The sequence below is a fragment of the Dasypus novemcinctus genome, unplaced genomic scaffold, assembly GCF_030445035.2.
Source record: "Dasypus novemcinctus isolate mDasNov1 unplaced genomic scaffold, mDasNov1.1.hap2 scaffold_206, whole genome shotgun sequence".
NCBI lineage: Eukaryota > Metazoa > Chordata > Mammalia > Cingulata > Dasypodidae > Dasypus > Dasypus novemcinctus.
This window is the reverse complement of record NW_026688180.1, coordinates 133,964-206,052: the sequence shown is the minus strand read 5'-3', so window position 1 is coordinate 206,052 and position 72,089 is coordinate 133,964. Positions and strand designations below refer to the sequence as shown.

At 40.6% G+C, this 72,089-nt stretch overlaps 1 protein-coding gene across 1 annotated transcript; it reads left to right on the top strand.

Moving 5' to 3' along the window:
* Positions 1 to 36,979: 36,979 nt before the first annotated feature.
* Positions 36,980 to 47,503, top strand: LOC131277633 (uncharacterized). Its single transcript, XM_058292678.1, has 3 exons — positions 36,980 to 37,381; positions 40,003 to 40,162; positions 41,355 to 47,503. The coding sequence occupies exons 1-3, from the start codon at positions 36,980 to 36,982 to the stop codon at positions 42,020 to 42,022; spliced, it is 1,230 nt and encodes a 409-aa protein (XP_058148661.1). The 3' UTR covers positions 42,023 to 47,503.
* The last annotated feature ends 24,586 nt before the right edge of the window (positions 47,504 to 72,089 follow it).

The following is a 72,089-nucleotide window of genomic DNA, read 5'->3' as shown; positions in this document are numbered from 1 at the left end:
TATTCGGTATAAGTGCATAGTTATTCATTCATCACCTCAATCATCATTAGAACATCGTCATTATTTCAATGATAGTAATAACAAAGAAACACCAGATAAAGAAGAAAATTCTTCACTTCTCGATCTCTCTACGCTTCTTCTGCTGTACATAGCTGCTGTTTTTGGCTATTCTTGCACAATTCTTTATTAAGCAGTTTTACTGAGATATTCATATATGATATGATCTATCCAAACTATATATTCAATGACTTTTAGTATAATCAGAAGGTTGTGTATTCACCACCCCAAAAATTTTTAGAAGTGTTTCATTACTCCAAAAAGAAAAACTTCCCAATTTTAAAAGAAGGTTGTTGGTGTTGATTGGGATTGTTGATTCTATAAATTGCTCTGGGTACGACTGACATCTTAACAATATTTTGTCTTCTAATACATGACCACAGAATGTTTATTCATTTAGGTCTTCTTTGATTTCCTTTTAGCAATGTTTTGTATTTTTCTGTGTACAAGTCCTTTATTCCTTGGTTAAATTTATTCTTAGATATTTCCTCAGTGAGTAAAAGGTTTTCTGTTTGCATCTGTCCTGAGGAGGGGGCTTTGCCATGTGTTCTCTGAGAAGATTGTTCTTAGGGAGCACAAACATTTCACTTTCTGCGCTGTTCCCCTGGGGTTTATTCTTAGCTTTCTCATGGAATGTTTAAGCAAGACTTAAGCAACTTTCCAACCAAGGCATGCTGTAGTTTCTTTTCTGATTCAGGGCTGTTTTCATGTAAAATTCTGATGGCTTCAGAGAGAGTGGGCAAGCATATACAATTGGAACATGAATATACAAAAGGTCGGGATTCTCCAGTTAAGTTGGGGACAGGCTGAAGCCAGATGAGCTGTATTGAAGCCCAAGGAGAAAAGGACCGTGGGTGGCCCTGTTTACATGTTTTCATCCATTTTTAATGTGAAAAAATTCCTCCAACATAATGTAGTGAAAAATATTTAAAATTGAGAAGTATGTGGAATTTAAAATAAAACAATATTTTAAGTATGAAATTTTATATATAACCAATCCAGGATTTATTTTAATATTTATTTCTTGAATTTAGGAAAATGGACATTTCAAAAGCATTTTCTACTTTTACTATATGTTCATGTCATTTTCAATTGGCATAATTGCAGCATTTAACAGTGTCTCGTGAACCAGTAATGGTGTTAAATATGCTTTTATTTTTACTTCTAACACATATTTATGTATTAATAAGTTTTCATTCATGTTACCTTCTGTGATTGTTAGGCTATGTGTCAACTCAGTCAGGTGTTTGCACCCAGTTGTTTGGTCAAGCAAGCACTGGGCTAACTGTAATACAAGGGCATTTATGGACTTCAGTCACCATTGACTTTACTGCAGTGGTAAGTCATAGATAGCTGGTTATACTTACATCAATCAGGGAGACTGCCATCAGCAATGAGTGACACTTAAGTCAATCAGTTGAATGCCTTAAAGGGGGAGTGATTGCAGCATTGAGAGAGAATTTCCCAGCTTGTCTTTGGACAGCCAACCTCTCCCAGAACTCATCAAGAACCTTCACTGGACTTTCATTGCAGCCCCTGGTTGAGTCTGTCTGTGGAACCTGGACTTGTGCCTCCCCATGGCTGCACGAAAGACTCATAAAATCACATACTATTGACAGATATCTCTTGCTGATTGTGTTTCCCTAAAGAACCCTGACTAATACACTTTCCTAAAATGTCTTCCCCAGCTTCCCCTTCTTTCATATATTTCAGCAATGGTTTGTCATTATCAAGTTACAAATCTTCCACTTCCTTGGTTAAATTTCTTCCTAAATATTTTGTTCTTTTGATGCTGTTGTTAAATTAATGGCTTTTTAAATTTCCTTTTCATGTTATTTGTTGCTGTGGTATAGATATACAAGAACTTTTGTGCAACTTTGCTGAAAATACTTATTAGCTGTAAAAGTATTTTTGTGATTCTAGAGCATTTTTTATTTATTAATCATATCATCTGCAAGTAGCAGTAGTTTCACTTCTTCCTTTCCTGTTTGGATGCCTATTCTATTTTTCTTGCCTAATTGCTCTAGTTGTTATATCCAGGACAATGATTAATAGCAGTAAGGCAAATATCTTTGGTTTGTTTCTTATTCCATTGGGAAACCTTTTAGTATTTCCCAATGACTAGAAAGCTAAATATGTATTCCTGATTTCGTTTGCTTATTTGTTTGTTTTTGAGCACAAATGCATATTGGATTTTGTCAAATAGTTTTTCTGTGGCAATAGACAAGATCAAATTTTTTGTTTTGTTTTTTTTTCTTTGAATTAATGGTATGTGTTATTTTGTATTTTAATAGCATTCAATTATTTTGTGAGAAGTTTTTACAGAGAAATCATGCATGAAGTACAGAATTCCCAGGTCTCTCTCATAGACACACAGATTTCCCTATAGTTAACACTGCATTAATGTGGTAATTTAGTTAAAATTGATGAAACCCTGTGACAAGATTATAATTCATAGTTTATGTTAGGATTCACCATTTTTGTTGTACAGTTCTATGATTTTTTAATCCTTTTCTTCTGGTAGCATATATACAACCTAACATGTTCCATTTTAACCACTTTCCAATATACAATTCAATGCTGTTATTTATAGTCACAATATTGTCACTACATCTGCCACCCAAATTTTCCCATCACCCCAAACAGAAAATTTATACCAATTTAGAATGACCCCAATCCCTATACCCACCATGACACAGGTAACCTGGATTTTAATTTCCTACAATAAAATTCATTTTTCAGAGCACTTTTAGGTCTCTGGAAAAAGTATGCAGAAGGTATAGTTACTTCCAATACTCCCCTCTTCATCCTCTGCCCAGTTGTCTTTTATTTTCACATCTTGCATTACTGAGGTACATTTTCTACAGTTGATGGATCAATATTGATCCATTTTTGTCAATGAAAGTCCATAGGTTAGGTTAGAGCTTACTCTGTATTGTGTAGTTCTATGGGTTTTGAAAATGCGTAAGGTCATGTGTTCATTATAGTACCATATGAACAGTTCACTCTCCTAAAAATGCCAGTGCTCCAACTCACCCTTCCCTCCCTCCCCCAGAAACCCTGGCTACCTTGAACATTTTATTGATTCTATAGTATTGCCTTTTCCAGAATATCATATAGTTGGAATTAGATGGTATGTAGGCTTTTCTAGACTGGCTTCTCTCACATAGTCATATGCATTCAAGATTTCTCTATGCTTTTTCATGCCTTGATAACTAATTTGTTGTTGTTGTTTTTAAAGATCTATTTAATCACCCCATTGTTTGCACCCACTGTCTGCCTTCTCTTACCATTTGCTGTGTGTTCTTCTGTTCTTGCTTCTCTTCTCTTTAGGCAGCACTGGGAACTGATCCTGGGTCCTCCTAGAGTGGGAGAAAGATGATCACTCTCTTGCACACCTCAACTCCCTGGTCTTCTGTGTCTCTTATTGTCTCTCCTGTGTGTCTCTTTTTATTTTGTCATCTTGCTGTACCAGTACTGCATGTGGGCCAGCACTCCATGTGGGCCAGCACTCTGTGTGGACCAACACTATTGCACGGGCCAGCACTCCATGTAGTCTAGTACTCCATGTGGGCCAGTACTCCATGTGGGCCAGCACTATTGCTTGGGCCAGCACTCTGTGTGGGCCAGCACTCCATGGGGGCCAGCACTCCATGGGGGCCAGCACTATTGCTTGGGCCAGCACTCCATGTGGGCCAGCACTATTGCTTGGGACAGTACTCCGTGTGGACCAGCACTCCACATGGGTTAGCACTACTGCACAGGCCAGCACTCCCCAAGGGCCAGCACTCTGCCTGGGCCAGCACTACTGTACAGGCCAGGACTCCATGCAGGCCAGCACTCCATGTGTGCCAGCCTGCCATGTGGGCCAGCTTTCCACTCAGGCCAGCATCCCTTCACCAGGAGTCTCTGAGATAGAACCCTGCACCTCCTATATGGTAGATGGGAGCCCAATCGCTTGAGCCACATTAGCTTCCTACTAATTTGTTTTGAACACTGGGAAATACTCATTCAATGGACAAATCACACATTTTTTATCCGTGTACCTATTGAATGGCACATTGATTATGTCCAATTTTTGGCAATTATGAGTACTCTGCTATAAACAGTTTGTGCAGGTTTTTGTGTGGATGTACATTTTCAAGTAATTTGTATCAATACTTAGCCATATTAGTGCTGGATTGTGTGGTAAGCCTATGCTTAGCTTTTTACAAAACGGGCAGACTCTCTGTGAACATGACTGCTCTGTTTTGCTTTATCACGAGCAATGAGTGAGAGTTACTCTTGCTCCACATCCTCACCAGCATTTGCAGCTGTCAGCTTTTGGGTTTCTAACCATCCAAACAGTTGTGTAGTGGCATCTAAGTTTTAAAACTTTGTGTTTCCCTAAATACTCACATCCTAAAGATAATGCAAATCCTTTCATATGCTTCTATGCCATCTGTATATCTTTCTTGGTCAGGTGTTTGTGCAGATCTTTTGTCCATTTTAATTGGGTTGTTTCTTTATTGTTGAGTTTTAAGCATTCCTTGTATATTTTGGATATAAATACTTTATCAGACATGTGGATTGCATATGCTTCCCCCCACTCTGTAGTTTATCTTTTCATTTTCTCAATAGTGTCTTTTGCAGAATACAGGTTTTAAATTTTTTAATGAAGTCCAACCTAACATTTTTTCTTTCAATATATAATGCTTTTAGGATTCTGCATAAAAAGTCATTGCTAAACCCAATGCCACCTATAATTACTTTAAAAATTGCATATTTTTGCATTCTTTGATTAATGATGCATTTTGAGTTTGTTTTAGAGAAATTTACGTAGTATATGTCCATATTCTTTTTGCATTTGGTAGTCCGGTTTTTCCAGCACCATTTCTTGGAAACTGTCCTTACATCTTTAATAGCCTTTGTTCTTTTGTCATAGATTAGTTGACTGTTCACTATATATATGTGCAGGATATACCTTTTTTCTCTCTATTCTGTTTCAATTATCTACCTGTCTATCGTTTCACCATGACCACACTGTTGTAATCACAATAGCTTTATAGTTTTGTTTTGTTTGGAATGCAGGCTATTTTTAAACACAGTGAAAGCCACCTGGCAGTTAACTTGACAAGTTAATAGAGCTTAAGATTTACCAGGTCATGTCAACATTCACAGTCTTTTTACCCTCTTGAGAGCTATATGTGATAGTGTTTACCCGGAATGTGTATACATTATAGAGGCAAGAAACCTTTGGAAATTCAGATTTAAGAAGCTGAAAACAGAAACTGCATTTGCCCAAGGGTGGTGTAGCTGTGATTTGGGGAAACTCTACTTCCTTCAAAGTGCACTTCTAGAAAGCTGAGCTGTTAGGAATCCAGCAAGCAGCTCTGGCATGTGTAAGAGCTTGGCTACTAATCTTGCGGGCTTTCCGAAGCTCCAAAAGAGGAATATGAACTCTCTACTCTTGCCAAAGTATGAAACCCTTCATGTGCCCACTGTGGGTGTCAGAGGAAGACTGGCGTCTGGATGGAAAAGTCACCTGGGAGGCTCCCTGGCTTAAATGTCTTTGCCATGGAGGGCAGCTGGGGTAGTGAGGGAAGGTGGGAGGGAGAGAGAGGGTGGGAAAGAAGGTAAAATGAACACTATGTGCTTGCAGAGAGGATCTCTCACTGTCAGCATGCTGTTTCCACCCATTTTCCTTACACGAGAAATCTGGGTGATTCTACAAGGAAGAAAGACTGCGCATGGGACACCAGCACTACAGCAAGCTCACATGAGCAACACCTTCCATCACATTCTCTGGAGCTCATGAGGCAGTCCTTGGGCAGGCAACTTGGCTCAGTCTGACATACTGAAACTCGTGTCCCTCAGGAAATTAGCATGAGGTTTGTGTAGTGGTTAGTTACTTTCTTATTATTGAGTTATGTTGTAAAGGCTTCAGTAGTATGTCTACAATTTAATCAAGACAAAGTTTTGCATTTACATCAAGGACACATTTACTGTAGTGGCATAAAAGAGCCATAGACAAAAGACCAAGTACGTGTTTTTAAAAATAAAGACTACATGTTTTACCAGGTCCCACTTTTGCTATTTTGGACTGCACTTTTCTTCCTAGAGAACTAACACATTTATGTTAAATCTGATTTATCTTTCCACATTTTAAAAATTAAATACAGCTTCTCACAATTTCTAAGTTATAAACAAAAGGGAAATGGTTTAAAAACAAAGTAAATCTGCTGTCATCCTGTAGTGGAAAGGTTGAGTAAAACATGGCCCCTCTATGGCTCGTCTCAAGGAAGCACATTTACTCAGAAGCAAGTATTTGTGATCTGGGAGTAAGTTTCCCACGTTCTCTGCAGGATCAGATCTTCAAGTGTTTCTGGTCTCAATTGCAAAGTAAGTGAAAATGTCTGCAAAACATGTATAAGTCAAAAATCAAAACAGGGCTAATTAAAATCAAAATTCTATGCCAGTCTAAATATATATCTTTAGCTTTTTCCTTTTTTATTGCAGATGGTACTTAAAAGTAAGTTACCTTTTCTAAGTGTAATATGCTAAGTTTGAAAGTCAAATGAATGAGTTTAAAATTTTATATTTCACTTGATTCTATTGACATTTCAATTACCTACTACTTTACTTAACTAACTTATACATGAGGTAAGTTTCAACTAACAAAAATTCCACCACAAAGATAAAACTAACTGGTTCTAGTACATGCAAAATCATAATGCCCTACTCAAGTTCTGAGTGTACAACTTTTACTACTGTGTATCCAAGAAAAGTCCAAATGGAACCTAAGAACAGTATTTAAAGTTTCTAACTTCTAAACACACACTTAACTATCTAAAAAATATTTTAGTGCCAAATTGTATGGAATTAATGTTTGACTTTAAATAAAGACACATTTCCAATATTGCTTGAAAGGCAGCTGTCAGTTTTCTAAAACACTATATTTTGCAGTAAAATATCCCTGCTAGAAATCAACTGTATTTAAACAGATCTTAACAGAAGTAAGATGTTCATGATACTAATTCAATAGGGCTACAATAACATTGACACAAATAAAAATTACAGGAGAGATTACTGCTGTACTTTTCCCCGTAACCACTATCAAACTTTGTTTAAATTGTGCAACCCCAACTTATTCATGTTTCCTCTTGCTGAATTTCATTATGTTTCACAGAGAAGGAATCCTAAGATGTGTTCTGTAAGAATTCAAGATTTTGAAATGTGTAGGTTCGCATTATACTAACATGTTTCTCCCTTCTTTCCCAAATACACAGAAACAGTATAGTTTTTCTCAAAAAATGAAATAAGATGTCCACGTGAAAACAAATAAACCTACAAAAAGTTCCACAGCTAAAAATGTTTATTCATATGGCCACAAAGTGAACTCTAGTTTAAAGTCCAAAACATTTCAATGAAGTCCATTTAAGTTTTCTTTTCTTTTCAAAGGAATACTGTAAAATAATCACATTATTTTAGTTCTTGAGCCAACAAGTGTACACCGATGTTTTTATACAGTTAAAATTAGGAGACCAAGTTCAGGGTGCCAAAGATACAGCATTCAATTGATTTTGCAGAGTTCACGGAAAGAAATTTAGAGATTTCTTAGAGAAGTGACCAAGTTCTGGGTTGTTGCCTACAACAGGGGCAGGATCCACTCCCTAGTTCAGAGTTGCTCTGTGACAGCTGGATCATCTTCATCTTCTCATCTGGGTTCATCAGTTTTCTTTGTGCTTTCCTGGCAAGGTGGGTCCGCTTAGTCCCACAGCGGCTGCCCCAGCCAGGCCGGGAAGGGCTCGCCCTGTCGTTGCTGCTGGCGCCAGCAGGAGCGCGACCAGGTGTGCACGGAGGCTGCAGGTGGAGCTCACCTGCACCTGTCTGCGTCGCTCTCCGGGAGGCTCACCTTGGGGTTCAGCTCACTCCTCGACGTCTCTTTCACGGGCACCAGGGTCTCCAGTAACCCGGGTCCCGCAGGAGGCCCCTCTCTCGCAGTCCACCCGCGGCTCCGGCACCTTGCTCTACTGCGCCTGCGCAGCTGAGCTCCTCTGCAGGTCCTGCCTGGTGGTCCCGGGGGGCGGCAGAGCATCCTGGGCAGCAGGGCCGAGCGCCCCCAGCCCTGGCAGCCCCGCGACCCCCGACTTGGCCAGCTCTGCCCCTGCACCCCCAGCCGCTGGTGGGCCGAGCTGAGGAGCCCAAGGTGCTGCTCAGTGCTTGATCTTCCTGCGCGGACGCGGCTGAGTTCCTGGGAGACTCCTGCGCCTCCCGCTCACGACCCTGCAGACAAGCCGCGGGGGGTGCTGTGCGGCAGCTTCGGGAGTTTTCAGACGAGTTCAAGTGACTCCTGGCCTGTAGGGTCCTGCGGAATCTTCAATATCAGAATGCTAATGCCTCATGCAACAAGCTAGGAAATTTCTCGCCTCTTTTTATATTTGGAAGAGTTTGAAAACTATTAGTGTTAGTTATTCTGTATATTTTTAGTAAAATTGACCAAGGAAGCCATCTGGTCCTGGATTCTTCTGGGTGGGGAAATTTTTTTTTTCTTAATTTTCTATTCATTTTTTTAAAAATATTACATTCAAAACATATGAAGTCCCATTCACCCCCACCGCCCCCACCCCCCACTCCCCCCACAGCAACACTCTCTCCCATCATCATGACACATCCATTGCACCTGGTAAGTACATCTCTGGGCATCGCTGCACCCCATAGTCAATGGTCCACATCATAGCCCACACTCTCCCACGTTCCAGCCAGTGGGCCCTGGGGGGATCTACAATGTCCCGTAGTTGTCCGTGAAGCATGGGTGGGGAAATTTTTGATGATTGTTCCATCTCTTGTTAGAGCTCTGATCTTACTTTCTATTTATTCTTCAGTCCGTTTTGGTACTTTGTATGCTTGTAGGAAGTTGTCTGCTCTACCTAAGTTATCTAGTTTGTTGTACTATTGTTCATGATATTCTTTTACGGACCTTTTATTCCTCTAAAGTCTGTAGCTTGAGTGTAGTTCGTAATTTTCTCTTAGTTGTGAATTTTCCAGGGTCCCTTTCTTTGGCAGGAAGTCCAAGCTCGGCATGCGCGCCCCGTGGGGCTGGGCTCGGCTCAGTTGGGTTCGGCTCAGTCGAGCTCGGCTCAGCTCGGCTGGCCTCAGCTTGGCGAGTCTTGGCTGGGCTCTGGCTGGGCTTGGGTGGGCCAGGCTCTTCGGGCTGGGCTGGGCTGGGCTGGGCTGGGCTGGCATGGGCTCTGCTCGGCTGGGCTGGGCTGGGCTGGGCTGGGCTGGGCTGGCATGGGCTCTGCTCGGCTGGGCTGGGCTGGGCTGGCTCTGATGCGCTCTGCCGTATTGGTCTTGGCCCTGTTGGTATCTTCTCCGCTGGGCTCGTCTCCACTGGACTCGGCTGGGCTGGATTCGGCAGGACTCAGCTCGGCTGCACTCGGCAGGGTTCGGCTGGGCTGGGCTCGGATCCACTGAGCTGGACCTGGCTCGGTTGGGCTCGGCGTGACTTGGCTCAGTTGGGCTGGGCCGGCTGGCCACGGCTCCTTTGGACTCAGCCGGGCTCGTGTGTGCTGGACTCCGTTGGGCTCGTCTGGCTCGACTGAGCTGGTCTCGGCTCGGCGGCGCTGGGCTCACCCAGGCTGGGCTCAGCTGGGCTCACCCAGGCTGGGCTCAGCTGGGCTCAGTGGGCTGGGCTCGGCTGGGCTCGGCTGGTGGGCTCATGCTGGGCTGGATTCGGCAGGACTCAGTTCGGCTGCACTGGGCAGGGTTCGGTTGGCCACGGCTCGTTTGGACTCGGCTGGGCTCGGGTGTGCTGGGCTTGGTTGGGTTCGTCTGGCTCGATTGAGCTGGTCTCGGCTCGGTGGACCTGGGCTCGGCTGCGCTCAGTGGGCTGGACTCGGCGGTGCTAGGATTCGACAAGGCTCGCCTCGGCTGGATCGGTTGGGCTGGGCAGGGGCTGGGCTAGGCTGGGCTCAGACGGGTTCGGCTCAGACGGGTTCGGCTAGGCTCGGATGGCCTCGGCTCGGCGAGTCCGGGTTCGGCTTTGCTCGGCTGGGCTGGGGTAGGCTCTCCTGGGCGGGGCTCTGCCCTACTGGTCTCGGCCCTACTGGTCTCCACTCGGCTGGGCTCAGCTGCCCTGGGCTCGGCTCAGCTGGATTCGGCAGGACCCTGCTCGGCTGCGCTCGCCTCGGCTCAGCTCAGCTGGGCTCGCTTCGGGCTCCCCCGCACCCGGCCCCAGGCGCAGTGGGTGGGGCCCTGGAGTCGGCCTGGGCGCTTGAGCCTGGTCCCACCGCCAGGCTGCGGGCTCCGTGGGTCCCGGGCTCCAGCTGGGCCCCAGGCGTCTCCCAGTGCCCCGACCACGGGGGCTGCGACCGCGACGGGATCGGCTCCCACAGACCTTCCCCTCTCGCCCACACCACCCCTCCCCCGTTAACCTCATGCAGGTTTTGAAGGATAAACCAAGTTGATGCTTAGAGAGCGCTTTGAACTAAGCTTGGCAAACTGTTGATTTCGTTTTATTACTATTATGTCTTCAGGTCAAGAAGTTCTTTCTAAGTCCTGGATGTGAAAATTCTTGTCCCCAGTATGAGAAATAGGAAGATTCAGTATTCGATACAATAGAAAAGTCCATATATAAATTGATCAGGGATGTATTCCTTTAAATTTTACGAAAAATAAAATTTCATGAAACACAGATAATGGCACAATCCTGGAAAGACTGAGGAGAATTGCTGAAAATATTTAAATTTTATAAAGAGTGCCAAAGTTTTGCAAGTTCATTATTACCAGAAAGAAAAATCCTAATAAGAGCAATTAAGAGCAATAGCCTAACAAGATAAATTAAGGAATTGCTAATAGTTAATTGATAAATTTCAATCTTCAAAAATCTGAATGTCATTAAAATATTTAGAAGATAATTCTCAAAAGAATAGATGCCATCCTTTAAGATAGATGCTCCATGAAGTGTTTTCATGATTTAGATTTAAAGCATGAAAATAATTTCGATAAAACGTAAAAAGGAATGCTCAAAATAAATGTAATGGCCCATGAACGAGCGTGGAAAAAAAATAGAATATATGCACTTCTCTAGAGCAAATGCCCTCTTGATGAGAACTCCCTGTGATTGGTGTTTGTTAAGTTCTGTTAGGAGAGCTATTTGACTTGAGAAAAGAAACCTTTCAGGACTCACAGATTTGCACCTTTGTGGTTAGCCTTTTCCTCTCACTGTCCAGTCCTCAGCAGTCTTTGCTCAGTGATCTCTGAAATGGTTTGGCTCAGTCAGCCTGGATGGCTGTGAGTGCGTCGGCTTTGCTACTGACTCATTAAGCTAAATCTGCACCCAAGTAACTGCCCAGCATTGCCTGGTTTAACACTGACTCTTATTTTTTTCCAGCACTGACCGCTTTATGACTTCTTCAGCACAGAGCACCCAAAGGGCCCGGGAAGAGACGCCCTCCTTGCCGGTCCCCCGAGGAGGTCCACGGCTCAGGTCAGGCTGTGGGACGGCAGCTCCCCACACACAGCTTTGCTTTGGAGAGGCAGGACGTCCAGTGGGGAGCGGGCCTTCCCCTGAGGACGAAGCAGGTACCACACAACCTCTGTGCAGTTCCCACCCTGAGAAGCAGCTGGGGCCTCTGTTCCGTGTTTGGGTCACAAGGTGTGCTCAGGCTGTTCCATTAGACCTACGCCTCCCAGGGTTCTAGAATGGAGACATGAAGCCTCTGCACACCAAGGTGAGGGGGGGAGGCAAGGCTGAGAAATGGCCCCCGAGGATGTCGCTGACTTGCCCGCACAGCTAGATACTAAACAGCTGTTTAACCTCTTCTTCCCTGGAATTCATGAACAGTCTCATTCACCATATTATAATGACCTTGATAGTTATGGGAAAGAAATTCTTAAGTCAGTGAGTTTTCAGCCAAGGTGGTGCTGATGCAAAATACCAGAAATTGCTTGGTTTCTATACAGGGTGTTTATTTGGGGTAGGAGCTTACAGATACTAGGCCATAAAGCATAAGCTACATCCCTCACCAGTCTATTTTCACATGTTGGAGCAAGATGGCTGCTGACAGCTGTGGAGATTCAGGCTTCCTGGGTTCCTCCCTTCCAGGGTCTTGCTTCTTCCTGGGCTCAGGGTTCCTCTCTTCCTCGGGCTTGCTTCTGTTTCCTCTGTGAGCTTATTCCCAGGGCTCCAGCTTAAGGCTTCGGCATCAAACTCCAACATCAACACTCCAACTTCAGAAACCCTCAACTCTGTCCTTTGCCATGCCTTTTATCTGTGAGCCCCCACCCACCAGGCAGTGGGGACCCAGTGCCCTAATGACATGGCCCAATAAAATCTCTAATCATAACTTAATCATGCCCTTGTTCAGACCAGACTACAAACATAATCCAATATCTATTTTTGGAATTCATAACCATATCAAACTGCTAAAGTCAGCATGTGGCTGTTTAAGTTTATTTATCAATCCCCAAAAGGGAAAGATTATGTTTGTAAACTAATCTATTCCTCTGGGTGTGATACCTTTTGATTTTCTTCACTTCAGCTGAGATGTCTTTTGATTAAATGATTGGTTAAGATTAGTTTTCTTTAACAAATCAATTTTATTGGTAATAATGAAGCATAAATCCATTCAAAGTTTATTATCAGTGGTAGTCAGGGTAATCACATAGTTGTCCATTTATCACTTCAATCATTAAAGAGCATTTTCATTACTCCAATAATAACCCAAAAAATAAACAAACAAAAAAACACCTCCCAATCTCTATGCTTTCCTGAACACACGTAGCTGCTATTCTGTTTACATCTCTCTAATTATTTGTATTTATATTGTGTTAGTTTAAAATATGCAATATCCCCCATTTTCATATTTCACATAAGGTTTCACTATGTTGTACAGTCCCATGTTACATTTTTTAGCTTTCCTTCTAGTAATATACATGACCTTGGACTTATCCTTTCAACCAGTGTGATACCTATATAATAGCTCTGCTACTTACAAACCCTACGATGTGCTTTCACAATTTCTATTCACTTCTAAAGATTTACAACATTTATACCAATTCTGCACAGTTTAATCCTTAACTTTTATTTCCTCTACCCTCTTTCTATTTTCTGGTGACCTATATTCTAATTGTTAACTCCAAGATTTTACAAAATTTATCCAGTTCTTTTGTGTATGTGTCTTTTCTTTTTTTTTTTTTTTTTTTTTTTTTTTACTTTTTAAAAGATACTTAGACTACATAAATGTTACAGAGACTATATAGGGGATTCTCATATGCCCTGCTCCCCACACCTCCCACATTTTCTCACATTAGCAACATCTTTGATTAGCGGGGTACATTCATTGCATTGAAAACACATTTTGTAGCATTGCCACTCATTATGGTTTATAGTTTGAATTGCAGTTTACACTTTCTCGCACTCAATTCTGTAACTTATGGCAGTATATATATTGACCTGTGTCTGTTGCTGTAATGTCATTCAGGCTGATTCCCAAGTCTTGAAGATGCCCTCATATTACACCTCTTTCTCCCTCTCCCTACCCTCAGAACCTCCAGTGGCCACTGCCTGCACATCACTATTTCCTCCATTGCTAGAATTACAAAAGGTCTAGAGTAGAATACTAGTAAGTGTACTGTAGTCCATTGTACATTCCCCAATCCTGAGGATTCTGGGATGGTGATGCCCACTCCACCTTTATTTGAGGGGGATGCTTCAATCCCATACAGCCAGTGCATGGAACTCTCTTGCTAGCAGTTGTAGGCACTCTTGATTCCTTGGTATATTGGTTCTCCTTCATCTCCTCCTTGTTACTTGTCCTGGGTCAGTCCAATGAACTGGAGAGGAGGTGTCACAACTCCTTTAAGACTCAGGGCTAGGCTGGCACAAGGACAGCCCAGAGATTTATGTCTCTTAGAGGTATACCTACCAACTTCAGTACAAATTATAAGTTCAAACAGAAGGACAGAGGAGCCATGTGTAGGGAAACCACAAGGGAGTCTGACTCTGTCACACTGGAGAGCATAAATCCCAAAGTAGGGCCCACTGGCAAGGGACCAAACTCCTGAGCTATCTGCCCTGACTGTAGTGTCTGGATGTCTCCAGAGCCCTCAGGAGCCCCACTATTTGGGATAGTATCTACTTTGACAGTCTATGTGATCATGCTGAGATGTGCATAAAGGTTACCTCTGGAATTCCCTCCCAACTTACTTTGAAGTCTCTGAACCATGTAAACTCATTTGTCTCCACCTTTTCCCCCATTTGGTCAAGGCCTTTATTTTCTCCAGTTGCATTGTTGGTACTTGGTAGCAATCCCTTGGTGCCAGGGAGTCTCATCCCTGGGAGTCATTTTCCTTGGGGGAATTTATTGCATTTATATGCTGAGTTTTGTCTTAGAAGAGGCCTCATTTGAGCAACAGGGAGGCTTCCAGTAGGTAACTCTTGGGCATCCTGCAATATTATGCCAAGTTTCAATTTCAAGAGCAAAGGTTCATAATCATAGTCATCAGTATCAATGGCCCATCAATGGACCATTCTCCTCCACTAGTCATTGCCCCTGTATTTGGGGCTCCAGTGGAGAATGTGGCAGAGATCCCCAGGATGGGCATTTGATATTCGTTTGGTTATTGTGTGAATCTCCAGCCACTATGGCCATGCCCCATGAACCTTTGAACACATTTATATGCCTTATATTTATGCCCAGTGAACCTCCTCCCATGTATCCCCATCACTGACACCCTGCCCCACTGATCCTCCCCTGCCACAGTTGTAACCCTTCTGTGATCCAAAACTTCTCCAAAATGAACCCAATAAAGTAGCCAAATACAATTAATAAGAAAATGAAATAATAATGATAGTTTTAAACACAATAAAATTCAGAAAATGTTTTAAAATTAAAAACATAGTGAATTTGGGGATTTATAAAATAAAAAATACTTAAGAAAAAATTTTTTGACATATTTTGCCTTTCATCACTGTGAGATCTGTTGTCCTATATGTACACTGACATTTTCTTCCATTTGTTCCCATGGTGTCTTGCTTTTTTTCATTTTGTCAGGTCACAGTAAGGTCACACAAAAAATACAGGGGATCCCATTTACCCAGCGTCCTGCCCATTTTCCCCCTTCCCGTATAAATAACCTTTTTATATGTGGATGATACATTTCTTACAACTGATGTACATAGCGACTAACCATGGTCAATAGTTTACGTTATGGTTTACATTTTTGAGTGTACACTTTTATAAATTTTCATGAAGTTTAGCATAGCCTGTATCCATCACTGCAAGATCATTTAGAAAACTTCTATTGCCCCCAAAATATCGCCTGTTTCATCTATTCTATTCCTGCCTCCCCCTCCCCTGTGGCACACAGCAACCACGAGGCTTCACTCCTTGAAGGACAAGATTCATAGTTGTTTGCAGCAACACTGAGGGCTTGACACACTGTCTGTCTTTCCCTATTAGATATTGCCCGTGCTCTTGAGAGACTCTCTCCCTCTATTTGAGAACATAATGGGCCGCCCCAGGATGGGAGTCCAACTCCTTCCTGCTCTTTATGTGAGTTTCCACCCACTGATACAAAACACTATGGCAAAATGATCACTCATACACTCCCTAGAAGCCTGCCCCAGGTGCACCCTGGCACAAATGCCTCCCCATCGAGGACCCTAAACCAGTAACCCTTCCTTGCCATATCACCAAAAGAGCTTTCCCAGCATGGTAGTTTCAACTAGGTACCCACAGATCCCCAGTGTTCACCTGCTCCCTCCCCCAACCCTCTCCTCAGTTCCATGGACCATTCAACACTCTCACCCTACCCTACCCCCATCAAACCTGCACCATCCAACCCATTAGTATCACTCCACACCTGTCACATCCCTTCACTGCACAAGTACACATTTCCATCTTATAGGTTTTACCCTTATGGGCATTGGCTAACAACCTTCTCCCTTTCTATTTCTGGTAAACCTATCTTACAAACTCTAGCTCTGTGAGTTGCTCAATTTGCTTATTTCTTATCAGTGAGGTCCTTCAATACCTGACTTGCTTCAATCAACACAGGCAGCCTCCCCAATGGGAGAAAATATTTGGTAACCATATATCTGAAAGGAGTCTAATATCAAGCATATGTAAAGAAATCCTACACCTTGAAAATAAAAAGACAACCATTTAATAAATGGGCAAGTGATTTGTATAGACACTTCTCCAAAGAAGAAATAGAAATGGCTGAAAAGCACATGAAAAGATGCTTAACATCACTAGCTATTAGGAAAATGCAAATCAAAACTGCAATGAGATATCATCTTACACCCGTTAGACTGGAAGCTATTAGAAAGCAGGAGACCACCAGTGGTAAGTAGGTGGGGAAGAATGGGAAACCTGGGGCACTGCTGGCAGGAATGTAGAATGGTGCAGTGATTGTGGAGGACAGTTTGGCATTTGCTTGAAAAACTAACTATAGATCTGGACTATGATCCAGCAATTCCACAATGGGTATATACCCAGAAAAATTGAAAGCAAGGACATGAACAGATAAATGCACACCAATGTACATAGCAGCATTGCTCACTATCACCAAAAGCTGGAATCAACCCGAATACCCATCAAGAGATGAATGGATAAACAAATTCTTGAATATTCATACAATGCAATATCACTCATTTATAAGAAGGAATACAGTACTAACACATGGGATAACATAGATGAATCTTGAGGACCTTATATTTAGTTCTTAATAGCACAATCATACACTATTTGTCCTTTTGTGTCTGGCTTGCTTCACTCAAAGTAATGTCTTATACACAGAGAACAGACAACTGGGGGGAGGAGAGAAATAAAAAAAATCTTCAAACAAATGTAATGTCTTATAGGTTCATCCACGTTGTCATATGCTTCATGACTTCATTTTTTCTTACTGCTGTAAAATATTCCATCGTGTATATATACCACAGTTTGTCCATTCATCAGTTGATTGACACTTAGATTGTTTCCAACTTTTGGCAGTCATGAATAAAGCCACTAAAAACATCAGCAGGTGGATGTCTCTGTGTCACTGCTCTCAGTTCCTCTGGGTACATAGCTAGTAATGGTATTGCCAGGTCACAAGGCAAGTCTATGTTCAACTTTCTTGGGAACTGACAGGCAGTCCCCCACAGTTGTAGTACCATTCTACACTCCACCAACAGTGAATAAGGTTCCTGTCTCTCCACATCTTCTCCAACACTTAGAGATTTCTGACTTTTTAATAGTATCCATTCTAATAGGTGTGAAATGATATCTCATTGTTGTTTTTTTAACAAATCAATTTTATTGATACATATTACTAAAGCATAAATCAAGCCAAAGTTTTCATCAGTGGTACTTGGTAGAAACACATAGTTGTGCATTCATCACTTCAGTCCTTTTTAGAGCAGTTTCATTATTCTAATAATAGTAATAATAATAATAAAAAGAAAACAAAAAATCTCAGCATCTCAGTCTCTCTATGCTTCCCCTGCCATATGTAGCTCCTATTCTTTTTCATTTGTTCTAAGTTATTTATATTTATATTTTGTAAAAACAGTTTTATATAAGCAGTATCACCCATATTTGTGTTTTACGTGAGGTTTTACTATCTTACACAGTCCCAGATTACAGTTTTTAGCTTTCCTTCTCGTAATGTACATGACCTTGGACTTACACTTTTCAACCACTGTCAAAGCCATATAATAGCTCTGCTAGTTACAAACACTAAGATGTGCTCTCACTGTTTCTATTTACTTCCTAAGGTCTACGAATAACCTTTATACCAATTCTGCAGAGATTAACCCTCAGCTTTCCATTCTCTATCTTCATTCTATTTTCTTGTGACCTGTTTTCCAATTATTAATTCCTTGAGTTTATACAATATATTTAGTTCATATTAGCATAATCATACAGTATTTTTCCTTTTATGGCTGGGCATGCTTTACTCAAAATCATATCCTCCACATTCATCCATGTTGTCATATGCTTCACCACTTCATTTCTTCTCACAGCTGCATAACATTCCTTCACGTGCACATGCCACAATTGTTTATCCATTCATCAGTTGGACACATGGGTTGTTTCCTACTTCTGGCATTCATGAATAATCCCAATGTGAACACTGGTGTGCAGATGTCTGTGTCTCTGCCCTCAGTTCTTCTGGTATACAGCTGGCAATGATGTTGTCAGGTCACGTGGCAAGTATTCTCTTCCTTAGGAACTGCCAAACAGTCCTCTGCAGGGGCTGTACCATTCTACATTCACACCAACAGTGAAAAAGCATCACTGTCTCTCCACATCTTCTCCAACGTTTACAGTTTTTTTACTTTTTATGATAGCCAATGTAATAAGTGTGAACTGATACCTCATTTAAGTTTTAATTTGCATTTCCTTAATAGCTAGTGATGTTGAACATTTATTCATGTGTTTCTTTGCCATTTGTATTTCTTCTTCAGATGGTGATCTTTTCAAGGCACTTGCTCATTTTTTAATTGCTTAGTTTGTGTGGTTTTTTTTTTGTAGCACATATTGAATAACAGTGGTGACAGTAGGCCTCATAGTCTTGTTCTAGACCTCAGTGGGGAAGCTTTGTCCTTCCCATTGAATTCAATGGTAGCTGCAGGTTTTTCATATATACACATTACCATATTGAGAAAGTTTCCTTCTTCCTATCTTTGTAGTGTTTTTATCAGGAAAATGTACTGTACTTTATGAAATACCTTTTCTGCATCAATCAAGAAGATCATGTGATTTTTCTTCCTCAACTTATCAATATGGCTTATTACACCAATTGATTTTATTCTGTTGAACCACCCTCCACACCTGGGATAAAATCCACTTGATTGAGGGTCATAATTCTTTGAATGTACTTTTTGGACTCTGTTTGCAAGTATTTTGTTGAGGATTTTTGCATTTCTATGCATTAGAGAAATTGGTCTGGAATTAAAAAATTTTTTAGTATCTTTATCTAGTTTTGCTGTTAGGGTGATGTGGGTTTCATGGAGTGAGTCTGCTGGTGTTCTTCCCTTCTCAAGTGTTTGGGGAGAGCTTGAGCAAGATTGGTATTAGACCATCTTTGAATGAGTGGTAGATTTCACCTGCGAAAGCATCTGGTCCTGGGCTTTTCATCCTTTGGAGGATTTTAATGACTTTCACTCTCTTACAATATGTTGTGCTTTTCTACTTCTTCCAGGGTCAGTGTAGGTAATTCGTGTGTTTCTAAGAAATTATCCATCTCCTTAACATTGTCTGGTTTTTTCATATACAGTTGTTCATAGTATCCTCTTATGATCTCTCTTATTTCTGCAGGATCAGTAGTAATGTCCCCTCTCTCATTTCTGATTATATTTATTTGTGTCTTCTCTCTTATTTCTTTGTCATTCTAGCTAAGGATTTGTTGAGTTTGTTGATCTTCTAAAAAAAACAACTTTTGGTTTTGTTATTTCTCTGTATTGTTTTTTTGTTCTCGATTTCATTTATTACTGCTCTGATCTTTACTATTTTTTCCTTTGGGTTGGTTTGGCCTAAGTTTACTTTCTTTTTCAATTTCCTTCAGGTGTGTAGTTAGAACTTCAGTTTTAGATCTTTCTTCTTTTTTAATCTAACACTGCTTTTGCAGTGTCCCATAACTTTTGATATGTTGTGTTCTTATTTCATTCACCTCAATATATTTGCTGAATACTCCTCCAATTTCTTCTTTGACCAACTTATTTTTTAAAACTGTGTTGTTTAATCTCCATATAATTATGAATTTCCCTTTTTCCATCCATTATTGATTTTGTTTCACTCTGTTATTATCAGAGAAAGTGTTTTGCACAACTTCAAACTTTGTAAATTAATTGAGACTTGTCCTGTGACCCAACAAATGATCTCATCTCTTCAAAAGTAAAGTACACTGTGCTGTTCGGGGATGCAGTGCTTCATAGATGTTTGTTAGGTCTAGTTCATTTGTCATATTATTCTTGTTCTCTTTCTTTATCCTCTGTCCTGATGTTCTATCCAATACTGAGTGGGGTGTATTGAAGTCTCCAACTATTATTATAGAGGAACCTGTTCCTCCCTGCAGTTTTACCAGCGTGTTCCTCATGTATCTTTGGTCACTCAGGTTAGGTGCATAAATATTTATTATAGCTATTTCTTCTAGGTGAATTGCTTCTTTTAAAATATATAATGGCCTTCTTCATCCTTTCTTATCAGTTTTGACTTGAAATCTGTTTGTCCAATACTAATATCACTACTCCAGTCTGTTTTGGTTACTATTTGCATGATCTTTTTCCAACTTATTACATTTATCCTGGTTGTCACCTTATATCTGAAGTTGGTCTTTTGCAGAAAACATATCGATGGCTCATACTTTTTATTCATTCTATCAGTCTAAGTCTTTGGATTGGGGAGTTTAAGTCATTAACATTTAATGTCATTAATATAAAGACATTACTTACTTCATCTATTTTGTCCTTCATTTCTCTCATCATATCATTCTATTGTCTATCTTTTTACCCTTTAATTTTCCCTTCTTAGTAATCTTCATTTCTTTACTCTTCTCCAAATCTCATCCTTGTTTCTTCCTTGCAGGCTGCAGCACTGCCTCTAGTATCTCTTATAATTCTGGTCTTTTGGTAACATATTTCATCAATTTTTATTTGTCTGTGAAAACATTGAACTCACCCTCATTTTTGAAGTACAGTTTTGCCAGATATAGAATTCTTCTCTCCTCCATGGTTTCTGATGAGGATGCAGCAGTTAATCTTATCAAGTATCCTTTGTATGTGTTGCTTTGCTTTTCTCTTGATGCTTTCAGAATCCTCTATCTCTGATATTTGTCATTCTGTGTAGTGGGTCTCAGCACATGTCTCTTTGGATTTAATCTGTTTGGGGTGCATTGTCCTTCTTGGATATTGATATTTATGTCTTTCATAAGGGTAGGGAAGTTTTCAATCATTATTTCCTCAAATATTCTTTCTCTCCCATTTCTAGTCTCTTCTCCTTCTGGAGCACTGGTAGTGTGTATAAACATTTGCCACTTTCATTCAATTTGCAGAGTCCTGGATTCATTTTTTCCATTCTCTTGTCTTTCTGTTTTCTTGACTTTTCCAATTCAGATATTGTGATTTTCAAATCCCTAATTCTGTCTTAGAGCAATTAAAATCTGCTTATATGTATCACTAATGTATTTTTAATCTCATCCATCATGTCCTTCATTCCCATCAGGTCTGTTACTTTTCTTTGCAGACTTTCAAATTGTTCTTTATACTCATGCAGTATCTTGTTAATATCCTTTATTTCTTTAGTCATATTTTCTTTAAATTCTTTGAATTGATTTAGGAGAGTTGTGTGATTATCAGGTCATTTGGTTTATTTCTTTAGGCCACCTCTTCCTGTTTCCTAGTATGGCTTGTGATTATTTGCTGATGTCTAGCCATCTGAATATGTTGGTGAATTGACTCTGATGGCCAAATTCTCTCTTCCTTTTTTTTCCCACAGGTCTTCTCTGGTATTTGTTTCAGCTTATTCTAAGTCCTTAAAATTACCCCATACTTACGTAGCAGAAGAGGTACAAAGAACTTGAAGCTGATTTTTCCCAGGGTGAGGCCTATCCATTGCATTCTGGATATGTGACTTCTCTGAGTATGGGAAAATCTCCTGCCTAATTTGTGGTAGTGGGAAACTCCATTTGTGTTCTACCATTTTTTAAAAATTACCCAGCTTAGGTTGTCAAAATCAGACCAGGAACTCACCAATGGGGTATAGATTTTCTCCCAGGGGCTAGGATACATAGGATACAGAGAGAACCAGAAACGTTTTTTCCATACAATTTTCAGATGTATCATCAGATGGTGCTCAAGAGCACACATTTCCATGGAGGCGTTTCAGTCTTCGCTTTCCTGTGTTTTGGTCATCCAGAGTTGAGATTCTTATTGGGATCTGCTGGCCAAATTTACTCATGAAAAGTCTCCCCGTCTCTCCCTCCATTTTGCCTTGAAATAGCTGAAAGGGAGGAAGAAATCTGTTCCCATCTCAGTCAGCTGCAGTGAGCCAGGGGTTTTACCCCAGCTTAATATATTTGGGGTTGGGAGGGGACCCAGCCCAGACACTGCAGGGATTTGGTAACTGACATTTGTTGTTTTGGGTTCTTCCTCTCTCTTTCCCTTACCCTCCTGGGACTTGTGTAGCACTGTACTGGTTTGCTGACTGCAAAGCCGTTCCCTCAGATAGCTTTTGGCTCTTTCTCCATTGTTTTTGTGAGAAAATTGAGTCTTGCCTGCCTAATCTAATACATTTTCCCACATTTCCCTCTCATTGTAGTTTTTATTTGAATTTTCCTAATCGCTACTGATGTTGAGCAATATTTCATGAGTTTTTTCTCCATTTCTATTTCCTCTTTGGACAATTGTCTTTTCAACTCTTTTGCCCATTTTTAAAATTTGATAGTTAATCTTTTTATTGTTTAGCTATATTATCTGTATATATCATGGATATTAAATCCTTATTTGATATGTGGTTGCCAAATATTTTCTCCCATTGACTTGCCTGCCTTTTCACCCTTTTCACAAAGTCCTTTGAGGTACAGAGGTGTTTAATTTTGAGAGATCCCATTTATCTATATTTTCCTTCATTGATTGTGCTTTATGTGTAATGTTTAAGAAACCACCATCCTCCACAAGATCTTGAAGATGTTTCTCTACAACATCTTCTAGGATTCTTATGTTTATTGGCTTTATATTTAGGCCCTTGATATCTTTTGAGTTAATTTTTGTATAAGTTGTGAGATAGGGGTCATCTTTCTTTCTTTTGTATATGTCTATCATTTTCCCATTACCATTTGTTGAATAGAATGTTCTGATCCACCTGGGAGGACTTGACAGCCTTGTCAAAAAATCACTTAACCATAGCTGTGAGGGTCTATTTCTGAGATTTTTATTCAGTTCCATTTGTCAATCTGCCTGTCTTTATGCCAACACTGACTTCTTTATATCTCTTGAAGTACTACCTCAAAGATATCTCCTTTCTTAAATATTACAAAATGCCTGAAGGAAAGTATCTATAATTCAGCCAATACTATTCTTGAACTGCTCTTTTTGCCAAAACTGGTATAAAAGATGATACCTTTTATTTTTTTATGTAACATTTTTTGCAATCTATGTATCTTTTTTTAAAAAAGACAATTTAATAAAGAAAAAGAATTTTGAAATTAAAAAAAGATGACATTGACATACATGATTTCTACTTCACATGAGTCAATGACTGGGAGAGTAGATATCAGTAAAAATATGTTATAAAGAATGAGTAGATCATACTTTGATGTTAGAAAAATAAATTTTTGTGATCCCAGTGTAGGCACCAGTGTTGGATTTGAATATTCAAGAAAATCTTCCAAATTATTAACACCTAAACCAGGAATTGAGTGACATTCATGCTAGATTTTTTCTTTTTAAAATTTTATTCTTTGAGCTCCACACACTCCATCCATAATGTACATTCCATGGCTCTCAGAGCAATCACATAGTTTTGCGTTCATCACCACAATGAATTTAGAATAGTTTCATTACTCCAAAAAGAAAGCTACCATATTCTTTATTCCCACTATTAATGCTCTTTAGCATTGTTAATGTACATTTGTTACAGTTGTTGAATATATTACAGTATTACTGTTTACTGTGCAAGAATTTGCATTATTAGTATTTTCCCATATAACACCCTATTATTAGCACCTTACACAAGTAGCATACATTTATTATACTTCATGAAAGAGCACTTATATTTGTATTATTAACTACATTCATCATCCACAACAGGATTCATTATGTTATATAGTACCAATTTCATTCTCTAGTTTCCTTCTAATGACATATACAACCATAAGCTTCCCCTTTCTGCCACAATCACTGCCATATATGAACACTGTTAACTGCACTCACAATAATTTGCTATCATCACATGTATCCATTTTAAAACTTTTACAGTCAACCTCATTAAAATGTCTGCACACATTAAACATCAGTTCCCTATTATCTGTCCTCATTGTATCTCCTGGTAACATATGCTCTAGATCTTACCTCCATGAGTTGACTTATTAGTTTATATTAGTGAGGCCATGAGAGATTTGTCCTTTTGCATCTGACTTATTTCATTCAACATGATGTCCTCAAGATTCATCAGTGTTGTTGCATACACTGGGGCTTCATTGTTTCACCCGTGTCCCTCCCAGTCCTCTGGAATCCACCCACTTCATGATCCGTGCAGTTTCTGCTCTTTTATATACACTTGCCCTAAATCATTTTGGTCATCCCACTTGGGATTTTAAGAATTATCACTCCCTCAAGCCTGACTTTTAGATATTTTACCTGTACATTTGGATATCATTCATGCAAATTAAAATCTATTTCATGAAGGAGTTAATAAGTTTAAGAATGTATTCATTTGGAGAGATCAATGTCACCCATTCTCCAAGTCTAGCCCTGAAAATACCATTCATTAGAAATTAGCAGGATTACATAGATTATAATGTTGTGCCAAGAGACAATCCTTGTAGGGCAAATGCTCAGAAAATGTAGGATGGATGAGCATAAGGGTGTAGCTGGTTGCCCATCTGCTCTTTTAAGAAAAGGCTTACTGAAATCCAGTCCTGTATTTATCAATATTGCTGCAATGTCCTTCAATTTATATATAAATATACACAAGTGTAAAAGCATTAATCATTTATAAACTATACATTTGGCCCTTAAACTTCATTAATAATTAAGTGTATTCAAAGAACAAAAATGGTAATGTGTCATAAACAAAGTAAGCACCCACTTTTACCTTAAGTCTAGAAAAAGGAAAGATTTACATAGATTTCCTTATTTTATTGTCACAATAATCCTGTAGATTATTTTTTTCAAACAATTTCACAAAGGTTATGATTAGAAGTTCAGCAAACTTTAATAACATGACCAAATTACATGCCTAGAAGATCACACAGCTGGGATTTGAATGCCGCTTAGTCTGTGTGCCAAGCTTAAATTCCTGGTACATTTTTCACCACACCCAGGCTTTACCTTGACTGTCCCATCTCCCATCACATGTCAGAGACCACACCCTGTGGTCACAACCACCTCCCTTTGGGCTTGTTCACAGGAATCTCCTCATGCCTTCATGCCTCTTGTCAAATATCAGCCTCTGACCTCTGTCTTGAATGTCTAGGTTAATCCAGTTACACATTTCAGCATTACAAATCCAACATTTAATTTCTTATGTCCCTCATACTAACTGCTACCACTAGTGATCAAGACCTAAATACCTGCGTTTCTCCATGATTGCCTCTGACACCTCATGAGATTAGGATATTGTTCCTGGTATAAACCCAAAGTCACTACTCCTAGTGACTATCAAATATATCTGGCACCTCGAATGTCTTGACAATTATATTACTGCTCTGATCTCTATAAATACATGAAATCTCCTCCATAGCTTTCGATCACACTTATTCTAACAGAACACCTCACTTTTAATGTATAGAATATCCTCTTAAGAGGTAGATGGATCATCAATTTTCAGATTTCCCTTCCATAGCATAACATCTTCAAATATTCCTTGCAACCATTCACATTGGCTACACCTTCTCTTCTATTAAATTGAGAAGTGTTGTTACCTCTGGCTGAGACCAAAATCTCTGGTGAACTCTTCCTCTCCTGATTTTTTGCTGACTATAGAATTGATTTTAAATTGAATCTCCTAAATCAGAAACTGCTCCCTCTTCTCACAATCCATCTCACCATTTAAGCTCATTCCATCTGTTCCATTGTTAAACAAAAACTTCCTCCTAACCTATTTCTCCCCAAGTTCCTGATCTCCTGTCCTTGCCTTCACAATCAAACTACCAGAACAGTTACCAGTTCCTCACCCCACCCACCCTTTGACTCACAGAGACCAACAATGCTTCCTCAAAGGAGAGCTGGCTAACGTCAACATGGATCTCTCCGTAAATAAATCCTTACTTGGAACCACGGAAGAATTGAACCATGACCTGGTTTTGGAACTTCTTTTTCCTTGCTCTCTCTGAAATGCTATTCTTCTGACTGTTTTCAAACTACATTGGTCACTGCAAAGAACAAATCAAACAACAGTTTGACTAAATCCTAGCACCCTCTCTTCTCCTTTTTTATAAACTATCCTTACATCTTCCCAAATTTATTCACTTACTTTTCATTTCTTCCATTGCTCTTCCTAAGATGAAAGTGAGCAAACACTGGAATCCTTTTCTGAGCTGTCATTGCTACTTGGTTAATTACATGGACTTAATATGGAATACTTCTCAGAGCATAAGCTCTCCCCTGAAATAGAAATACTACACCTCCTTTACTCTTGGTTAAGGTCTCCACCAGGCATAGAGACTGATACTTTGCAAGCCCTCTCAAACCTACAAAAGACAACTAAACAGTGCTATTCTGTCTAATCACTTTTTACATTAATTTCCACCCCATTCCACAAACACTGCCTCCCCCATACTCATTTTCTTTCAGTCTTAATTGAAATGAGAATTCCTCAGATATCCTTTCAATGAACTCCACTAATGATAGCCCTTACATTTGCTCCCCCTAGACTTAATTAAAACTCTAATGTTCCTGTCTGTCTGTAGGTGTTGTGTATAGTCTGCCTCCCTTACTGATCGGATCACAGAAAAATCAAACCCCCATGCTAAGATGAGACAAGATTCCCTGTGACTATTACCTGTGCATTTTATTTTATTTATTATTATTTGTTAATTTATTTCTCTCCCCTTCCTCCCACCCCATTTGTCTGTTCTCTGTGTTCATTCGCTGCATGTTCTTTTGTCCACTTCTGTTGTTGTCAGTGACATGGGAATCTGTGCCTATTTTTGTTGTGTCATCTTGTTGTGTCAGCTCTCCGTGTGTGTGGTGCCATTCCTGGGCAGGCTGCACTTTCTTTCGCACTGGGCGGCTCCCCTTACAGGGTACACTCCTTGTGCATGTGGCTCCCCTACGAGAGGAGCACCCCTGACTGGCACAGCACTCCTTGCACGTATCAGCACTCTACGTAGGCCAGCTCCACACAGGTCATGGAGGCCCAGGGTTTGAACTGCAGATCTCCCATGTGGTAGACAGATGCCCTATCCACTGCACCAAGTCCGCTTCTCTACCTATGCATTCAAATGAGGAGCAATATGCTCACAGCTACCTAGCCTGTCCTCAGAAGACTACCCAAGGTAACTGTAGTTGGATTAAGCAGTTTTATTTTGATAAGAACTCATCTAAAAAATAAAAGAAACCCTGGTGAAAATTACCCTAGTATTCAAAAGAACCAAAATAGATTGGATAAATCAAAGAATTCAAGTCTTCATTATTGATACTGTCACTAATACTTGAGACCCCAGCTTCTTTTGCTAGAATAAAACAGTTTCAATGCTGAATTCTCCTTCTGTGCATGTGACAATCTCTTCAGTCATAGAATCCAAAGAATGCATCCTGATTAACTTGGATACCAATCAAGGTAAATCTAATCAAGATTTTTATCTCTTTTACGTTTTTAAATCATGTCATTTTTATTGATCCATATTAATAAAGCAGTTTATCCAGAATGTACTAGCAATGACATTTGGTAAAATCAACTAGTTATGCATGTATCACTTCAGTCATTATTAGAGCATTTTCATTTTAATTATTTCAATAATAATAATAAACAAACAAAAAAGTCTTCACTTCTCAATCTCTCTGTGAATTCCCCTGCTGTACATCACTGTTATTTCTGGCTCTTATTGCACAATTATTTATTTATTCACATACCATAATGTCTACCTAAAGTATAATCAGTGGCTGTTTATATAATCACAATGTTGTGCGTTCATGACCCCAAAAATTTTGGGACAATTACATTACTCCAAAAGAAAAATTCCATACCACCCTTCAGTCCTTCCCCTACTCTACATAATCACTACTCTAATTTTATCTTTATAAATTGATCTATATCTACATTTTATATAAATGAAATCATACAATATGTGGTACTTTGTGTCTGATTTCTTTCACTTCACATGTGGTTTTTTTTTCTTTTGGTCTGATACTAACATCTCATAGTACTAACATACATTTGTTCACTTTCAAAGAAAGATGTTCTTATATATGCGATTTAACCCATTGTTGTAGTTCACATGTGCATTTCTTGTGCTATACAGTCCTGTGTTACAGATTTAGTTTCCTTTTAGTAATATACATGATGTTAGACATTCCATCTAAAGCAATTTCATACCCACTTAATAGCAGAGTTAGTTATTAACATGATTTTGGGCTTTTACCTTTTCTCCTCATTTGCAAAGATTAACATATTTTCTGTTGACCCATATTCAAGTGATTTAACTCTATGGGATTGCACAATATATTTAGATCACAGAAGAACAATCATACAGAATTTCTCATTTTGTGCCTGGCTTGCTTCATTCAACATAATATCCTCCAGGTTCATTCATGTTTTCATATATTTTATGACTTCATTTCTTCTTAAAGGTGCAAAGTATTCCACCATAATAATAGACCACAGTTTGTTTATCCATTCCTCAGTTGATGGAACCCAGATGGTTTCAACTTTGGCAAACATGAATAATTCCACAATGACCATCAGTGTGCTGATGTCTGTTCCTAACAATGCTCTCAGTTTTTCTAGGTATATAACCAGTAGTGGTACCATTGGGCTATTCAACTTCTTTAGGAAGTGCCAAACAATCCTCCAGAGTGGCTATACCATTCTTTAATGCCACCTACTATGAATAAGTGTTCCTATCTCTCCACATCTTCCACAACCCTTGTAGTTCTCTGTATTTTTACTAGTGTCCATTCTAATAGGTGTGGAATGATATCTGATTGTAGCTGTGACTTACATTTCCCTAATCACTAGTGAAGCTGGACATATTTTCATGTTTTTTTTGCCATTTATATTTCTTTGGGCAAATGTCTATTCAAGTCTTATGCCCATTTCTTTTGAGCTGTAGCATTTCTTTATATATCACAGATATTTAGCCCTTGTCAGGTATGTGATTGCCATATATTTTCTCCCATTGATTAGGCTACATTTTCATCCTTTTGACAAAGTCCTTTAATGTGCAAGAGTGTTTAATTTTGAGGAGGTCCCATTTATCTATTTTTTCTTTTTCTCACACTTTGGGTGTAACATCCAAGAAACTACCACCTATCACAAGGTCATTTCTCTAAATTTCCTTCTAATAGTTTTTTGGTCCTGGCTTTTGCATTTAGGTCTTTGATCCATTTTGAATTGATTCTTATACAGGGAGTGAGATATGAATTCTCTTTCATTCTTTTGGTTATATATATCCAGTTCTCCCAGCACCGTTTGTTGAAGAGACTGTTTTCTCCTGTTAACATGCATTTGGTAGGTTTTCAGAAAACCAGCTTGTGATTGAGGTGAGGGCTTGTTTTGGGACTGTCAATTCTATTCCACTGATTGATGAGTCTGTCTTTTTGCCAGTACAATGTTGTTTCAACAACTATAGCTTTGGATTATGTTTCAAGGTCTGGCAGTAAAATTGCTCTCACATCATTCTTGTTTTTTAGAATGCTTTTGTCTTTTCAGGTGCACTTTCCCTTCCAAATGAACTTGGTAATTGCCTTGTGTATTTTGTTAAAGTAGGCTGTTTGAATTTGATTGGTATTACACTGAATCTACAAATCAGTGTGGGTCAAATTGACACCCTCATATTTTGTCTTCTAATCCATGAATGTGGAATGTCTTTCCATTTGTTTAGGTCTTCATTGATTCCATTTAACATTGTTTTGTACATTTCTGCATTTAAGTCCTGTATGTCTTTGGTATTTGATTCCTAGGTATTTGAGTCTTTTTGTTGCTATGGTAAATGGAATTTTCCCCCTGATTTCTTCCTCAGATTGTACAATACTAGTGTAGAAACATTCTGATTTTTGTGTGTTGATCTTCTATCCTGCCACGTTGCTGAACTTGTTTATTAGCTAAAGTAGCTTTGTCACAGACATTTCAGAATTTTCCAAGTATAGGTTCATGTCATCTGCAAATAGTGAGAATATTGCCTCTTCTTTTCCTGTTTGGATTACCTTTTTTCCTCTCTAATGACCCTAGCTAGAACTTCTAAAACAATGCAGAATAACAGTGGTTTCAGTGGGCCTCCGTCTCTTGTCCCTAGTCTTAGAGGGAAAACTTTCACCTTTCCTATTGAGTATGATGTTGGTTGTGGGTTTTTCACATACACTTTTTATTATATTGAGGAATTTTTCTTCTATATCTACCTTTGAAATGTTTTTATCAAGAAAGGAGGCTAGATTTTGCCTAATGCTTTCTCACTGATTGAGATGATCATGTGGTTCCTTCCTTCAATTTGTTAATGTGGAGTATTTTGTTAATTAATTTTCTTTTTTTGAACTACCTTTGAATACCAAGAATAAATCTTATCTGGTCATGATATATAAATAATTTGATATCATTCTGGATTCTATTTGGAAGTATTTTGCTGAGAATTTTTGCATCTCTGTCCATTAGATATATTGTTCTCTAATTTTCTTTTAGTGTAGTATCTTCACCTGGCTTTGGTATTACATTATGTTGGCTTCATAAAATATGTTGGGTAATTTTCCCTTATTTTCAATTTTTTCTAAACATTGAAACAGGATTGGTGTTAATTCTTTTTGAAATGTTTGGTAGACTCTCTCTTTGAAGGCACTTTTGTTTGGAATTTCTTTGCTGGGAGATTGTTGATGATTGATTGAGTCTCTTTAAATATGATTGGTTTATGTCTTGTATATCTTGTAACATCAATGTAAGTAGTTGTGCATTTCTAGAAAGTTGTCCATTTCATCGAGGTTGTCTAGAGTGTTGGCATACAGTTTCTCATATCCTCTTATGATGCTTTTTATTTCGTGGAGTCAGTCATAACATTCCCTTTGATTTTTTATGTATTGCATATTCTCTTTTCTTCTTCGTTAGTCTACCTAGGGGTTCATCAATATTATTGATCTTCTCAATGCATCAGCTCTTGGTTTTGTTGATTTCCTACATTGTTTTTTGTTATTGTTGTTCTTCATTTCATTTATTTATATTTCATCTGTATTATTTATTTTCTACTGCTTGCTTTGGGAATGGTTTGCTGTGCTTTTTCTAGTTTCCTGAGGTGTTCAATCAAGTGTTTCATTTTTACCTCTTTCCACTTTTTTAATATAGGGAATTAGGGCTATAAATTGCAAAAGTTGGAGAACTGCCTCTGAGAATGTTTGGATTACTAGCTACTTAGCTGCAAGCAGGATTATCTATCAAACTGATCTGGCCCATGTTGCAGAAAACACACTCCAGTCACACACTGGCCTGAGAGGACCATTACAGAGCACCATCTTCTGATGGACCAAGGATTTGCAGATGAGAAAAGTAAAAGTAAAGAATTGAGAGGCTTTTTCTGTTCTTTACATCCTCCCCCACTCAAGGACCTGGGGAGCTAGTCTGCATTAATGGGTCCAGTGCCCAGATCTGAGCAACTAACAGGGACAACCCTAAAGACACAGAACAGATAGAACCATAACACCCTGCCTCCCTCTGCTAACTCCCTATAAAAGATAGAGGAAAAGAGAGCATATGAGTAATCTCACCATCCTAATCAGATGCCTAGACATCATCAAAACACTACAAGCCATACTAATACAATGGAAGAAATGGCCCCAAGAAAAGGAATATATCAAAGCACCAGGAGAGATTCAAGATTTGAGAAAGTAAACAACGAGATGTACCCATATTTCCTAAATCAAACTAATGAGTTGAAAGACAATATGGCTAGAGAGATTAAGGACATCAAGAAGACACTGAGCTGGCATGAAGAAGAATTTGAAAATTTTAAAAGAAAAGTAACAGAACTCATGAGAATGAAAGACAAGATAGGTAAAATTTAAAAATACAGCATATTAGAGGCATATAACTGCAGACTTGAAATGAAAAAAGAAAGAATATATGATATAGGTGACAGAAGTGCTGAAAAAGAAGAGAGAAAAGAATGGAAAAAAATTGAGCAGGGGTTCAGGGAGTTCCCTGATAGCATGAAACACAACATATCTGTATGGGAGTTCCAGAAGGAAAATACAAGGAAAGGGGGGCAGAAAGTATATGTGAGGACATAATAGCTAAAAATTTTCCAATGGTCATGAAACAAATGAACATACATATTCAAGAAGCACAGCATACCCCAATCAAAATAAATGTGAATAGAACTACTGCAAGGCACATACTACCCAGAATGTCAAATGTCAGAGATAAAGAAAATTCTCAGAGCAGGAAGGGGGAAGGAAACCATCACATACGATGTCTGCCCAGCAAGGCTTACCATGGATTTCTCATCATAAACCTTGGAGGCAAGGAGGCAATGGAATGATACAATTAGGACACTGAAAGAGAAATAGTACCAGCTGGGGAATTCTTCATCCAGTAAAATTGTCCTTCAGATATGAAGGGGAGTTTAAAATATTCACACACAGAAACTAAGAGAATTCATAAAGAAGAATCTACCTTTGCAGGAAATAGTAAATTAAGCCTTACAAACTGAAAGAAAAAGAAAGGAGAGGGATGCTTGAAGGAGAGTATAGAAGAAAGAATAGCAGAAAGGTTAACCAAAAGAATAAAAAGACAAAAATAAGATACGACATATGAAAACCAAAGAATAAAATACTAGAAACAAATAATGCATTTACAATAATATGATTGAATATGAATGGATAAACTCCCAATGAAAAGATATAAGCTGACAGAATGGGTAAAAGAAACTTGAGCCATCCATATGGTGACTACAAGAGACTCATCTTAAACCAGGGATACAAACCAACTGTCAGTGAAATGTTGGAAAAAGATACTCCACAAAAATAATAATAATAATAATAAAAAAGAAAGTGTAGCAATGCTAAGATCAGACAAAATGGACTTTAAATGCAAAAATTTATGAGAGGTACAGAAGAACATTATATATATATTAATAAAAGGGATAATCACCAGGAAGAAATAACAGTCATAAATACTGTGCATATATTTTGGATATCCCAAAATGTATGAGGCAAACTCTGGCAAAAGTGAAGGGAAAAACAGACATTTCTACAATAGGAGTTGGAGACTTCAACACACCAGTCACATCATTAGCTAGAACTAGACAGAAGATCAACAAGGAAACAGAGGACTTGAACAATATGATAAAGAAGTTAGACAGAACAGACATACAGAACAATGTACCCACACTCAGGGGTCATACATTATTCTCAAGTGTTCTTGGATCTTTCTCCAGTATAGAACACATTTTAGGTCACAATACAGGTCTCCATAAATATAAAAAATTGAAATTATACATAGCACCTTCTCAGATCATAATGGAATAAAACTGGAAATCAGGAATAGATGCGAAAGAGGTAAATTTACAAACGTGTGGAGGGTGAACACACTCCTAAATAATCAGTGGGTGAAAGAAGAAATTGTAAGGGAAATTAGTAAATATATTGAGATGAATGAAAACAGGAACACACTCATCGAAACTTAAGAGATACAGTGAAGGTAGTTCCAAGATGGAAATTTACAACCCTAAATGCCTATATTAGAAAAGAAGAAAGAGCTAAAATCAAAGAGTAATTGAACAACTGGAGAAACTAGAAAAAAAGCAACAACCATTCCCAAAGCAAGCAGAAGGAAAGAAATAATAAAGACTAGGGCAGCAATAAATGAAATTGAGAACAAAAGACAATAGAGAACAACAAAACCAAAAGCTGGTTCTTTGAGATCAATAAAATTGACAAACCCTTAGCTACATTAAAAAGGAAAAAAGGAAGAAGATGCAAATAAATACAATCAGAAATGAAAGAGGAAATTTACAACTGACCCCACAGAAGTAAAAAGGATCATAAGAGGATATTATGAGAAACTCTTTAGACAACAGAGATGAAATGGACACATTCTTAGAAATGCACATGCAACCTACACTGACGCTACAAGAAATACAAGAACTTAACAAACCAATCACATTTAAGGAGATTGAATCTGTCATCAAAAATCTTCCAGCAAAGAAATGTCCAGGACCAGATGACTTCACAGGTGAATTCTATCAAGTACTTCAAATAGCATTAACAGTAATCCCATTTAAACTCTTCCAAATAATTGAAGAGGAGGGAAAATTACCTAACACATTTTACAAAGCCAACATCACCCTAATAAGGAAGCCAGATAAACATGCTACAAGAACAGAAAATTACAGACCAATCTCTAAGGAACATAGATGCAAAGATTCACAACAAAATACATGCAAAGAAAATCCAGCAGCATATCAAAAGATTTACATGTCACAACCAAGTAGGATTTATTCCTGGTATGAAAGCTGGTTCAACATAAGAAAATCAATCAGTGTAATACACCACATTAACAAATTGGAGGGATAAAAGCACACAATCATGTTAACTGATGCAGAAAAGGCATTTGACAAAATCCAACATCCTTTTTTGATAAAAACACTTCAAAGGATAGGAAGAGAAGAAAAATTCCTCATTATAATAAAAAGCACACACAAAAAACCCAGACCCAACATCATACTCAATGGGAAAAGGTTGAAAGCCTTCCCTCTAAGATTGGGAACGAGACAAGGATGCCCACTGTCACCATTGTTATTCAGTTTGGTACTAGAAGTTCTAGCTAGGACAATTAGATGAGAAAAAAAAATCCAAATACGAATGGAGGATGACATGAATCCTGTATTTAGAAAATTCTGAAGTACCCACGACAAACCTACTTGAGCTAAGAAATGCGTTTAGCAAAGTGGTGGGATACAACATCAGCATGCAAAAATCAGTAATGTACTTGCCCTTGAGTACTGAACCATCTGAGGAGGAAATCAGGGAAAATTCCATTTACAATAGCAACAAAAAGACTCAAATACCTATGAATGAACCATTTTGTCTTGTTCTCTAATTGTCTTGATACAGAAAATAGAAAAATTGGATTCCTGTAAGTTCAAGGACCGTCATACAGCACGTCTTTTGAATTCTCACTGGCCTAGGTCATTGACTGTACATGGTAGATTTCTATTAAGTATTAACTGAATTGTGTGATTTTGAGATGGTGATACTGTGTTGACCAGGCAAATCTGTGTTTGTGTGCTTTCGCCTTTTCCCAAAATGCTTCCCACTTAGACTTGTCTGAGGTCTACTCTCAGATCTTCTCTGTCTTATTCAAATTCCATGGTTTGGAACATATCCATGATGTGGGAAGCACCAGAAAAATCAGGTTATGCACCTGTAGATAGTGTTGTGTTGCAGTGTGAAAACTAGGTCATTTGTGTTCTTCCTTGTGTCCTAATCATCATGCATCAGTTACAGCTTTAATCTTACAATATTACCTGGGGAAATAGATTTCCCCATTGGTGTGAAGAGAGTTCTTGAGAGAGAGAGTGTGTAAAGTTTACTCCGTTCACACAAGATCACTGGACCAGATGCCCAGGAAGAGTGAAGGCGTCTTCACAGCCATCTTAGTGCTAGTTCAGTGCTGGCACGACCACACCACTGTTCTTTTAAAACCTTTTCCCCCTTCACCATTCATTTGCCTTCTTTTAGAGAAGGTTAAACTATATTGTAACTGCTCAGAAAAGACAATAATAGGGTTTGGCAAGGATTCTAATTTAGACAAGAACAATCAAGCATCTCAAAGCAGCTATTTAAAAAATGACCAAGCGTATCGATGCAGCAGCCACTTGTACTAGACATAGGTCCTTCTTCGCAGAGTGGCTCTCCAGGAAGAGCGTGTACATGGTTCACGGCAAGCAAGCTGCTTTCCATAGGTTGTCACTTATTTACCACAGACTTCAATGTAATTATTCTTTGCCTTTTTCAGTGGAGGGAGGGAGGGATTTAAATAACTTGCACAAGGTTACAAAGGCAAGGCTGGAGTTTAAAGTCAGATTTCCCTAACTCTGAAGCCTGTTCTTTGCACTGAGTTTTTGCTGGCAAAACTGAAAATGCCCAGGACTTGGGCAAGGGTTTGAAGAAGAATTCCCTCGATGAATGGCATATTGGACTAGATAATTTCAAGATTATAAAACTAAAAACACAGTTTTCCTAATTAAGTTCTGGAAAATTGGATGATAATCTTAAAGCTTTTTTTGAAACTTTGGATGGAATTAGAACTACTGGTGTGGGTTATTTGACGAGATAGGTACTTAGAAAACCTGGCATCTCTGCTATCATATAAGTGAATACTGGTGCTGGTGTTTAAAAAGATGAAGTGACAGGAAGTGGAAGTGGCTCGAGTGACTGGGTTCCTGCCTACCACGCGGGAGGTTGGGGGCTTGGTCCTCCCTGCCTTCTGAAGGAAGACCAGCACAGCAAATGCAAAATGAGGGGGAGACATGTTTTAAGTTTTAAAAACGGAGGCAAAATATACAGTAAGATGCGCAGATTATAGCAGGATGAATTTTGACTACTGTGTAAACCCATGTAACTCACACTCCAGCCAATACAACATATCTGTCACTCCAGAAAGTTCCACTGGGCTTCTTCCAATCACATCTCCCCAGGCGCCCCACTGCGCTTTGATTTCCAGCACAGCAAAATAGTTTTGTCTGTTTAATGTTATATTTTGTGGAAAAGAAAACAAATTTTATCACACATTAGTGTACTCAAAAACAAGTGCGTGCAGCTGTTAAACAAGATGGACCTCTATCCTCTTGTATTCTTTTAAAAAGACAACCTTAACACTTGCAGACTAGAGTTCTAAAAATGTCTAGTTATTTTTAATTTAAATTAAATATCCCGGTTCCAGGGGAGGAAAAATGTGGATGAACTTTACCTGTTTTCGTTTGCAACTCTTAAATGACATTTGGGAAACCAAGTTTTTTGGGGAAAGCCTAGAGATTATGCCATTTCAAAGACTTAATTTTGTGATCGCCCTCTAAGAAGAATGACATGGAGACAAGTGCTTGCATAGGAGGCCTCGGGAACGCCCGGCACCAGCCTGGCAGGGGGGTGTGTTGGGGTGGGGGCAGCACGCGCTTGCCGGGGCTGTGCCCCCTCCCAGCTAGGCCCTGGACGGCCGCTCCCACTCCCCGCCGGGCTTCCTGTCCAGCGCCCGGCGCGCTGCGGGCGGGAGCAGAGGATGCGCTCCCGGGGTGGGGGGCAGGCGGCGACCTCGCCCCGGGCGCCCCCGTCCTCCGTGCCGCCCTCCCCGCGCCGTCGGGGCGGGCCGGGCCAGCTGGGGGGCGGGATGCGAGGCGGGGCACGGGGCGCCGTCAGGCGCCGCGGGATGCTCGGCCCGCCCGCCCCCCAGACTCGCCCTCCGCGCGCGGCGCCGGCGGCCGGCACACCGAGGTAAGGAGAAGCCCGCGGCGGGCGCGGGCGGGGCTCGGCGGCGCTGTGGGCCCCGCAGCCCGAGGCACCGAGCCGGGAGCGCGCCCCGGCGGCGCCCCGGGCGCCCTGGACGAGTCGCGGGGCTCTCCTCCGCCGAGGGCCGACCTGCTCGGCGCCGCCTCCCGCGCGCGGGGCTGGGGGGACCCGGCCGTCCGGAGCCGGGCGCGGGCAGGATCCTGGGACCCTGGACAAGTCGCGTCTGGGGTTGCTCTGCGTTTCGGGGGTTTGCTTCTTTCTAAGACTAACCTCCTTTTTGGGGGGTGTGTGCGAGCAGCGTGTAGGCATTTGGGAACGGCCCCTGTTTGCGTTGCTCTCGCTGACGACGCGGGCGGGCCCGCTCCGAGCCTGAACTTGACTGCGGCCTGCCCGGGTGCCGGGCGCGGGCGCCGCGCTCTCCCGGCCTCGCCTGCGCGCCAGCGGCCGCCTCCAAATGCCGGCGTGTGCGCCCACGAGCAGCGGTGCGTGGGTTAGGATTTCCCCTTTATTCCTGACTAGCTGTTGATCCCACGGACATGACCGCAACACGTTCTTCTTTTTCTGCGTCTGTGAAGACACTCCGGGGGTTGCAGAAGCATCTATTTTAGCTGGTTTCCGTCAAAATTAGGGTTATGAGCTTGGCGCGATGCCCTTGGCCGTCAAGAATTTTCCCAACTCCCCGCCCCCCAACTGATGCGTTTAGAATTTTTCTATAAATGTTTTTATGTATATGAATACTATATATGAGTATTTTAAAATGTGCACAAAGTATACCTAAGCTCTTGTTTTCTTAAAATGATTCTCAAGCCAAGCATAAACGGCCCGTTGTGGTATTGGGCACAACGTTTGGGAAGCAAATAAGTAAGCAAGGTTAAAAAAAAATCGAAGAGGTATGACCTCTTCTTAAAAAAAACAAACTAATGTTATTTACCCAGCATTCTATCCCGTTCTGGGGGGTGCTCTAACTTCTTAAAATTCAGGGTTAAACTAGTAAAACGTCCGCATTTAACTTTGAAAACCAGAAAACGTTAAAAAAAATCCATATTATAATTTATAGGTGGCATCCTGGTTTATTTTATAATTACATTTCCATTTAGCATATAGAATATCCTAAATATAGATCATCACACAATTCTGCGTTCATTTTCATGAGGAAGAAAAATGTGTGATGATCACACAATCAGTTGTGATTAGGGACTTCTTTGAAAATGGCTATCATGAGGGAGCAAGTAAGTGGGGAGAAGCAAGCCCACCCTTTGGGATCTAGGGGGCCTCTTGTGTCTCCCTATTTTGGTGGCCGAGTATCAGTGGCTGTAAAGAAGCATTTTAACAGCCCTAAAGCCCCACCCGTGCCCGAGAGGTAAGAGCCCCTTGTGCCAAGTTCTCACCAGCGCCTTTGAAGAGCTTTCCCTCTCTGTGACCCCGTGAGGGTTCCCTCAGATCCACAACCCCTTCCAGCAAAGGGAATTTTTGTCGTTGTTGGGGGTGGGGTGAAAGCCTCACTAATGATCAGCATAATTATACTTCAAATCTCTGCTTCCTTTGGGGAAGTGCAGTATTTCCTTTGTTCAATCAACTCGTACTGAAAGAAAGCTGATGGGAACGCACCAGTTTCCTTTTCATTGAATTTTGGATTATTTCAGTCAGCCCTCCTTTCCTCCTTTCTGTTGTCTGAAAGGATGTTGCATACATTTATTTGGAAAACACTCTACTTGCATATTAAACTATATAACTTCTGGACAGTGGGGGACAGTCGGGGAATGTAAACATTAGTAAACTGTTTGGTAGCCCCAAGTCTACACGACTTGAGTGTGAGGAAACTGCCCCTTAAATGTCCTTGCGTCTTGTCTAGTCTGCGTGTGTGTAATACAGAGCAGGAGCCTCTGCTCACAGTAACTGAACCGCCCGCCCCAGCCTCTCCTGCCCGCCAAGGGGCCCGGGAAGACTGCTGCCTGGAGCCCATCTCCTCAGCCGCCAGCAGCAGCAGGTACTGGGGGACGGTCGTGACTGATGTGTTTTCTCTTCAGCTGGCCCTGGAGAGAAGGGGCAGCAGGGCCCCTGGTTCACCCCGCGGTGCAGTGCTCAGCTGGCCTTTCCTTTAAATGGCTGGGTGCGTTGGAGGCGGCGCCTAAACACGCGCGATGGCGCAGTCCGGGCAGCACATCGGTTTTGCAAGAGAACGTTTGAAAACTCAGTTGTAGAGGCAGGGCAGGGAGGGCTGGTCTACCCAGCACAGCGCCACCCGGAAGTTTGGCCGAATTTTGTAAATTCATCAGATAAACAATGTGAAAATATATTATCCAGACATGACACAAATAGCAAACTCTACACTTAAGGATGTGCATGAAAGGTAAGAGACGTGGTGTTGTGCACAGGTTGTCTTTGGGTGCTGAGTACACCGGGTGACCTTACCAGGTGAGCTGTAATGCAGTGCGGGGCGTCCATGGCTGCAGGTTATTTCCCCGGGGAGAATTTGTTTGCTCCCCATTTTCCTGTCGGTATACCCTAGGAAGCTGACCTCCTTCAAACGGTTTTGTCCTGTCATGATTCCTAGTCTGTGACTCCCATGGGACAGAGCCGTCGTTACCTGAGGTTCCTAATTTCAGGTGTTCCTGAAAAACATTCATGATTTGGATGTGAGAAAGGACATGAGGAGACCAAAGACCTGGGATTTTGCTGATCAGAATGAAACAGATGTTGAAAGACTTTTCAAGCTTCCCTTGGTGGTCCTCTGTGAGTACGTTGAGTGTGGCGCACCTAATGCAGGTACGGAAGGAACGTAAGCGTGAGCCTTCTACATGTACCCATGCTGACGGCCCTTCACAAAGGCGGCAGGGGCGGGTCTGTGGGCAGTGCCGTTTCACCTGCGGCCTGGGAGCAGGTGCAGCTCAGTGTGGAGCGCCTGCCTGTGCGTGAGGTTCCAGCTTCAATCCCCGGTGCCTGCTTAAGAACAACAACAAAATAGAGCCGTGCTCCTGGCGACTGCGGGCGCTCTTAAGGAGCTTCGGGGGTTCAGCATGAGTGATTGAGGTGTCATTTTACATGTTGCAGCTCTTTTTAAAAAGCAATATAAAATGCCTCACTCCCACTGCAGTGCTTTAAATCCAGAGCTGTTTCTTACATCAGCCGTGGGCTGGCCGATGACTACAGTGCCAAATTCTGTCTCTTTGGCTGTGTCTTTGGATAGGGTTCAAAGCAGAAACAAGCATTCTTGTGTGTGTTGTGTTCTTTCCACTTTTCACTTCAGCTGTTCTGGTGGGTATCTTTTTAAAAAGATATGATTTATCCCAGCGGACTGATACTTGTGAGGCTAAAACTTCCAAGAACAAAACTAGTTATTTTAGAGCCGGTCAGTCTCTGAGAGCCCACTCCAGCCCTCGGCTGGCCTGTTAGAATGAAGTGCCAACATTGCTTACCCGTCTACAAATTGCCACCCTGTACGAACCAAGGGGCACTGGTTCCTTTGCGTGTAAAAATTCCCAAGAATTTGTCTTGAGTATCAGACAATAAAAGCTTTGAAGTAAATGTCGCACCTTACCTTTTAAGTGATCTAGAGAAGTGTGCATTGTGTTGCTTGAATCAAGCTTTCTCTCATTTCCCTGTATGTCCATTTTCCTCAAAGACCTAAGGACTAGAACCTGATTCAAATGAGAAATGTGAGGGGTGGGATTTTTGTCTTGAGAAGTGTCAGTTGTTATTCTGATTCTTTTGAACCCCGAGTGTTTACAATGAATTATTTTAAACATGAGCGCTAGAGGTGAAGATGGAGGAACAGAGCCCCTTTAAGATGGGGACAGTGCAGGGTCCAGCTCCCAGGCCCACCCTCACCACCATTTTACGCCCACCTTGGCTCAGCTCCACCTTCTCTCGTGTCTGAAACGCTGTCTTCGTTGGTGTTATCCGATGGCACTGTTCCACTCCTCGTTTCTCAACACCAGGTCTGACCATCTCGTTTCAGTTCTCGGAGATGCCGAGTATCTCCTCCTGGGAGAGCCAGGCCATGTCGCACTCAGCAACAGCTCGGTGTCCGTGGCCTTCCAGTACGTTGATGGGGCAAACCGGACACTGTGGAAAGTCTCCGTCCTGCTGGTGGAGGCCAGCACCAACCGGACTGTTGCCACCAAGCACCTCCTGGCCATCCAGGTGCAGGGGACGCTTGAGTTTGAGTGCTTCCACTTCAAGGAGGCCGGGGACTACTGGTTCACCATGTCCCCAGACGCCGCGGCCAGCCGCCCCCCCCGCGCCCCGGGGGGAGAAAAGCACGTTTCTCCAGGTGGAGTGGCCCGTCTTTCACGTGGACCTGAACCGGACGTCCCAGGCCGCGGGAGGCGCCTTACGGGTGGGGCTTTTTACGCCGCAGCCACTGTGCCCATTCCCCGGGGACAGGCCCGGCGTCGAGGTGGACGTCACCGTCCGCAGCAGCCTTCCTGGGGCGAGCGCTCGGCAGGGCCGGCCGCTGGAGATGAGGAGCAGCCAGAGGACAGCGCTCGCTCAGAGCCAGTGGGTGGAGGTCACTGCACCCCGGTGGGCCCCGCAGCCTCGGTCACCGCGGTGCTGTGGCTCCTGGGCGCGGCTCGGTCATTACCGCCGCGGGTGTTGGTGAGCTTGCCAGCAAGTAACATCTAGCCAAAATGGCCGCTGAGCATGCTAATGGCTATGGCAAACGGCACCGCCCTCCTTCCTCACCACCTTCCCGCCAGAAAAACCCACGGGCGCCAGCTTCAAACCTGCCTCCTCCAATCAACAGCCGCTTCAAATTACCCCAGTCCCCGTAGCCTCTCTGTAATTGCCACGTCACCCTAAGCCCTTACCCCTCCTATATAAGCTGTATCACTTCCCCAGTAAACCAGACCTGCGCCACGAGCCTGCGTCTCCGGCGTGGTTACTGTGTGTTCAACCCGGCTGTGTGATTCCGGGGCTCCGTCGTCACTTACCTCGCGGACAGGCAGCCTGCCCCAACCGCGCGGGGATCAACAACAACTGGAGCCCAACCTTTTTGCCCCCCCTCCCCATTCGCCAGCCTTCAGCGGGATCCACATCGATCCTCTTCCTATCGGTAAGTGAAACTCAGTATGGGCAATCTAGCCTCATGTGATTAAGCACCACAAGCACGGGCGTTATATGCCCTATTAGCTAGCTGCCACGTTAAAATCACTGAAAAAGAGCGCTGTCAGTATTGGGACCTTGTGTCCATTTTAACCCGTGGCTTTCCACTGCTGCAATATGGTATCCTGCCACTTGGGCTAAATTGCTCAGGTGAGTCAAATCTGCTAAGGCCCACGAAAGCAAAACCTTCCCTCTTAGTCTCATACCCACTCTTTTAGCTATTCACGGCTGCCTTACAGGCACCATGCCAGACACTGTCTAAAACTGCCGGAGTCTAACTCTCTCACTGCCACGCCTACTACACCTCCCTTTTCAGCTCCGCTTACTAACTCTTTCATTGCTGCGCCTTCTACACCTCCTCTTTCAGCTTCACTTACTGCAATTGTCCTTAATCACCACCCATTCACTCCTCCTCACTTCTTTCCAGTAAATTACCACAATGAGATTCTCCTTCCTTTTAGGATCCTTGGGATCATAAAACCATGACTCACCTTCATAAAGCCGTTCAAGAATATAGTCTTAATAGCCCCTGTGCTCACTTGTTATTAAACAGCATTTCTCATGCTCACAATACACCTATTGATTGGAAAAACCTAGCCCTTGCTATTTTAACCCCCGGAGATTATATTACCTGGAAAGCTCTCTATTATAATGAAGCTGAACATGTAGGTACACAACATTACTAACGGAATAACAGTCATTCCCCCAAGCGCTTTGAAACGTGAGGAGCAATAGACCCTTCCAAAGGTTCAGGCTAGCTGTCCCACCCCATACTTTGAACAATGTTTAACCATAACTAAACTAATAACAATGTTTCCAAGTACCAGCTTGCATGTTACAGGCAGCATGGATTCCAGAAGAAATTTTAAAAAGTACAGTCTAAGATGTGATATAAAGGAGAACTTAAAAACAGCTATATGAAGAAAATAAGAATTATGGGTTAATTGTAAACTGTATGTTTCTGTTAATGTGTTGTAATTGTTTTGTGTCTGTCTGTTCATTCAATGTCAGTGTATATTTTAATACATCCAGATGGTAATATAAATTAATAAAAATTCTAAAAAGAGTTCTATTCAAATGGCCAAAAATTAAATAAGCACTTATATTAATACTTAAGTTTAAATGTTAATAAGTGTTAATAAAATCTCCACAATGATAAAACTTGTAAGTATTGATTAACAAAATTACTATAAGCCTTTTTATAAAAAGTTGTTCTTGCCTAGATTGAAATGAATAGTTGATTTTTCTTCACAGGATAAAATGAAGGATGTAAAACTTAAATGAATATTAAAGAAGGTTCAAAGTTTGTGAAAATGCTGACTGAAAATAAGTTTCTTCTAAAAAGTGTGTTTTGTCCTAAAATAAGGATGGCTAATTTTCATAAATTCATGGGACTTAAATGCATATAGCAAGTTTTAGAAGGTATTGTGGTAACTTTAAGTAAGGAAATGTGTTCTGTGAAGGTAAAATTTGTCTTAAAATAATATAATTATAGTCTATATGGTTATAAATAATTATAAGAAATTTAGCAAAGCATTCTTTAAATTTAAGTGTTTAAATGGCTAATTCCAAAAAGTCATTATTAAACAAACCTGAGTTAATAATAATAATATTAGTAATAATAAAATGTAATTTTACAACAGGAAAACTTGGCAGCAGCCAGCCTCCCCTGACAACTTGTTTCTAGGAGACTGTTTCAATATTGCATGCTACTAAGTATTTGAAATAAAGAAAAGTTTATTATTTTAACAAGCTTGTTTAGTGTTGATGGTATTATGTTGTAAGAAGTTTGCTTGATAACTTTGTACATGGGCTATATGGAATGTGTTTTTATTATTAAGGAAACAGGAGATGATTTTGTCCTACAATAAAATGATTGATTATTGGGAAAGAGTAGAGTGTGGAATAAAACCTAGGTGAATACTAAAGTGTAGAAGTTCATAGAAAAGAAATTTTTATGATTAAAGTTAAATAAAATTTGATGGGTCTATCTATAAAATTTTAAAAGATTTAGTATCAAGTAATATACTAAAGCAAATTCAAAATTTTCTTTCTCAGAGTTTCTCAAGTCATTAATCTGTTTTGGTAAAAAATTTTTATCCTCAATAATCAGTATACAAAGAAAGTCTGTTTTATCAAAATAGCTTCTTGTGCTTTAACCTCATCATTTCCTCAGTGTTCCAAGAAGGAAAAGTCTTATCTCTTTTAAAAGAACATAATGTTCAAACCTGCTTTCTCAAAATCAAATCCCAAAAAGTAGCCTTTTATTCCAAACTAAGTATAAGAGATTTGTTCTTTTACCTTGAAAGAAAAATTAAAGTAATAGGTAAGTTGATTTAACATGTTATAAGTTGAATAGAAGGTGTTTTAAAGTGTTATAAAATTAACAGGTTTTTTTTAACCCTCTATTAAAGTTGTATGAGTAAAAGGGTATAAATTTACCAATATTTCAGCATATAAATTTACCAATATTTCAGCATAATATCAAACAGAAGTACAATGTGGTTAATTATGGTTTTAATTATTATAAAAGGGCATGTGTCACAGAAACAACCTCTTATCATAGATTAAAATAACAACACTGTAGTATGCAGCAGTCCCAAATACTGCTAGTTTGTTGCAAGAAGTTAATGTCCAGCTGTGTTGCTATCATTTTGTTTTAAAACTTGCTAAGACTTTCTTTAGTGTCTTCTTAGACAGGTCAAACCAGCCTGCACTCCCCTATCTGTGGAAAACCCAACAATGGACTTTTACACTGCTTTTCAGGCCTGTGTACATAGCCCAACCATCTCTCCTGGCATGGTGATAATAATCTGGCTGCGTAGAAAAAAATCAGTAGCTGAAACCCTACTGATGACGTTAACCAGTAATCCTTTTTTTTCAGAATTAAAAAAACATCAGAGACAATAGTATCTTAAAAGCCTAAACTAGGCAAACAATTGGAAGAAGCTGCAAAGTCCCTGCTGCACTATCAGATTTTTAAATGTTGTTTAGTTGGGTAAGATAAAACTATACTTTCTGCTGTAACTAATAAAGTACAATGTTTTCTCATGTTAATAGAATTTGTAATATTATTAAAATACTAAAAATCTGTCATCCCTCATTTAGCTCAAATATTAAAACCATTGTTTGTATTAATTGAGAAAAGTCCTTCACAGAATTAGGAAAACCTCCAGCAAGCTGCTTTAAATAATAATAAAAGGAAAGTAAATTGTGGACATTAACTTAGCCTATGAATTGGATGTGGCAAGCACCAATATTGGCTTTGGGTGGAGTTTGTGGCAAAGGCAAATCTAAACAAGAACCCCTTGGGTCTTAAACACAGTTCTGGAAGAAGGCCAAAAGTACAATATAAAAAAGCAATTGTGTGCAGCATAGGAGGTCCTGTGAAAAGTGAAAGATTTAACCCAATAGTGTCTGTTCACTCTGAAAACTGCTATCCCTATCCAGGGGTGGATTGCAAATACTAAAAGCAAGACAGTAATAATGGACTGTTGTAAATCACCCTCATATCTATGTAAAAACATCTGAGATACCTGCTAGTAGTAACAGGTGACTGTCATGTCCCTGTCCACCTCACTAACATCCCTTTTAGGACTGTTGACACAGATGCCTTTGTGAAGATCCAGGGCCCTATCACTGAAACCTGAGAAAAGGCAAGGTGGCTCCACTGAAAAGGCAAACATCATGAGTACCAAACCTTGTGGTGCCTAGCCCAGCAGTTCTGGCTGCCTGTTACTTGCCAACAGCTCATAGACATCCCCCATAACTACCTTCATGCTTACTCCAATGACTTGACATCATATCCCTTCTGCTTTTGAGAGGAATGAGCCCCCAAATGCACAATTCAAATCCTCTGGGGAGCAATACAACAAAAATCCACCTGAACGGTATTCCTTACTTTACTAAAACAAAAAGGGGAAAAGTGGAAATATGGCCAGAGGATAAAATACTTCACTGAGACCTGTGGCAATTGCTGCCATGCATCACATTAACTTTACAAATCCTGGAACTGTGAACTTGCAGCTTGTGTCTGCCTGTGGACTTTGGACCCCTGTGCCCTCTCCCTATGCTATTGTGGCAGGAACTGTTAACATTACAAAGGAAAATGGATACCAGGCCCTTGGGCTAATGACACTCATAGTCATAACCTACAAAAGAATTTGTGGAAAGATTTTTCTGGGAATAGCACATGCTATAGATGGATTGGGACTAATAGTAAGAATGGTCAATATTTGCATTTAGATCAAACTCATCATTTTCTATCGTGTGTAAGAGATCCTCATGTGTTTGTGGTTGGAAAACCAGCTATAACTAAGAATGCTCTATTTTATAAAAGTGGGGCATTGTATAACTGTTTGAGAATATTTTACAGAATGGAGATTTCATTATAATGGCTCAAAGGCAGTGGGGAGTGTGGATCCCAGTGCAACTGAACTGAATTTGGCAATCGTCACCTGAGAGTCAACTGCTGTTCCATATGGCTCAAGAAATCCTGAAGTGCTCAAAGCAATTTGTGGGACTGTTAATAGCTGGCATATTGGAACTGATTGGTGTTATTGCAGCTGCTGCTACAGCTACCATGGCCTTGCATGAGACTGTGCAGACTCAGCAATATGTGCATGATTGGCATAAGAATGCTAGTGACTTATGGCAAAGTCAAGAACATATTGATGAAGAATTAAACAGTAGAGTTAATGATCTAGAATCAGCAGTTTTACATCTTGGAGATCAAGTATATAACTTAAAATTACTTAGAGGATTAAAATGTGATTGGAATGAGAGTAATTTTAGTATTACTCTGCTTGCCTATAATAATTCTATGTTTGACTGGGAAAAGATTAAAAATCATTTGATAGGTCATAAGCGTAATATGTCATTCAAAATAGAAAAATTACAGAAAAAGATATAGAAAATGTCTTATAATCAGATATATGTAGCTGATGATAAGGATATCTTTAATTATTTGATTTCTCATTTCAATAAATTTAATCTAGTAAATTGGTGGAAGTCTCAACATTTTTTATCAGCATTAGGCTTTGTTCTTGCCAGTTCCTGAATCCTCTCTTTGTCTCTGACATTTGTCATTCTGTAAAGTAGGTGTGTCAGGGTAGGTCTCTTTGGGTTTATTCTGTTTGGGGTGCATTGTCCTTCTTGGATATTGCTATTTATATCTTTCATAGGGGTTGGGATGTTTTCAGTCATTATTTCCTCAGATATTCTTTCTACTCCTTTCCCATTCTCTTCTCCTACTGGGACACTGATAATGTGCATGTTCGTACATTTCGTGTTGTCACTCAGTTCCCAGAGACCCTGTTCCATTTTTTCCATTCTCTTCTTTTTCTGTTTTCTTGTCCATTCTAGTTCAGATATTGTCTTTGAAACCATTAATTCTGTCTTTATGCAATTCAAGTCTGCCCTTTTTTACCCCTCCATCTGGTGGTGTCGTTGTCTTTTTGGTGCATTGCTTTGCTGCATCAGGGCATGCCATGCAGGGACCTGCACCTCTCCATGCACATCTGGGAAGTTTTTTTTTTTCTTTTTTCACTAGGAGGTCCTAGGGGTTGAACCTGGGTCCTCCATATGGTAAAAGGGGGCTCAATTGCTTGAGCCACAGCCACTTCCCTCAAATCTGCTCTTACATGCCTCTATTGTATTTTTAATATCAGTCTTTGTGTCTTTCATTTTCATAAGGTCTGTTACTTTTCTTTGTAGGCTTTCAGAGTATTCTTTATGCTCACCCAGTATCTTCTTTTTTAAATTAAGATTTATTATTCACCCCCTCCCCATTGTTTATGCTCACTATCTGCTCTCCGTTCATCTTCTTTTTAGGAGGTATTGGGAACTGAACCTGGGACTTCCCATGTGAGAGGGAGACACCCAATCACTTGAGCCACCTCTGCTCCCTGCTTGTTGTGACTCTCATTGTGTTTCCTAGCTGTGTCTCTTAGTTGCATCATCTCGCGGCATCATCTTGTTGTGGCAAATCACCATGCCAGTTTGCTTCTTCTTCTTTTGGAGGCATCAGGAACCAAATCCAAGACTTCCCATGTGGTAGGCAGGTGCCCAATTGTTTGAGCCACTTCTTCTTCCCCAGTGTCTTCTTAATATCCTTTATCTCTTTAGTTATATTTCTTTCAACTCTTTGCACATATTTAGAAGAGTTGTGTGATAATCATTGATTCATTGTCTTAAATCATATATCTCTTTGGAATATTTGGTTTGTTCCTTGGGCTGGGTGATCTCTTCCTGTTTCCTAGTATGGCTTGTAATTGTTTGCTGATGTCTAAGCATGTGAATATTGTTGGTGATTTTACTCTGATGGCCAATTTCACTTGCCTATTTTTTTTTCACAGCTCTTGATATTTGGTATTCTAAGTCTTTAATACTTCCCAGCTTAAGTTATCAAAACTGGGCCAGGGGCTGATGAATGGGGCACAGATTTTCTAACAGGGGTTAGGGTACAGAGAAACCCATTGTCAATTTTTGTCCATGAAATTTCCAGACCAGTCAGCAGATGGCGCTCCTCAATGCACCTTTTCACAGAGGTGTATCTCTGTTTTCTTGTATTTTCTGCTTTGATTCAAAGTGGGTTCTGTTGGCCAAATTCATGGAAGAGAAGCCCCCTGCCTTCCCCTCCCTTTTCCCTTGTAACAGCTGGCAGGAAGGAATATGGCTCTTCCCCTCTCAGTCAGCTGCAGTGAGCCTTGGGTTTTACCAAACTTAATATCTTTGTGGTGGAGGAGGGGAGCCTTCCCAGCTGCTGCCAGGGTTTCATAACTCACGTTTGTTGTTTGAGTTCTTTGTCTCTCTGTCCTTCGCCCTCCTGGGAGTTCTGATGATTCCCAAGGCAGGTTGCTCAGGCAACTTTTGGCTCTTTCTCCATTGTTTTTGTGAGAGATTTTAGCTGTGCCTGCCTATTCCTATGCCATCTTCCCAGAACTCCCTTGTTTATTGTTTTTGTCCCAACCAGTCAACCCCAACCCTTACCCCCGCCTGATGACATTCTTGTACTTTTTAAAAAATAGGTTTTTTATTTATTTTTAAAAGACACATCAATCACACAAAATGTTACATTAAAAAAATATAGGAGGGAAGCAGACTTGGCTCAACAGTTAGAGCGTCTGCCTACCACATGGGAGGTCTGCGGTTCAAACCCCGGGCCTCCTTGACCCATGTGGAGCTGGGCCCTATGCCCTCTGTAAGGAGAGCCTCCCAGCATGAAAGAAAGTGCAGTCTCCCCAGGAATGGTGCTGCATGCACGGAGAGCTGACACAGCAAGATGATGCAACAAAAAGAAACACAGATTCCTGTGCTGCTGACAAGAATAGAAGCAGATACAGAAGAACACACAGTGAATGGACACAGAGAGCAGACAACTGGGGGGGGGGGAAGGGAGAGAAATAAATTAAAAAATAAATCTTAAAAAAAATATATAGGAGGTTCCCATATGCCCCACTTCCTACCCCCTCTACTCCTCCTACATCAACAACTTCTTTCATCAGTGTGATACATTCATTGCAATTGATGATCAGATAGCCCTGTACTTTGAATAGATATTCTTTCTTCCTATTTCATAACAAGACTGGAGTTAATGGAGGGAGTGGGTTTGGACACCTCATTTCACGACTCCAGGGAGGAGCAGGCCCGCAACTGAAGGTGCCCCCGGAGTCGTCAGCGTGGCAGCCTCACTTCCTTGCCTTCAACCTACAAACCTGCCTGCTCCATACCTCTTTTGTTACTTTCTCCCTGTCTCTTCAACCGGGGCTAAGGATCTCATCTCTGCCCTTTCGAATCACGTTGCTTGGGGGAGTTATTTGCTCTCTGTGTTCCATTTCCTTCACTTTCATCACTCTTTTCTTCTTCTTCCATCCCCTCCCCACTTACTCTTCAATTCATTACAATCTAGCTTTCACCCTTGCTAGACTGAAACTGATCCCAGTAAAATTTTCTCTCATTTCAAGGCCTTTGCATTTGCTCACTTAAAGTCTTTTTGGATAACTCTATTTTCAGTCATATCCACATCTTTCCCTATCCCAACTTGGTGTTGTCCTTTCCTGTTATATTTTTCTCCATAGCGCTTATCCAATATTTTGTAATTTTACTATTTATTTGTGTCCCCCACCAGATTGTAAGCCTAGAGGGTAGGGATTTCTTTTTTCCTATTTGTTCACTAATTTATCCTCACTGCCTTGAACACTCTATGCACCTAGCAGGTGCTTAATATACACTCACCTACTTGAGTCTAAATGATTCCTTTTCAGATCATGGTCCACTTGGCCTCTCAGTGGCATTTGGCACTTGTTCCCCGGGCTTCTGTGACAAGCTCTCTCCTGGCGTCCTCTCCTGTTTGTAGTCTGCTTCTGCTTCCCTTTGGCTGCATCACTTCATCTTGCCTCTCAAGTATTGGCCATGTCGGTCTTGTCATTACATTTCCCTAGTCATGCCACATACACTTCCAGGCAAGTTTATCCAAGCTCAGATGAAAATTCTCAAATAGGTATTTCAAAAATGGGTCTTCTAATCTGGATCCTCTTCTCTCTCCAAACTGCTCTATATTGAGGTGTGAAGCCACTCCACACAACCAGTCCCCCAGGTCAGGAACATAGGAGGCACTTTGAAATTCTTTTCCCATTATCTTTGCATCCAGTAAGTCTCCAGTTTCTATCACTTGCTCTATCCCTGTGGTACTGCCTGATCATTAATGGCCCAAATGGTTTCATTAGCTTTCTAATAGTCCTCTGCTTCTCTCTTACTCTTCCCTAATCGGCCAGAGCATTCTTGCAAAAATGCCTATCTGACTGTGAAACTCTTTTTTGATTCTCCCTGTCCACAGAAATTATCAGACTTCCTAGCATGGTACACAGGCCCTTCAAGATCCAGCCTATTTTCCACCCTTACAAAGATATCCCCCATGCTGTGTGCACTGCTTTCAGTTCCTTAAACAAGCCACGCACTTTCCCACCTCTTTGAGTTCACATATGCTGTTCCCGATGCCCCTTGCCCTTCCATGCATTGTCCATCTGGTGAGCTCCTCAGGCTCCCTGATAGGGCAGCAGAGAAGAGGAGGCTCTTCTGTGTCCCCTCCCATGATTAGTGACGTCCCTTATGGCACCGATTGCTTTGCAGTAATTGTTTTCACTTTTGTCTCTCTTGGGAGATCCTGAACCCCAGGAGGGAGTGAACCACCTTCAAATCACTTCTGTGCCCTGGGAGGTTAGAGTAGTGCTGGGCACAGAGTTCTCACTCACTCAGATTTATGAACTTGAATAAGAAAAGTATTGTTCTTCACGAACATCTCATATTTAACAAGGTGACTGTATTTTAGGAGCTCCTAAAACACTTTCTGGGTGGCCCAGCGTTTGGGGATCCCTGTTCACTGCGTGGAGGAGGCTGGGGCAGGCCTGGGCTGGCCTCTGAGTGGACTTGTCCAGGGGGTGAACCCCAGGCTCCAGTTTCCTCAACTGTAAGATGACAAGAGGAGCAACCGGCATTCTAAGATGGAACAACGACAAAACTGGAAGTGGAACTAAAGTTACAATTAGTTTAGTTTTACCATAAACAAATCAGTACTCTATAGTTTGTTTTTGTAGTGCAGTAAAATTCTCTGCACCCATTTTATGTCCACTAGAGTCACAGGTGATCATTTTAGAAAGTAAACGAGGGCAGATAGCCTTTTTGTTTTTCTTTTAAGAAAATTGTGAGCTTACAAAACAATCATGCATGACATACAGGATTCCCATACATCACTCCACTACCAACACCTTGCATTGTGGTGGAACCTTTATTACAAATTATCAATGAATATAATCAGATATTACTGCTAACTGTAGTCCATAGCTTATATTTGGTGTATTTTTCCATAAAGCACCCTATTATGAACACCATGCATTTGTTATAGTTCATGAGAGAACATTCTCGTATTTGTCCTGTTAACTACAGACCATCAGCCACCACAGGGTCCTCTGTATTTGCAGTCCCATGCTTTGTATAATCCATGCATCGTGTTCACTCAGAGGCTCTCGGTTTCACCACAGAGTTGTGCTGTCATCACCTCAGTCAATTTTAGAACGTTTTCATGACTCCAAAAGGGAAAATCCATAGCCCTTGTACCCCCCATTGTCGACCCTTAGCGTGGGCAGACATCCTTTCAAACCCCAGCGAGTGGCTGTGCAGAGAACCTGGCAATTCCTATAGCCTGGCTGGGCTGACTCGACACAGCTCAGGGCCACTTCATGGCAAGTTTAGAAAAGGCACCATTCAAAGCAGATTTGCTGTGATCTTACTTAGAAGGAGCAAGGAAAAAACATTTTTGTAAATGGAAGGCACTAGTTTATCCAAGGGAATAGGAAGGAAGCTGATGACCTGATTTGTTAAACCCAAGTCCCTCGGGTTACATAGGGATGAAAAGTGGAAACGCCTGCCCTGAGATGCTTCCTTGTGCTCAGAATAGACTCTCTACAAATACCTGTTGAGTGCCTCCCGGTGTTCTGTCAGCTGTGGCTTCCTGAGGTCCTCGGAGCAGCTGGCCGCGTTCCTTAGTAGTGCCTTACTGCTAGCGGCCTAGCATCTTTGTAGATGGTAGAGGAGAGAAAAGGCCAAACCGGAGTAAACACTGGGGATTTAGCAAGGGCAGATGAGCGGAGAGCTGCAGAACACAGCAGAGGAGACCCCATGCCAGGTGATAGGAACCTCACTCGGGGCACCAGTTCAAAAACCAGTGTGGGCCGCTTGCCTGAGGGCTCACTTTGGCCTGCAGGTGAGCTTTGGGCAGGCCAATGACTGAAACATTTTCCAGCTTGAATCCTTTTTTGATGGAACCTGTACAGTCCAGTTTTCACAGGTTCTAATACTCCCTCTTGTCTCACGCATTTCTGTAGCCTGAATGCCTCCTGAAGTGCCTCAAACTGGTTTAGAGAGAGCAGAAACCAGAGGCCTTTGGGTGTCACACTGTTCTCAAATTAGACAAAATAGTCTCCAAAATTGGTTTAACCAAAAGTTCAGAACTGATGGGCATTGTTCCTGTATTTTGTTGTCTTAAGAACTTTGTTTCCTGCTATGATTTATGAAAGGCACTTTTTCCCAATGCCTTTATTTTTTAAATTTCTTTCTCCTCTCCCCCCTGCATGCCCTGGTTGTCTGTTCTCTGTGTCCATTTGCTGCGTGTTCCTCTTTGTCCACTTCTGTTGTCAGTGGCACAGGAATCTGTGTTTCTTTTCATTGCATCATCTTGTTGTGTCAGCTCTCCGTGTGTGCAGCACCATTCCTGGGCAGGCTGCACTTTCTTTTGCACTGGGAGGCTCTCCTTATGGGGTGCACTCCTTGTGTGTGGGGCTTCCCTATGTGGGGGACACCCCTGCATGGTAGGGCACTCCTTGCGTGCATCAGCACTGCACATGGGCCAGCTCCACACAGGTCAAGGAGGCCTGGAGTTTGAACCATGGACCTCCCATGTGGTAGACAGATGCCCTAACCACTGGGCCAAGTCTGCTTCCCCCAATGCCTTTATTGTGTGCCTTCTAATTGCCAGCCTAAGTGCTAGTAGATGGAAAACTCGTTTGATTTGCACGGCCACAGGAGGCTGAGAGAGGAAGGCCTGTTCAAGGTTACACACAAGCCGTGGCAGCAGATGGAGGACTCACACACCTTTAGATTCCAAAACCACATCACTTCCACTGCACTACAAGGCAACACGTGATTTCCTTTCATTGTGGCTACTGAAAGGAAGGATAATAATTTCATGATCTGTGTGATGATCAACATGAAAAAGCCCATTGGAAGTTTATGTTAAAATAACAGTAGCTAATATTTATTGAGTGCCTACTATGTGCCAGACATTGGTTTTAGGGTTTATTCACCCAACTCATTAATTCTCACATCAACTCAATAGGGTGGGTTCCCAAAATAGTCTCATTTTACAGATGAAGAAAGTGAGGCACAAAGAAGTTAAATAACTTTCTCACCCAGGAGCACTCACTCAGGGCATGGAAGCTAGGATTTTAACCCAGCAGTCCAGCTCCACAGTTCACATAATATAGACAATAAAGCATTTTGTAGCTTTTTCTCTTTTATTTGAGTAAATTAAACACTAATCTGAACTCAAAATCCAATAACATTTCTGTTGAAAAGACAGTTGTACCAGCAATTCCTCTCTTAGCTACATACCCAAAAGAATTTGGAAAGAGGGACTCAAATAGATACATGTAGGCCAGTGTTCATAGCAGCGTTATTCACAGTAGCCACAAGGGGGGAACAACCAAGGGTCCATCAAGAGGTGAACGGATAAACAGAATGTGGTACATACACACGATGGTCTACTACTCAGCCTTAAAAATGAACCAAGTGTTGATACATGCCACAACGTGGATGGACATTGACATTATGCTTTAATGTTTTCATTAAATAAAGCAGACAAAAGGACAAATATTGTGTGAGTCCACTTATAGGAAGTATCTAGAATATACAAATAGAGACAAAAAAAGTAGATTAGGGGCTGGGGGAAGGAGAATGGGGAGTTACTGCTTAATGGGTACAGAGTTTGTAGTGATGAAACGTTTTGATAATGGAAGGTGGTGAAGGTAATGCAACACTGTAAATGTAATCAGTGCCCCTGAATTATATGTAGAACTGGTTAAAATATTTAAAAAAAATAAAGCTACTCTAAAGAAAATAAAGGTGATAAAAAGAGACAATTGTATCTTGCTTATAGAAATTTTTATTAACAGTAGACATTATTCCTTTGGCATTCTGTGGTATGTATAATTCCTTTGGAAAGTTTTGTAGGAGTATAAAATATCTTTTCAAGATAATCAGATGGAGACAGTCTTTGTTTAGTAGGAAAATGAGGTGCAAAACCATGGGCTGCACAGCTCTCAGCCATGGAGGAGCCACAGCTCTGCTCCAAGGGAGCTGGCCATCTGTTTCCACTCCACCACTTCTAGGTCCAGATGTTCTCCTCCTCCCAGCACAAATCCCACAGTGTATGTTTTTCAGTCGGAACTTCTTGTTCAAGCAAATCAAAGCCAAGCAATGTTTTCTGGAGGCTGGACTTTGGCTGTTGCCAGTCATCTGCAAGGACACACAAGGCACTTTGCTGATGCTTTTGTACTGGGTTCTCAACCAGCAACAGGCAACATCATACCTGAAATTAAACTTTTGATTTTGGTATTCCATAAAAATGATTTCAATGTCAAATCTAGGATATTACAGGTAAAAGTCCTTCCTAATATACATAAAAGGAAGCAGAAAGGTGCCTTGCTTGCAGTTGTAAAAATAACATTAGGACAAGAATGTTTTTGCTTGACCTAACTTTTTAAAAGCAAATTGATTTAGAATATTCATCAGGTGATATTCATAAATAAGGATTGCTGAAAATCATTTGAATAAAAAGAGGATAGTCATTAATGAGTAATTTTAACTTACTTTCCATAAATTTAAAATGTGGTCTAAGACTAAAGGAAGCTTTAGAAGAAGCAAAAAAAAGATGCCCCATATTTGCACTACCACTTTTCACTTTGAGGTGCTCCTTTCTAGTTGTGACATCGTGAGTAATTCATGAGCACTATGTAGGACACGTTTAGGGTACTAGGACAACCTATCCAAAGTCCTCTCTCCTGCTTTAAATTTCATGACCCATCCCATTAAAACCAATTGAAGTGAAAAAGGAGGACACTTCTCCCATTTAAAAACAAGTTTTAAGTACAATTCACTTTCAGGGAATTTGAGTATTTTCTAGGGTTCGAGAGGGTGCAGTGGCTATAAAAACCAACAGCTGCTTTTTGATTTTATGAAGAAGTTCTACAGGTTTGGCAAAGCAGTATGTCTGAAAGTATTTTTTGAAAAGTAAAGTTGGCAAGAAATAGTCACGACATGCCTAAGGAATGATTGTGAGTTTGGGATGGACTTGGATGTGTGGAGGTGGAGGCAAAGGATCAACACAGGAGACCAGACCCTGCTCAGAGGATAGCAAGTGGGGACTCGATCTAGCTGGTCCTGCCATCAACATGTGGATTGAACATCTATGCCAAAGCAGATGCAAGGCCATGTATTATTTATACGTAAAGTATATTATGATATTAAAGTAATGTGTTGCCAACATTTGTACCAGAAACCAGGGCCACTGCTTGCGTTTTTCCTCCTTAGAGCTCCAGGGATGTGATGTGGGCATTGAAAGACTATCCCTGGGGAGTGGACGTGGCTCAAGCTGTTGAGCACCTGCTCAATGTGGGAGGGCCTGGGCTCAATCCCTGGGGCCTCCTAAAAACAAAAAAGCAAACAACGAGTAAACATATGACAAAACCAACCCAGGGAGCCAATGTGGCTCAGTGGATGAGTGCCAGCTTCCCATATACCAGGTCCTCATTTCAATCCCCGGGCCTGGTACCTCAGAAAAAAAGGCTATCCCGAATGAGATGGGTCTGGTTGGCATCCGAGTTCCAGTCTGAGGAATCACAGCTAACATTTATGGAGAGCTTGCTGGGGTGAGGCACTATTACATGTACTTTATGTGTATTAAATCATTTACTCTTTACACCAACTCTGTAGGTAACCTCACTGAGACCCAGAGAGGTTAAATTGTTTGTCCAATGTCACAGTGAGTGAACGGCTGAGCCCAAATTATAGCCCACAAAGGCAATGAAGGCACTATATCAATACGAAAGGCCAAAAAACCCCAAAAGAATATGAGGTTTAAGTTTTGTTTTAGGAGGTACTGGGGAATAAACCCAGGACCTTTACATGGTGTTGCTGGATTTTTTCTAGGTTCTTGGCTAAGCCACAAGAAATGAATTTCAAGAGCAAGCCAGGTTAGTTAAGTCAGTAATTTATTAAGGAATGAAGAGAAGACAAATGGGAAACAATAACAGATCGGGGTCCCAGGTAGAGAGGAAGGGGCTGAAAAGAGATAAAGAGGGCTGATTTACAGACTACAATTCCCCATCACAGATGACAAGTGCCCAGGTTTTACTTGCATAGTGTTCCAGGCAGGGGGGAAGAAGGCAAGAGCAGGGGGTAGAAACCAAGAACGGGCTGGTTCGGTCTTTGCGCTCACTTTTTTTTTTTTTTTTTAACGGTGGGTTTCTTTTTTTTTTTAAGATTTATTTATTTATTTCTCTCTCCTCCCCCCCTGCCTCAGTTGTCTGTTCTCTGTGCCTATTTGCTGCATGTTCTTCTTTGTCCGCTTCTGTTGTTGTCAGTGGCACTGGAATCTGTGTTTCTTTTTTTGTTGCATCATCTTGTGTCAACTCTCTGTGTGTGCGGCACCACTCCTGGGCAGGCTGCACTTTCTTTGGCACTGGGCAGCTGTCCTTAGGGGGCACACTCCTTGCATGTGGGGCTCCCCTACGTGGGGGACACCCCTGCATGGCAGGGCACTCCTTGTGTGCATCAGCACTGAGCATGGGCCAGCTCCACATGGGTCAAGGAGTCCCGGGGTTTGAACTGTGGATCTCCCATGTGGTAGGTGAATGCCCTATCCACTGGGCCAAGTCTGCTTCCCTGCACTCGCTTTTTAAGCCATTAATTATTCCACCCCTTTGCTAAGCACAGGGGAGGAGTCTCAAGTGTTTGCTGTTTTGATTGATTACCCACCCCTCAGTCCCAGGGAGGGTCCAATGATAAGGACCCTGGAGAATATCTGGGGCTTCTCCTGGCTTCTGGAGGAAATCTCGTTCTGAATGGGGGTTCTCGCAAGTTCTTCCAGCAGCCCTCTTGGAGGTCCTGATGTCCACGTGGCCTTCCTGCCAGGCTCCGATCCATCTGCTGATTCCCTCTCTTACTAGCCTGTCTCAATGGGAAGCAGGTGCTCAACCAATGGGCTACTTCCACTGCCCAATGAGAGCTGGATTTTCATTTGTTAGTTTTGTTTTTAGGAGGTACCAGGGATCTAACCCAGGACCTCGTACATGGGAAGGAGGTGTCCAACCACTTCAGCTACATCCACTCCGCAGATTTAGTTTTATGGCTTATGGATATGATTAACCACTTTTTCTTCATTTTCTTCATTAACAAGGAGAACTTGGACTCCCTGTCATTTAACCAATCTGTGTTCATTTTTGTATCTTTCTGAACAGTGGAGAAACAACTGAGTTTGTTTTAGGATTGAATGAGATAAATGTGCCTGGAAAAAAAAAGATTTCTGTAGCCCAGGCAATTTCTCCAGGGCTCCCGCTCATAACCACTGTGTATTAATGGCCCCTCTGAGGTGTGGCACTGCAAGGGGGTTCCCAGAATATCTTCCACAGAACAGTGGCTGAAGGGATGCCACCTCTCCAAGGGGCTCACAGCACATTTACTCACAATATTCCCTTGTGACAAGTGCACAAGTGACATAAATAATGTAGTGGGTGAACGAACATTTTCAGGCCTGACTTCATGTCACCAGATGGCTCTGGGTCCTGGGCTTCTAGACTCTTGGCTTATGTCACGTTAAAGAATTTAAGGACATGCCATAGGGTAGGCAAGGGAGTAAAGCGCTTATTAAGAAATAAGAAAATGAGAAACACCGACAGTCTGAAGCGTGGACGACTGGCAGGCACCCTGCGGGGAGGCTGGTGTGGGCATGGCCCCAGGCCAGGGCACCTCGAAGTCTGTCTGCTGCTCTGATTGGTTGCCCCACCTGCCCTTTCTCAGGGAACCAATGGTGAGGCCTGCTGAGGTTATCCGGGGCTTTCCCTCTCTTTCCAAACGACGTTCTCAGGCCCAGGATCTGTCCCAGTGTCTCTCCGGCAGCCTTCTTCTCGGGAGGGTTCCAGCAGGGTCTCACGGCCAAGGTCTGCCAGCCATGTGGTCTGCCAGGCCAGCCGCCTTCCCACAGTCACCACTATAACCTGCCTAAATGCGGGGTCTAGTGTGACTTCACCGGCTCCGGCTGGGGTGTTCACAGCAAACACTGATTTGTTTTCTAGTCCTTCTTCTCATTAATCACCTTACTTTATGCTGCTCAGTTAGTCTAGCCCTAAAAAAAATGTGCTTTTGGTAGTTTACCCAGCATTTTTAGATATTCCCTACTGGGAAGGTTGTTACTCTGAATGTTTAGTTCTCAGTATTTCCCCACAATGACCTGAGTGCTCTTTTCTAATATTAATATATAAGAACTGGAACTCTTTGAGGCCCACTTACCTGCAAACAGCAGAAACGACGCAGGTTAGTAAGGCTGGTTGTTACTGCTCTGAAGAGGCATACATTAGCTAGAGCAGTGCTTCTCAGAATGTCTGGAATCATAATCATCGGGGAATTGGCTTAAAACGCAGAGCCCCAGCCCCAGCCCCCTTGAGATGGTCGTTCAGTTAGAGCTAGCGTGGCGCCCAAGAAACCACGTTTTAAACAATCACTGCCAAGAGATTCTGATACACGTGGACAGCTGGGCCATTTTAAAGAGCACTTACTTCTTGGCAGGTTTGGGAAACAAATTATCATGGAGACAGGGTTACAGAAATTACACTTCTGGACTTTGAAGGTTGCTTGCTCTTTGGGAAGTAAAAACATGGAATTTGGAACCAGATCAACTAATTTGAACTTTTCTTCATAGTATCTGAGCAAGTATCTCAACAGTGTCTCAGTTTCCTTATGTTAAATGGGGCCAATAATACTTTCATATGAAGTCAGAGTAAGGATTAAATGTGATGGATGACAGATAAAGAGCATCTTGTAGATGTTTTGTTATGCACAGCTTTAAAAAAAAACTTTTCTTGTAGTAACACACAACTCAAAATTTCCCATTTTAACAGCTTTCAAGAGCACAATTCAGTAACAATAATTACATTTACAATATTGTGCTACCATCATCAAAATTTTCATCACCTCAAACAGAGACTCTGTACCCATTAGTCAATAATTCCCCCTCCTCTTACCCTTCCCCCCATCCTCAATGCATGGTAACCTATAATCTACTCTCTCTCTATGAAATTTGCTTCTTCTGGGTATTGCATATAAGCTAGATCATACAATATTGTCCTTTTGTGTCTGGCTTATTTCACTCAACATGTTGTGTCCAAGATTCATCCATGTTGTAGCATGCATCAAAAGTTCATTCCTTTTTATGGCTCTATAATATTCCATTGTATGTATATACCACATTCTATCCATTCATCTGAGGATGGACATTTCCATCTTTTGGCTATTGTAAATAATGCTGCTATAGACATTGGTATACAAATGTCCATTTGAGTCTCTGCCCTTAGTTCTTTTGTATATATACCAAGAAGTAGAATTGCTGGGCCATATGGTAATTCTATTTTCAACTTTCTGAGGAACCCCCATAATGATTTCCACAGTGGCTACATCATTTTACAGTGCCACTAACAATGTATAAGGATTCCTATTTCTCTACATCTGTGCCAATGCTTATTATTTTCTGTTTTTAAATTATAGCCATACTAGAGGGTATGAGGTGGTATCTCAGTGTGCTTATAATTTGTATTTCCCTGATGACTAGTGACACTGAATATCTTTTCACATATCTATTGGTGTTTGCATATTTTCTTTGTATAAATATCTATTCAAGTCCTTTGCCCATTTTTAAGTTGGGTTGTCTTTTTGTTGTTGAGTTGTAGCAGGTCTATATATATTCTGGATATTAAACCCCTCTCAGATGTATGGTTAGCAATTTTTTTCTTCCATTCTGCAGACAGTCTTTTCACTTTCTTGATGTCCCTTGATGTAGAAAAATTTTGAATTTTGATGAAGTTCATTAAAAAATTCTCTTTTTTGCTTGTGCTTTGGTGTCATATCCAAGAAATCACTACCAAATCCAAGGTTAAGAAGTTTTCCCCTATATTTTCTTCTAGGAGTATTATGGTTTTTAGCTCTTATGTTTAGGTCCTTGATCTATTTAGAATTAATTTTTGCATATGGTATGAGGAGGTGTTTAACTTCATTATTTTGCAAGTGGATATCCAGTTTTCCCAGCACCATTTGTTGAAAAGACCATTCTTTCTCCCAATTACTCTAATTGGCATTTCTGTCAAAATCAGCTGACCATAAATGAATGGATTTATTTCTGAACTCTCAGTTCTATTCCGTTGGACTATATGTCTATCTTTATGTCAGTGCTAAGCATAGCTTTTGAACAAAATGTGTTTATTTCTACTTAGGCTTGAAAACCCTCCAAAATGGCATTGAAGAAAAATGTTCACACCTAAAAACAAAGAAAATGGGAGAGACAAGAATAAATAAGAGATGTCATCAAAGTTTTGGGTTATAGAAGTTGGATGGAGGCAGGGCAGATATTCAATTGGTACTCATCAGCCCACACTGATATGGTACTATATCACATCAGTATCATATTGCTGTTTACAGGCAGTGCCATTCAGATCTCATGCCCTGGGTGAAGGAATGGGAATTGACTTAGCAAAGTAAAGAAGGCTGAACCTAAGGGCCTGAGAAATGAATGCCATTAGAAGAAACTGATTTGTTTCAGAGAATACCAGGAAGGCTGAGCTATTCCACCATGAAGAGTGAGGATGAGGGATAAGGACTCAAAACAAGGAAGTTGGCTAAAAATATGTGTTGGAGCAGATTTAGACTCAGAGTCAGATTCCCCACTGCAGCTCTAAAGTCAGTAAGATAAGAAAACAGCCCTTTTAAAATGTAGGAGCAAATGTTTTTCAATGAAGTATTTAATACCAAATTAAACTATTAATCAAGATATTTTCAGACACAAAGGTCTCAAAAATTTTGCTTTCTATATTACTTCTCTTTCTTAAGAAGCTAATAGATATATTTTTAAAAATGAAAATGAAGGAGTAAACCAAAATAGAAGATTACAAAAAAGTCAGGAATCAGAAAAGCCAAAATTGAGAAACAAAAGGAATTCCCAAAAGAGGGAGAAGGTAAGTACTGGGATAACTGTGCATAAGGTCTTGATTGAGTTGGAGAACAGGGCCAGAGAGAGCTCTAGGGAGAAATTTTCCAAAAGAAAGAAAGAGTAAGGAAGGAAGGAGGTGTGTGTGTGTGAGGAGCATGAGGAAAGAAGGAAGGAAAATGGGAAGAAAGTACTAATCATTACTATATGCAATAACTTGGATCTCAAAAACATTATATCAAACAAAAGAAGCCAGACACAGAAGAATCCATACTGTATGATTTCTTTTTGTGAAGCTCAAGGGCGGGCATACAATTCATAACAACAGAAACCAGGAAATGGTTGCTATGGGGTGTATACAGGGAGAGGCACTGGCTGGACAGGGGCACGGTGGAACTTTCAGAGGTGATGAAGATGCTCTGTGTCTTGATAATGATTACACAGGTGTATACATTTGTCAAAATTAACTAAGTTGTATGCTGAAGATCTGTGCAATTAAATACCTCAATTAAAGAACAATATAATCCTCTGTTTTTGTAACTTGGCTGTTCAAAGGAAACTCTTTCAAGAATTAAGTCCAATGATTCATTCAATTTTCTTTCTAACTTTTTTCACATCTTCTGGATCATGCTCAAAGCTCATGTATATTAAATAATGTGAGAGGTTATCAGGCCTTACTCCCACCCTGTATACTCTTATTTTACATCATTTTATGATCCTACATAGTTTTCCTGAACCTACATCATATTAAAAGCAGCTGAAAAGTATGTAGTCGGGCACATTGGTGATAGTGAGTATGCTGACACTTGGACAGTGAGGAAGAAAAGAAAAAACTGGAGGAGGGGCAAGATGGCAGCAGAGTAAGGAGCTACTAGAGTCAGCTCATCCTACATGGTAGACAGTAATCACCCAGAGCTAGCTGAAACACCTGTTTTGGGGCCCCATGAGACCAGAAGAGCATCCTGCAATATCCTTGATAGTATGGAAGAAGGAGACTGCCCATCTACAGAGAAGATTCATGAGTAGAGTACTCCATGCCATGGCTGGAGTTAGAAGCTCCATTTCCCATAAAAGGGAAAGAAAGAGACAGTTGGTCACTGACTTCAGTTATTGATTAGTAAACTTGACTGGTTAAAGTATAATCCTAAGAACAGCTAAAGTTTGAACCTGTCCAGGTTGGAAAGAGGCAGTAGCTGCCATTTTAACTGTGTCCCAGGCATGAGGGGAAGAAGGGCTGACTAACAATTGCAGTAAAGTTAAGGACTGATCCTACCCAGATCAGATTGCAGCCCTAGCCTAGGCTCCAGCCCTACCTCTGGCAGGGAAGAAGCTGGGGGGACTGTACCAGCTTCTCTGGGTAACTGCAGGCATTTTTGGCTGGCACAGACTGATTAGTTGGACAACTGGGGATCCATCCTGCACCAGGAAGAAACAGGAAGAAATGGCCCACTTAAAGGAGCAAGATAAGTCTCCAGATGACATAAAAGAGTAGAGACAACTAATCATAGTTGTTTGAACAAATCTCCTTAATAATAGGATAGGAGAGCAGCTGTGTTTCCTCAGCCTCTCTGGGCAACTGCAGGTGCTTTCAGCCCACATGAACTGGCTTGTTGAGCACTTTTGATTCCATCTCAACCTCTGCTCCCTTCACCATAGGATGAAGGGACTGGTGTTTCCTCAGCCTCTCTGGGCAATGGCAGGCAATTTCACCCTACATGGACTAAAGTGTTGGGCATTGGTGGTTCCGTTCCCACCCCCTGAAGGGCAGAAGGGACAGTATGTCCTCACCCACCAGGATGTATTCAGCCCACATGGATTAGATTGTTGGTTACTCCAGATGGTCCATCCCCACTCCTGGCAGAGAGGGGGAGGCAGTGCTATGTCAATCTACCTAGGCACCTATGGCCATTTTGGACCCAAATGGCATAGATAGCTGCCCACGCCTGCAGCTCCATCCCCAACCCAGGCAGGGTATGAAGGGGAGTGAAGCTTCATCAGTCTTTCTGGGCAACTACAGACAGTTTAGGCCTGCACAACTTGGATTATTACACAAGCCTGTGGCTCTGTTGCTACCCCTGGCAGAGGAGAAAGTTGGGAGAAGTTTCATCCATTTCTGGGACAATGTGGGCAGCTTGAGCTTTCACAGCTTACAACACCTACTACATCCTTGGCTCCTACTATACAACCAGCAAGGGAGAAAAGGCAAGAAGCCCTAAACTGAAGTGAGAAACTACACCCAGAATAAGTACATCTAATAAGCAGATGCCAAGACACCAACAAAAAATTACAATCCATACCAAGAAACAGGAAGAAATGGCCCAGTTAAAGGAGAAAGATAAGCCTCCAGATGACATAAAAGAGTAGAGACAACTAATCATAGATGTTTGAACAAATCTCCTTAATAAATTCAATGAAATGGCTAAAGAGATTAAGGATATTAAGAAGACATTGGATGAACACAAAGAAAAATTTGAAAGCATACATAGAAAAACAGCAGATCTTATGGGAATGAAAGGTACGATAAATGAAATTTTAAAATACCCTGGAGGCATATGTATGTGTCAGCCAAGGAGGTGCTGGTGCAAAGTACCATAAATCTGTTGGGTTTTATAAAGGTTATTTATTTGGGGTAAAAGCTTAGAGTTACAAGACCCTACAGAGTCCAACTCACAGTACCATAGGAGGTCCTGTGTTGAAGTCAGTTGCCAGGTATTGAAGTCAGTTGCCATGTGTTGAAGTAAGATGGCGGGCCTAGTTTCTCCTTCCTGCTTCCTCTCAAGGCTTCTGGGCCTAGCTTCTTCTAATCTCAGCACAGGCTAGCAGAGGGTTTGTTTCTTTCTGTGCTTCCTGAGCTCAACTGCTCTGTTCTCCTCAGCTGCAAACTATCAGGCAAATGGTTCATCTCTCTTCCTGGGGATACAGATTCAAAGTTGTCTCCTCTGCTGTATCTATGAGATCTCTTTCTTCCTGTGCCTTTTATCTGTGTTTTCTTGAGTGAATGTCCATTTATATAGCCCACCAAGCAGGTGGGGACTCAACCCTGAGTCATGCCCTAATCTTAATATAATTTAATCAAAGAAATCTCAGCTGAATCTAATTCAATCAAAGAAAATAATACCCAGACAAACATCAGTTTACAAACAGAATTTCTCTTTTTGGAGGTTCACAAAATAATTTCAAGCTGTCATATAACAGCAGATTTGAGGAGGCAGAAGAAAGCTTGAGGACATGGTCTCCAAAAGTGAATATTCAAAAGAACAAATTAAGAAAAGATTGGAAAAAATTGAACAGGCTCTCAGGGAACTAAATCACAGTTAGTGACATGCAAACATACATGTTATGGGTGTCCCAGAAGGAGAAGAGAAAGGTAAAGGGGCAGAAGGAATTTGAAATAATGGTAGAGAACTTCCCAACCCTATTAAAGGACATTGATATCCATGTCCAAGAAGCACAATGTACTCCCATCTGAATAAATCTGAATAGACCAAATCTGAGACACATACTAATCAGAATGTCAAATGCCAAAGATAGAGAATTTTGAAAGCAGCAAGAAAAAGCAATGCATAACATATAAGGGATACTGAATAAGATTAAGTGCTAATTTCTCATCAGAAACCAGGGAGGCAATAAGGCAGAAGTATGATGTATTTAAGATACTGCAAGAGAAAAACTGCCAGATAAGAAACTCATATCTGGCAAGAATATCTTTCAAAAAAGAGGGTGAGTTTATCTGAATATTCACAGATAAACAGAAACTGAGAGGATTTATAACAAAGAGACTGGCTTTGCATGAAATACTAAAGGAAGTGCTACAGCCTGAAAAGAAAAGACAGGAGAGAGAGTCTTGGAAGAGAGTTTAGAAATGAAGATTATATCCATCAAAGCAACTGAAAGTGTCAAAAGAGTGGTGAAAATAAAATATGACAAAACCCAAAGGTCAAAATGTGTGAAATAAGAAATAAGAACTGCCTTTAAAGTAATAACATTGAATGTTAATGGATTAAACTCCCCATTCAAAAGACACAGACTTGCAGAATGGATAAGAAAGCATGAACCATCTGTATGCTGTCTGCAAGAGATTCACCTTAGACCCAAGGATACCAATAGATTGAAAGTGAAATGTTGGAAAAATATATTCCACACATGCAGTAACAACATCAACAACAACAAAAAAGCTGAGTGGCTATACTTATATCAGACAAAGTAGACTTTAAAAGAAAAACTGCTATCAGAGATAAGGAAAGACATTACATATTAATAAAAGGGGCAATTCATCAGGAAGAAATAACAATCATAAATGTATATGCACTTAACCAGAATGCCACAAGATACATGAGGCAAACTCTGGCAAAACTGAACAGAGAAATAGATATCTCTACAATAATAGTTGGAGACTTCATACACAACTCTGAGCATTGGATAGATCATCTTGGTAGAAGATCAATAAAGAAACAGATGGCTTGAATAATATGATAAAAGGACTAAACCTAATAGACATATACAGAACAGCATACAGACATATACAGAACAGCAGGATATACATTATTTTCAAGTGCTTATGAATCTTTCTCCAGGATAGACTGTATGTTGGGGCCCGAAGCTGATCTTAATAAATTCAACAACTTCAAAATTATACAAAGCACTTTCTGTGATCCTAATGGAATAAAGTTGGAAATCAACAAGAGGCAGTAATAGGAAAAATTCACTAATATATGGAAATTAAACAACATACTCTTAAATAATCAGTGGGTCAAAGAAGAAATTTTGAGAAATCAACAAATATCTTGAGACAAATAAAATGAGAAAGCAACATATGAAACCCTAAGGGATGCACTGAAGGCAGTGCTGAGAAGGAAATTTATAGCCCTTAATGCTTATATTAAAAAAGAAGAAAGTGCTAAAACCAATGACCTAACTACACAGTTGGAGGAACTAGAAAAAGAACAGCAAACTAACCCTAAAGCAAGTAGAAGGAATGAAATAACAAAGATCAGAGCAGAAATAAATGAAATTTAAAACAAACAAAAAAACAACAGAAAGAATTAACAAAACCAGAAGTTGGTTCCTTCAGATTAACAAAATCAACAAACCCTTAACAAGACTGACAAAGAAAAAGAAGAGAAGATGCAAATAACTGAAATAAAAAACGAAAGTGGGCACATTACTACGGACCCTATTGAAATAAAAGAGAGCATAAGAGGATACAATGAAAAACTGTATCCAAAAACTAGACAATGTAGATGAAGTGGAAAAACTCCTAGGAACTTACAAACAACCTACACTGACACTAGAAGAATAGAAGACCTCAACAAACCAATCACAACAAATCAAACAACACCCCTAAATGAAAAGCCCAGGACTGGATGGTTTCACATGTGAATTCCACCAAGCATTCAAAGAAGATTTAATACCAATCCTACTCAAGCTCTCCCAAAAAAACTGAACAAAAAGGAACACGACCAAACTCATTCTATGAAGCCAGTATCATTCTAATACCAAAGCCAGCTAAAGGTATTATGAAAAAAGAAAATAACATCTATTTATTTAATGACTATGGATGCAAAAATCCTCAACAAAATACTTGCTAATCTAATCCAACCAAACATTAAAAGAATTATTAATCATGATCAAGTGGGTTTTATACCAGGAATGCAAGTGTGGTTTAACACAAGAAAATCAATCAGTGTACTCTACCACATATATAAATCAAAGAAAAATCATATGATCCTATTGATTGATGCAGACAAGGAATTTGACAAAATACAGCATCATTTCTTGGTGAAAATAATTCAGAATATAGGAATTGAAGGAAACTTTCTCAACATGATAAATGCCATCTATGAAAAACCCACAATTAACATTGTTCTCAGTGGTGAAAGACTGAAAGCTTTCCCACTGAGATCAGGAACAAGACAAGGATGCTCACTATCACCACTGTTGTTCAATATAGTGCTTGAGGTTCTAGTTAGAGCAATCAGGCAAGAAAAAGAAATAAAAGGCATACAAATTGGAAAGGAAGAAGTAAAACTTTTGCTATTCACAGGTGATATGGTCCTATATCTAGAAAGTCCTGAAAAATCTACAAGAAAGCTGCTAGAGCTAATAAAGGATTTCAGAAGAGTGTCAGGATACAAGATCAATACACAAAAATCAGTGGTGTTTCAATACAAATGCAACCTGAGGGGGAAGCCAGGGAAAAAATTCCATTTTCAATAGCAACTAAAAGAATAAAATATTTAGGCATAAACTTAACCAAGGATGTAAAGCACTTGTATTCAGAAAATTACAATGTATTGTTAAAGGAAATTTTAAAGGACCTAAATAATTGGAAGAACATTCCATGCTCATGGATTGGAAGACTAAATATCATGAAGATGTCAATTCTACTCAAACTGATGTACAGATTCAGTGCAATACTAATAAAAATTCCACCAACATCTCTTAAGCAAAAGGAAAACACAATTATCAAATTTATTTGGAAGAGAAAAGGGCCCCAAATAGCTAGAAACACCTTAAAAAGGAAAAGTGATGTTGGAAGACTCTCACTTCCAGACTTTAAATCATATTACCTAGGTAAAGTGGTTGAAAAACAGCATGGTATTGGCATAAAGATAGACACATAGACCAATGGAACTGAATTAATGGTTCAGAAACAGACTCTCACATCTATGATCAAGTCATTTTTGACAAGCCTATTAAACCCACCCAGCTGGGGCAGAATAGCCTATTCAACAAATGGTGCTGGAAGAACTGGATATGCATAGACAAAAGAGAGAAAGAGGACCCCTATCTCACACCTTATACAAAAATTAACTTAAAATGCATCAAAGGCCTAAATATAGAAGCAAAAACCATAAAGCTTCTTCACTGTTGGTAGGATTTTAAAATAGTGTAGCTCTAGGGAAGATAGTTTGGCAGTTTCTTAGGAAGCTAAATATAGAACTGCCATATGATCCAGCAATTCCTCTACTAGGAATGTATCCAGAAGAACTGAAAACTGTGACACAAGCAGACATCTGCACACCGATGTTCACAGCAGCGTTATTCACAATTGCCAAAAGATGGAAACAACCCAAGTGCCATTGGCCAATGAATGAATAAACAGAATGGGGTAAATACATACAATGGAATACTATGCTGCAATAAGAAGAAATGAAATTGGGACACATGATAACATGGATGGATCTTGAGGGTACTATGCTAAGTGAAATAGGCCAGACACAAAAGAACAAATATTACATAGTCTCATTAATATGAACTAAATATGAAGAATAAACTCATGGAGTTAAAACCTAGAGTATAGGTTATTAGGAGATAAGAGGAAGGCTAAGAAGGACTACTAGTGCTTAATATTTACACAAGTTTTAATTAACTTGATTGTAAAAGGGTGGAAATGGATAGAGTTGAATGGTAACACAATATAGGGAGTAGTAGTTGATTTTTAAATGGGATTGTGGCTGAAAAGGGTAGTCTAGGGATGTAAATGTTATTTGAAAGAAAGCTACAGAATAATCTAGGGACTGAATAAAATAGTGAAACCAGAGGTGGATAAGAATTGTGGTTGATGGTACAGATGCAAGAATGTCCTTCTGGGAGCTAAAGCAGATATACATCACTATTGCAGGGTGGTGGCAATGTGGAGAAACATGGGGAGAATATAACTGGAGTGACCTATGGACTGTGGTTAACAGCAATACCATAATATTCTTGCATCAATGCCAAAGATGTACTGTGTTGATAATGGGGGGTATGGAAAAAGTGTGCCAAATGTACTCTATGAACCCTGGCTAGTGGTAATAGTCTCATAATCTATAACAAATATTCCACCACAGTGTGGTGTGTTGCTAAAGGGGTGTTGTTTGGAAATTCTACATGTGTGCATGATTGTTTTTTAAGTTCATAATCTCTGTAATAAAAATATTTTAAAATAATAATATGGTGGGTTTGGGGAAAAATAGACCAAATGTAAGATAAGGACTATACTTAGTAGTAAAATTTTGATGATGCTTTTGCATAATTTTTAAATGTTTCACAACCATGCAAGGTGGTGGTGGTGGGGTGATGTATGGAACCTCTGTAGGATGTTAAGCATGTTTATTTTGTAAGTTCACAACTTTTGCTTTACACTATTGTTTATGTATGTTCATGTATATGCTTCAATTTTTAAAAAGTAGGAAAAAAACCCCTAAACATTTGACCTAAGAATTCAAAGGACTATGGGCTAGAAGAATTTAGACAAAATCAAATATGATATTTCCTTGTCTTAGAGACATTTCTTATAATAGAGTTCACCTAGGACTATTAACTTTTATGCAACGAACCTATTTTAAATGTGCAGAAGAATATCTTACATAAAAAGTTCATAGAGAATAGTTCAAATGACATTTTGGTTTTGGTGCTGAAAGGGATAAACTTCAGATATCTGGAACTAATTCCAGGCAGAGATTAAAGGCATTTCTGGTAGAACCTAGGACTTGTGGTAAAGGAACTACTTTTGAGTAGGTGGCTACCATTAAACAACTGAGACGAGCTCCAGGCAACTGAAGGGGACCATGTAACCTGACAAGTACCGATTTAACATCACTACTACCAACACATAATTTGCCTACTCGTGGAATGATGCTGAGCAATGTTGAAAGCATGTGCTGTCCTTGGGAAACATGTTTGTGAACACTCCATAAGGATAAGGACTATGAAAAGATCTTGCTAGTTCTTTTAAAAGTGAACCATTTGGAGATGGGATCCTAGAAAGTGTCCTGGGTAATTTGTATTCTACAGAGATTTCTTTCTTTTTTTTTAGGCACTGGAGACCAGGGATTGAAACTGGGACCTTGCATGTGGGAAGCCAGTGCTCAACCACTGAGCCACATCAGCTTCACTGGGTTGGTTTTTTTGTTTTGTTTTTTTCATGGGGCCTTGGAACTGAACGTGGCCCTTCCATGTGGGAAGCTCAAACCTTGAGCCACATCTGCTCCCTCTAAAGAGGTCTGATTACAGAAAATTGCCAGTAAACTTGAGGGGGAAAAAAAGACCTCAACTTCCTATAACTTCCTATGAGAGAAGAAGGTGGAATGGTAAGGGCGACAAGGCCCTCTGATTGTCAACAACTACAGAAAACGTTGCTGAATTTGAAAGGAGATCCCTCTTTGCTCAGATATTCTTGAGCTCAGATTAAGGTTTGACCTATTTGCCCATTTGCTGCAGGGATGAAGGGCCCATAGAAGAACGAGAACAGGGGGGCAGATACTGATGGGAGGAGAGAGCATGGGATGTCCTTAGGGGTCAAGAGAAATGCATATGTGGGTGTGTGGTAGACTATCAAGGGAAACGAACCCTGCCAGACTGATTCGCTTTTCACCGCCAAAGCATTCTGTAGACATTCTCCTTAGTTACTAGGATTAGAGAGGGGGTGAGTTCCACAAGAACATGTTTATCCATTATAAATACAATTTTTTTTGGTACATGTAGTTTTAATTCTAAAAATACAATGTTAACATTGAGGAAACTTTGAGAAAAAATGACCCCTTATATTTTCACTACTCTTTAACAGATAGTACTGCATTTTTGTATGTTTTCTTCTGGTCTAAAAATGCTCTTTCTTTAGAAAAACCTTTGGGACAATAAGTTTCCTCTTGGCCTAATATCTGTAAAGCAGTTTCTGACCCCCAACAAGCTAGGAATAATTCTCCAATCCTCTGTCTTCTGCCTTAAATTGGAAAGTAGAATTGCAGGTGAATTACCTGTAAAAATCATTTCGTGGTTATTTTCTGAGATTCTTCCTTTCAA

What these genes read in the sequence shown, in the direction of transcription:
- LOC131277633 (XM_058292678.1), top strand. Translation starts at nt 36,980, where the DNA reads ATGGAGACAAGTGCTTGCATAGGAGGCCTCGGGAACGCCCGGCACCAG. An exon ending in CCGGCGGCCGGCACACCGAG is followed by an intron (nt 37,382 to 40,002) that starts GTAAGGAGAAGC and finishes TCCTAATTTCAG; the next exon opens with GTGTTCCTGAAAAACATTCA. An exon ending in GTGTGGCGCACCTAATGCAG is followed by an intron (nt 40,163 to 41,354) that starts GTACGGAAGGAA and finishes ATCTCGTTTCAG; the next exon opens with TTCTCGGAGATGCCGAGTAT.